Source organism: Phascolarctos cinereus, unplaced genomic scaffold (assembly GCF_003287225.1).
Source record: "Phascolarctos cinereus isolate Bilbo 61053 unplaced genomic scaffold, phaCin_HiC Scaffold_3;HRSCAF=262, whole genome shotgun sequence".
Taxonomy (NCBI): domain Eukaryota; kingdom Metazoa; phylum Chordata; class Mammalia; order Diprotodontia; family Phascolarctidae; genus Phascolarctos; species Phascolarctos cinereus.
Genome location: NW_027555736.1, coordinates 185,143,555 through 185,204,502, shown reverse-complemented (window position 1 = coordinate 185,204,502; position 60,948 = coordinate 185,143,555). Strand labels below are relative to the sequence as shown.

Genomic DNA, 60,948 nt, shown 5'->3' with positions numbered 1-60,948 from the left:
AGGATTTAATAGCTAAGGTTAAGAGAAATAGCCAGGGGTTCTTGATGACATCTTTTATTTATCATCCTACAAACCACTAGGCTTTGGAGTGTGTCTTTGTTCCATGGCTGATGTTGTTATGTACTGGACTCACTACACACACAACCCGACAGGTCCAGACATTCTTAGTAAAAAGGAGATGGCCATCACAGAAGGAAACAAGAAGGAAAGCCAAAAGGAGACAAGGGCAGCCTCAAGGTACCTTGTAAGGAAAAGCAAACAATCCTTGAGTGCTGGTTTCATGTCTAATCCTTTCTCTCTTCTACTTTGAATGTGGAAGTGCACATTTTATTTGGTGTTTAAAGAAATCTGAATCCCCAGGATAGGCATATAAGGGGTCCTGATCTCGTTAGCGCCTCTCCTCACGATTTCCCACACTCCTGACTTCTACCTTTTAGAATCCGATGCTTTCTTCAAGATTCAGGTCCTACTGACTCCAGCCAGGGTTGGTACTCTACCCACTGCGCCACCTAGCTGTCCCTTTCTTTGAGATTCAGCTCAGGTGCTATCATTTACACAAGGATTCCCTGATTTCCCCATGGTCCATGACTCTTCAGTGCCCTTCACTCCATCTCATCTCCTACATACAATCAGTTGCCAAATTGTTTCAATTCTAGCTCCAAAATATGTTATATCTCTCTCCCTTTCCCTCTACTCACACGGCTACCTCCTCTAATCCAGGACCTCATCATCTCAATCTTGGATTATTAGAATAGTCTCCTAAATGACTGGCTTCCAGCATCTCCCCCTTTCTTTTTTTTTTTTACTATGGGATTAAGTGACTTGCCAGAGTCACACAGCTAGTAAGTGTTATGTGTCTGAGGCCGCATTTGAACTCAGGTCCTCCTGAATCCTGGGCCAGTGCTCTATCCACTGCACCACCTAGCTGCCCCTAGCATCTCCACCTTTCTAACCCACCCTTGACCCAGCCGTCAAATACATGTTTCTAAAGGACAAATGGGGACATGTCCCTCTCTTACTAAATCTCCCTATTTCCTCTAGGATAAAATGTAAACTCTTCAGGTTGGTATTTAAAGCTCTTCATAGTATAGCTCCAGCTTACACATTATGTTCCTTCATGCACTTTACACTGGAGCCAGACAAGTCTTCTTGCTGTGCTTGGAACTCAATAGTGTAACTTCCGCCTCTGCATCTTTACAAAGGCTGTCATCTTCCCTTCCCTCCACCTCAGCCTGGCTTCCTTGAAGGTTTAGCTCATGTTCTACCTCCCAAGGAAGACTGTCCTGAGCTGCTCATAGCTGTCAGGACTCCCTCCTCAAATAATCATATACTTCTCTGGGCCTCAGTTTCCACCTCTGTAAATGAATCACATGGTTTATACAATATGATCTTCAAGGTCCCTCCCAGCTCTAAATTCCATGATTCTATGTCTGTATCTGTATGCCTAGGGTAACAGATTGAGAGTTAGAAGAGATCTCGGAGGGTACCAAGTCTCTGAAGCTCAGAGAGGTTATTGAGGTCATGTAGATATATGTATCCTTTCAGTCGAATTAAGCATCTTTGGGTCACCAACTCATTTTTATTTCACCACCTAGCACAATGCTTTGGGCCAGCCCCCAGCAGGTGCTCAACAGATGCCTGTTGGACTGGATACCAACCCAATTGGATACCACATGCAATAGTGTACTTTGTTATTGTTGTTCAGTCATGTCTGACTCTTCATGACCCTACAGACCACAGCACACCAATGCTTTCCATGGGATTTTCTAGGTAAGGATACTAGAGTGGTTTACCATTTCTTTCTCCAGTGGATTAAGGCAAGATTTTTCTGGAGTCACACAGCTAATAAGTGTCTGAAGCTGGATCTGAACTCAGGTCTTCCTGACTCCAGCCCCAGCACTGTATCCACTGAGCCATCTCACTGCCTAATAGCACATCAGGCACCTATAAAAACAAAAATAAAACATTTCCTGCCACCAAGCTTACATTGTAATGGCAGGACAGTTAGGATACACAGATAAGCAACTATAAAATTTTAATAGTAAATATATAATTTTAAGAAGAGAGCCTCAGCAAATTATCAGTGGGGGATTCAATGTACAGTGCACTTAACCTTTATGTCACCCAGGCTGGCAAACTTGGAGTCATTTTCAACCCTACACTCTCCTTCTTCCCCATCCCTGCCACCACCTTACTATACCCCCTACAATCAGCTATCAGGATGTGTCCATTCTATTGTGCACTTGACCCCTTGTCTCCAGTTACATAACTGCCACCTACTTTAGGCCCTCGATCAATATTTTTAAAAGTGTCTACTGTGTGGCTAGGCACTGTGCTAAGTGCTGGGGATACAAAAAGAGGCAAAAGACAGACCCTGCTTTCAAAAGCTTACAATAACAACACGAAAACAAATATAGACAAAGCAAACTACATACAGGATAAGTAGGAGATAATTAAGAGTACTAGAATTAAGAGGGATTGCACAAGTCTTCCAGTAGAAGGTATGATTTTAGTTGAGATTTAAAGGAAGCCAGGGAGGTCAATAGTCAGAAGAGAAGAGGGAGAGAATTCCCAGAGAGAATGCCTGAAGTTGAGATGGAGTGTCTTATTTGTGGAACAGCCAGAAGGCCAGAGGCACTGGACTGGAGTATGCACTGGGGAGTACGGTGTAAGAAGACTAGAAGGTTAGGAGGGGGCTGGGGTTCTATGAAAGGTTCTGAACGCCAAACAGAGGAGTTTGTATTTGACCCTGGTGGCAACAGGAAGCCCTTGGAGTTTAGTAAGCAGGGAGGCAATACGGTTGGACTGGAATTTTGGGGAAATCACTTTGGTGGCTAACTGGAAGATGAATTGGAAGGGAAAAATACTTTAGGCAGGGTGACCCACCAGCAGGCTTTTGCTTTCCTCACTGGCCTACTTGCTTCCAATCCTTCCTCTCCAAATAAAATTTTGACACAACTGCCAATCTTTGTAAAGCACAAGTCTGACCATATCACGCCCCTCCGTAAGAATCTCCAGTGCTTCCCCACTGACTCTAGCATGAAAAAGAAGTTCCTTATCTTTTGCATACTGAACCCTCTCACAATCTGGCTCTAGGCTAACTTTCCAGATTTCACATGATTCCTCTTCACTTTCTAGGTCCCACATTCAACTTATTGTTCTCATACATGATATTTCCATCTTCCACTGTTGTATCTTTGTACAAGTTGTGTTCCATGCTTGGAATTCACTCTCCTAACCACCACCTTTAAGAATCCATCTTCCTTCAAGACTTAGCTAGGGTACAACCTCCTACATAAAAGTTTTAAAGGATACCCTCTCTTCATGGATTAGTGCTTCCCCCACCAAAAAAATTATTTTGTATTTGCATGGTATGTTATATTTACCTATGCATGTGTTACCTTCATGACCATTTTGTTTGTCTTTGTATCCCCGCTTGCATGATGCTTTCAACATTACAGACAGCAATGGCTTTCCAGGGTAACTAGCACTGAAGCCACACCTTGAAGGACAGGATTCCGAGGGGCAGAAATGAGACGTGACAGAAAATGCTATCCACATCCAGAGAAAGAACCATGGAGTCTGAATGCAGATGGAAGCATACTATGTTCTCTTTCTCATGGTCTTCCCCTTTTGCTCTGATTCATGTCTCACAACGTGACTAATATGATTGTACGTATATAGCCTGCGTCAGATTTCATGCCATCTTGGGGAGGGGAGAAAATTTAGAACTCAAAATCTTATAAAAGTGAATGTTGAATACTAATAAATAATTTTAAAAATGAGCAAGTGACTTCTAGTCATAGGCAATGGGTCAGGAAAATGTAAGCAGGCAGGAAAAAGAGCTTAGGGAACAGCTGGCATTGCAATTTCACTGGAACATACTTCGTGAAGGGGAGTGATGTGATATAAAGCTCAAAATGTGGGTCAACGCCAGATCTTGGAGGGCCCTAAATGCTGAAGCTGTTTGCATTTCATGCCAGAGGTAATGAGGAACCATGAAAGGCTCTTGAGTAGGGATATGACCTAGTCAGATCTATGTTGCAGGGAGATTATTTTGGATAGATTGGAGGAGAGGTTGGAAGCAGGGAAACCAAACAGTCTAATTAATAGTCCAAGTCAGTAGAGTCAAACTCAAATAGAAACAGGGGCTACTAGACCCTGTAGGCCACATATTGCTGTAGAAATCCACGTATCGATAGTATGTTTTGTTGCATTTTAATTTATTTTGTTAAAAATTTCCCAATCATATTTTAATCTTGTTGTTTGTACTCTGCAGTGTTGTGGGCTGCATATGGCCTGACCACCTCTGGTCTAGGCTACAAATGTTAAGGGTGATGGCACTCTCCCACTGCTTGCTGAATTTTAACTGAATGCTTCATTGTGGTGCTGAGGTGATCCTGGGTTCCCAAAAGCTGTGCTAAGAAAAGGTGGCAGGTCCCCCTATGTATACAGCTGTTATTGGAGGCTTAATAAATGCTTGTCTATTACTTGAACTGATGCTGAGTGAAGTGAGCAGAAACCAGAAAAACACTGTACATAGTAATAGCAACATTATGCTATGATCAACTATGATAGATTTAGCTCTTCTCAGCAGTACAATGACCCAAGATAATTCCAAAAGACGTGATGGAAAATGCTATCCATATTCAGAGAAAGAACTGTGGATTCCAAATACAGATCGAAGCATACTATTTTCACTCTTTTTTTGTTTTTCTTGGTTTTTCCCCTTTGTTCTGATTCTTCTTCACAATGTGACTAATGTGGAAATATATTTAACATGATTGTACTGCATAACCTATATCAGATTGCTTGCTGTCTTAGGGAAGGAAAAATTTAGAACTCAAAATCTTACAAAAATCAATGTTGAAAATTATCTTTACATATAATTGGAAAAAAATACTATTAAGTGCAAAAAAATTTTTAAAAATGCTTATCTAAGTATCAAGAGGCTCATCATCAGGGGGCTGAGCAACTGGGAGGATGAATTTTTTTTTTTTGCAAAGCTGTTTTGAGACACTGTTGGTGCCTCACCCCACAGAATAGTTACAACGTACATTAGTGGAAGATGGCCCACAGTTGATGAAATCAAGGATTCTTAAGTATCAAATAAATGCTAATACTTAACCAACAACCATCTCACCCCCGCAGTCCAAACTCTCCCAACTTGTGACCCACACATACATAATTTGCACATAAATGCCTTTCTCCCTGGGGCACAAATATGATGTCATGACTTGCAAGTGAATTGGATTTAACTGAGGCAGGGCCGTGCAAAGTCACCAGCCTCACTCTCTCCTTTGGAGCCAACTGGGTCCTATAGCAAGATACTGATCAGGATGCCTGGAGGTGGTCCAGGACACAGTGGGAGACCTTGGCATTTTTTAAGCTAAGGTCTCTCCCAGGTCTCAGTTTGTCTGAGGCAATGCCCATTCAGTGATTAAGAGTAGGTAAGAAATGAGGCAAAGGATGACCTCTCTTACTCAAAAAAAAAAAATCAATCTGGGAGGGGAAGACACACAGAGACTCATACCCCACATAAACTAATACTCAATACTTAAAGCCAACTAGTGGGGTGAGGGAGGGGGAAGAACAGGGGCAAACTCGGAAATGGTCCCAATACCACTGTTGATGGAGCTGTGAATTGTTATAACTATTCTGAAAATCAATTTGGGATTCTGTGAGAAAAGTCAGAGTAGCATAGATTGAGAGCTAAGAAGGGAGTTTAGGGGCATGTCTAGTCCAACTCTTGTATTTTACAGATGAAAAAGCTAAGGTCCAGCAGGGATTTAAGTGACAAGCCCAAGATCATGAGTAGACAGCAGATATCTGAACTTGGGTCCTTTGACTCTCAATCTATGGATCCTTCTATTTTTTGTCACCTGGTTACAGACCCTTGGACCACACGATACCACTACTGAGAACATACCTAGGTTCCATCCAAGCCAAAATATTTACAGAAGCAAAAAACTGGCAACAAACATAGGGGCCTAATGATTAGGAACAGAAGAACTGTGGAATATTACTGAACTACAGAGAGTGGTGAGGAATTCAGAGCTCGTAGGGACTGCTGTGTGAACTGATAACAGTGCAAAGAAAGTAGAACCAGGAGAACCATGTACGCAATGAGTACATTACTGTAAATGACAACAGAACTAGGACCGAATACAAAGATCAATGTTGGTTCCTGATGACTGCGGTTGGGACATCTCCCTTGGTGGAGAATGTGGAGCTTAGGAACTGTTATATAATCTGTCATTTGCAGTTATGCTTAACAGGGTTTTTTTTTTGTTGTTGGGGTAGGGGAACAGATGGACACACAACTGGGAAAGGATCATGATGTAAAAAGAAAAATTCATTTCAAAAATATTTCCTACCTGACTAAAATAGCATTTCACAAACCTAAGTGGTATACTACATATACCTAGAGGAACAGGAACCTTACCATAGTGGAAGGGACAAAAACTTTCTGCAGGAGGGAGAAAAATTCTGCTTGCATAGCAAGGAAGGCTGAAGGGATCCAGGCACAGCCACAGGGTATGGGAACAAGCAGCAGCACCTGAAAGCTCAGAAAACAACCCCCAAAGGAGAGACACTGGGAAGGAACACTTTTAGAATTAAGAGATGCCAAAATTCTGGCTGGAGGTAGGATGGCAAATGAGGTATATAATTTCCCCTTTGCTCTGAAAAAGAGCAAACTTTTTCAAAGCCCAAGACTCCTGAGTGCCAACAGAGAACATCCACTTTCCCTCATTAAGAAAGGCTAGCCATAGCAGCTCTGTAAGGGATGGTGGCCTGCCTCCAATGCAGAAGGCAATCCAGGAACACACTCCTCAGTCTTCCTTCCAGTCATCTTGTGCCCAGGCAGGCATGGGTGAAGAGTACTCAAAGCCAGGTCCTTTATAGCGCAGGGCATGAAGGTACATCACCAGCTCCTGAGGCAAGGGGTCCTGTCTCACCAAACGGCATTCCTCACAGAGAGGGTCCATCTCTTTATTCTTCAGCCCTGACCCAGCTGCCTCCCCAGGGGGCAGCTCGGTTGTGTCCAGGTCTGAGGGAGGTTTAAGACCCGGGGGTAGGTCTCCTTCAAAGAGATCCAGAACATCCAGGCTTTGTTTGGCCCGGTGTTCCTCCAACAGGTCCCGTAGCAGCTCATCATCTGTCTTAGGGATGTGACCACCTCGGCCCCGGGCTGGGCCCCAAGCTGCTGTGTTATAGATGGGGTCGTTAACGATAGGGTGGCCCAGGAACTGCAAGTGTACCCGGATTTGGTGGGTACGGCCAGTAAGAGGCCGGCACCGGACCACGCTAGAGTGACCACTGTAACTCAGCCTCTGGAATACAGTTTCACAGGGCTTGCCCCGGGGGTCCACACGGCACAGCCCCACCTTGTAGGACACCACCAAGATGGGCTCCTTGCAGGTGACTTCTTCAGCAGGGAACTCTCCTTCCACCCGGCATACATATTCTTTCTCCAGCTACAGAAGAGAAGACAAAGTTAGCAAAAAAGCTCCAGCTCTCAGATTGCCACTCTCAAGTATTCTGGGTCCACTTTTCCCACATCCAGATTCAGTAATCCCAAGATTCTAACCACTACCTCGGAGCTCTGTGTCCAAGCTTCCCTATTCCTCTTAGGGTATCTCCCTTAAATCTTAGCATCCTCTCCACCTGCCCTTCTGCACAGTAACACATTCTTTTAAAAAAAAAAGTTTACTTAGCAACTCTGATAAGACAATGATCCAAGACAATTCGAAAAAATCATGATGAAAAATGCTATCTGCTTCCAGAAGAACTGATGAACTCTGATCACAGACTGAAGCATACTTGTTTCACTTTCTTTTTTTTTTTTTACAACATGGCTAATATGGATATATATTTTGTATGACTTCACAGGTGTAATTCATATGGTTTGCCTTCTCAATGGGTGGGGGAGGGACTGGAGGGAGGGTGAGAATGCAAAATTCAAAATTAAAAAAATAGTTAAAAATACATTTATTAAAAAAAAAAGAAAAATGTTTAATTTTATAGCTATCTTGTTTTTACATTCCCTTTACTTCAAGGAATATCCCCTCCCTCTAGCCACACTAGCAACTGTCATCATTATCCAGCAAGCAATACATCTGTAACATTCCTTTGTTACTTTGTAATGAAGAAAAAGAGAAAAAAAAAGGATGTCAACAAAATTCAGCAACCCATCAACTGAATCTGACAGTATATGCAATGTTCACACCCACAGCTCCCCACCTTTGCAAAGAAGGGAGAGAGGTATATTTTCTCACCTCTTTTCTGCTTGGTCATTATAATTAAATAGCATTCAGTTCAGATGAACAGGCTAACAAAGGTTATGTAGTCTACTACTTCTTACTGTGTGATGCTAGGCATTCCCTATACTCTTATGAATCTCAGTTTCCTCATTTGTAAAATCAGGAGTTAGAACAGATGACCTCTGAGGTCCCTTCCAACTCTAAATCTTTATGGGCCTATGTCTTCCATCTCTGAGACCTCTGAAAACAACATATGATGTTGAGATTTCCAGGGCCTGGCCTCGACCAGGTGACTTGAGAAGCCCTTCCAGATGTAGAATTCAATGATCCCCCCACCCCAACACTGAGCATCTGTGGGCTTAAGCTGCACTGGGCCTATAAGAAGAGCATGTGCCTGCCTCGCTTTACCTGCCGATCTCTAACTTGCTCATGGATACGCTCAGAGACGGTGGCCGTCTTGGCAAACATAAGCACCCCGGAGGTGAGGCGGTCCAGCCTATGCAGTGGATGCAGCTCCTTAAGCCGGTGCTCCTTGCCCAGGACGAAGATGACAGTGTTGTGGCGGAAGCGACCACAAGGGTGAACGGGCATGGAGGAGGGCTTGTCCACCACCACGACTTCATCGTCCTCAGCTAGCAGGCGGATGGGCTCTGCTGTCACAGGGGGCTCATGCCGGTGGACGGTGTTCTGCAGGAAGTCATTGTCCTGCCAGAGACATACAAGCCTTTGAGTCAATTCAGTGGCGGCAAACCTGCACCCACTTCAGGGGCGAAAGGAGCAGAGTGTTAGGAACACCACAACAGTCACTACCACTCAGGATCACAGATACAGTTAGGGTCAGAATGACATTAGAAGTCTTGGAGTCCAACCCTTTCATTTTTACAGATGAGGAGACTAAAGATTAAGGTCACAGTGCTAGTAAATGTCTGAAGTAGGATTTGGACCTGGGTCTTCTCAATCCCAAGTCCACTTCCTACTATGCCACACCATCTCTCAAGTGCTTTTTTTTTTTAATGCTTTGTGGTTGCTCTTTTAATTATTTTTACACATTACTCATTTCCCAATGACTTCTTGCCTTTCCATCTCCCCACATGACCTTTCCTAGTAACAAAAAAAAGACATTCAAGCAAATCTTACATGCTAACCACATCTCACATTCCCCCAATAGAACGTAAGCTCCTTGAAGTAAACGACTGCTTCATAGTTTGTCTCTGTATCCCTAGCATCTATCACACGGCCTGGCACATAGTAGGCACTTCATAAAGGCAAGATTGGTTGACTGATGTCTGAAAATGTATGTTTCATTCCAAACCTATAACATCCTACCTACCACCTCTTTGCCAAGAGGTATGCTTCATCATCAGTCCTCTGAAATTAGAAGAAGACACTGCAACTGATCACAGTTCCTAAACCTCAAAGGGAATTCTTCAAACTGCTGACTCAACAAACATCTGTTGTTTAGCCATTTCAGTTGTGTCTGACTCTTCATAACCCGTTCAGGGTTTTTTTTTTGGGCAAAGATATTGGATTGGTTTGCCATTTCCTTTTCCAGCTCATTTTACAGATGAGGAACTGAGGCAAACAGGGTAAAGTGACTTGCCCAGCGTCACACAGGTTGTGTCTAAGGCTGGATTTGAATTCAGATCTTTCTGATTCTAGGCCTAGCACTCTATCCACTACATCACCTAGCTGCCCAAACATTTGTTAAACATCAACGTTCTGAGAGCTGTGGTGCTAGAGATTTAAAAATTCAGATAAGGAAATGTCAGCTCTCACAGAGCTTATATTCCCTTGGTGGAACACAAGGCACGGCTAATATGCTGATTTGTTTTGCTTGAATGTCTTTTTTTTTTTTATTTAACATAGTGAGTTCTTATGGGGAGAGAGAAAATGAGAAGGTAGAAAGTGACAGTGATATTTAATAAAACATTTTAAAATGGGAGAAGTTTCTAACCAACTTACTGAGAATGCCATGCTCATGAGGAATAACAGCAATCCCTAATATAAATGGGGATCAATAAGTCACACATCCCACAGGTTAGGTAAGGTACACACCGGGGCAGTCAGCAAACGTATGTATGCAGCCTCAGATATCTAGGTGTCTGAGAGACAGAGTTGGAAAAAATACTTCTTGCACTTAAGGAATTCACAACCTAGAGTGATGAGATATGTACAGAAAATTATAGTAAAAATCTGCAGTGATCAGTACCCAGGGGAGCAGAGAAGTCTATCAGGTAGAGGATCACTCCTAGTTGGGGATGTCAGGGAAGACATGGAAAAGGTGGCAGCATCTGAACTGGTCCATGAAGGAGGGAAAGGATTTTAACAGGCAGGTATAAGAAGCCATTTCAGGCAAGAGGACATCGTATATCAACATAAAGAGAGAGGAAAAGTAGCTAATAGGACAGTACACACGAAAGAGAAATAATGCAAAATAAAATTGGAAATGCAGATTGGAGGCAGATCATGAGAGCCTTATATGTCATGAAAAAGGAATTCATATCCTGTAGATAATGGGAAGCTTTTGAAGGTATTTGAGCAGGATCAGACCTGCATATTAGGAAAATTACTTTGGCACTGATGTAAAGGAGAGACTGGAGGCATCTATTAACTCGTAGGTGCTAATAAAGTAGGAGTAGGAAGGAAAGGATAGATGCTAGTGATAAAATCGATAAAACCTGACCACTAATTAGATGTAGGTGAGGAAGATGAAGAATTTAAAGAAGACTGATGTGTTGAGCCTACATTACTGTACCACTGACAGAAACAGAGAGATTTGGAGGAAAAGCAGGTTTTGGGGAAGGGTAAGAGATAAAATGACTTCATTTTGAGATGTTACATTTAAAGCGTTTAAAGCAGGAGATTGAAGTGAATATGCCAGCAAGGATCGGAGATCATCTGTAAACACAGATTTAGGATTCTTTTGTAGAGATCAGTATTGAAGCCAACGGAATAAAAAATATTGTCAAGAGAAAAAAACCATAGAATGAAGAGATCTAGAGGATGGAGACTGGGATATACCCACTCACTCTTAAGGGAAGGGTGTGGAATAAAGAGACCTCAAAAGAACGTGCAGAAAGGAAAGAAGAGAGCCAGGAGATAGCAGTATGGTGGTTGTAGGGTCAAGGAGTGGATGTTCAGTGTCAAATGGTACATAAAGGTCAAGAAAAATGGATCTCACTTAAAAACTCATGGGAAGGTTATTATTGGGTACCAGCATGATGCTAGGGTTTGGTGGCATGAAACTGTCACGTAAGGACCATGAGGATATCTTCCAACTATATTTAGCATTAATTAGGTCTTCATTAGAACATGGCATCCAAAGCTTCATGACTTGACTGGAAAAGAAAACAGGATTCAAAAAAGAACTAAGGAAACTGCTAATCTGACCGTTGGGAGTCTGTGAAACCCACGTTAAGGACCAGTGCTCTCCAAGAGGTCAAGTTAACTACTTCACCAGTTAGTATACTTCCCTAACCCAATTAGGCAAACTGCTCCTGCTAATTAAGAACAAGAAGGAAGAGCCACTGTTCTCACAGAGCTTGCCATCTAAGGAGAACACAAGCTGTGTTTCCATTGAAACAGGAAAAGTATACAAGATAAAAAGTAATAATAACAGCATTTGGCAAATACTATATCATTTTATCCTCACAACCACCACCCTGGGAGGTCGGTGCTATCATTATCCCCCATTATACGATGAGGAAAGTGAGGCTAAGAGGTTAAGGGACTTGTTTAGGGGACACACTGCTAGAATGTCTGCAACTGGATTTGAACTCAAGGTCTTCCTGAGCATTCTATCCCCTGGCGCCAACAGTGAGGGCGCTAGGGAGATCATGAGGTGGAGCTCAGGGAAGGCTTTTTGAGGGGAGTCGTTTGCATTGGTCTTGGCCGTCTCCCCCTCATCTCCCAGGAGCCCCACCTTAAGAATAACGCTGAGGTCTCGCACTGGATGCTCGTTGAGGCGCAGGCGGCCAGCCCTGGCGGCTGCCTCGTAATAGGAGAGGGGGTGGGCGCGAAACTCGGTACTGTAGACATGGAGCAAGCTGCGGCCCACCCAGCGGCCCTTGCAGTACGTCTGGAAGTCGAAGTAGTAAGGCCGCACCTTGCGCAGCCCGCCCTCGAAGTAATAGCTGGTCTCGGCAAAGTGCTGGTCGCTGAAACTGACCCCGGCCCGCCGCTTCTTCGGTGGCGGCACGAAGCGCTCCCCGATCTGGCCCCGCCGTTTCTTCCGCCTGCCCGAGGTTGGGACCGAGGCCGGAATTAGCGCCTGCTCCTTCTCCCGGGCCGGGGGCTGCTGCTCTCCGTAGGACTTGGCGCCGCCCTGAAGCTGCAGTTCCTGCGGCTCCTCCGGGTAGCTGAGGTCTCTGTCCTTCAGTTCGGGAGCCTCGCACCCACCGCTTGCCATTATCAACCTGCAGCCGTGGGGGCTGCCCGAGAACCCCGCAAAGGTGAATCTCCGCAGGGTAAAGCGAGCTGCGGCAAGCAGGGAGACAAGAGCCCCGGACCCTCTCAGCCACATAGCCCAGGATCGCTCGGCCACGTGGGGGACGCCGCTCCCTAGCGGCGCAAGAAGATGACGCAAATCCTTCACCAGCCAATCTTATGGCCGAATGCGGAGGCCTCGAAGAAAACTGTCGCAAGCACAGAGACGTAGAGAGCAAGTCGCGTCAATTAAGGGAGGGACCTAGGAAGTCGTTGGGAACTAGGCAGTTGGAGAAAAGAGCAGTGCTGAAATTTTGTGATTGCAAAGTGATATTGCATCGCAGCCTTTCCCTATAGCGAGTTGACTTTTTAAAAAATTATTGATTTTTTTTAAAAAACTTTTTTAAAAAACATTTATTTCTCCTAGTATTCCACCTCTTACAAGTAATATTTTTAAAGAAAAAGGAAGAGAAAAAAATAAGTAAAACCTATCAATATATTGGAAAAGTCTGAAAATGCATGACATGTTCCATATCCATGGGCCTCTCACCTCTTTAAAGGAGTAGGGAACTAGTTCACTTTTTAAATTTGATTTGATTTTTTATTTAGTATTTTGTTTTTCCCCAGTTACATGTAAAAACTTTTTTGACATTCGTTTTTAAAACGTTAAGTTCCAAATTTTCTCCCTTCCTCTCTCCCCACCCTACGTCTTCATTGAGAAGGAAGCAATTAAATATAGGTTATACATGTATAGTTATGCAAAACATATCTATAATAGTCATGTTGTGAAAGAAAAAAAAAAAACCTCAAGAAAAATTTTAAAAAGTATGCTTCAATCTGTATTCAGATACCATCAGTTCTTTCGCTAGGGATGGATAGCATTTTTTCATCATAAATCCTTCAGAGTTGTCTTAGATTGTTGTATTGCTGACAATAGCTAAGTCATTCATAGCTGATCATCTCACAATATCGCTGTTACTTTGTACACAGTATATTTCACTTTGCATCAACCCACACAAATCTTTCCAGTTTTTTCTGAGAGCATCCTGCTCATCATTTCTTAAAGTACAATAATATTCCATCATAAGCACATATCACAACTTGTTCAGTCATTCCCCAATTGATGGGCATCCTCTCAATTTTTAATTCTTTGCTCCCATAAAATGAGCTGCTATAAATATTTTTGTACATATAGGTCCTTTTCCTTTTTTTTTTTTTAAATCTCTTTTGGGATATAGACTCAGGAGTGGTATTGCTAGGTCAAAGGGTATGCATAGTTTTAAAGCCCTTTGGGCATAATTCCAAATTGCTTTACAGGATGGTTGAATCAGTTCACAACTCCACCAACAGCGCATTAATGTTTCATTTTCCCCAAATCCCCTCCAACATTTGTCACTTACATTTTCTGTCCTATTAGCCAATCTAATAGGTATGAGGTAGTACTAAGAATTGTTTTAATTTGCATTTCTCCAATCAATAGGCAGTTAGAGTATTTTTTTCATATGTTATAGGTAGCTTTGATTACTTCATCTGAAAACTGATCATATCTTTTGATCATTTATCAGTTGGAGAATGGCTTTTATTCCATCCTCTTTCTCTTTTCATCCTGTCCCCCCTTCCCTAATCTGCCCTCTCTTCCATCACCCCCTCCTTCTTATCCCCTTTCCCTCCTACTTTTCTGTAGGGTAAGATAAATTTCTCTACCCAATTGAGTATTCCCTCTTTGAGTACCCAGTTGAGCCAATTTTGATGATAGTAAGGTTCACTCACTCCCCCTTACCTCCTCCCTCTTCCCCTCCAATGTAAAAGCTTTTTCTTCCCCTCTTTTATGTGAGATAATTTACCAGTCTACCTCTCCCTTTCCCTTTTTCCCAGTACATTCCTCTCTTACCCCTTAATTTTATTTTTTTAAGATATTATCTCTTCATATTCAACTCATATCTGTGCCCTCTGTCCATATATACTGCTTTGACTGCCCTAATAATGAGAAAGTTCTTACGAGTTACAAGTATCATCTTCCCATGTAGGAATGTGAACAGTTTAGCTTTATTAAGTCCCTTATGATTTCCCTTTCCTGTTTACCTTTTTCTGCTTCTCTTGAGTCTTGTATTTGAAAGTCAAATTTTCTATTCAGCTCTGGTCTTTTCATCAAGAATGCTTAAAAGTCTATCTCATTGAATATCTATTTACCTCCCTTGAAGGATTATACTTAGTGTTACTGGGTAGATGATTCTTGGTTGTAATCCTAGCTCCTTTGTCTTCCAGAATATCATATTCCAAGCCCTTTGATCCTTTAATGTAGAAACTGCTAAATCTTATGTTATCCTGACTGTGGCTCCACCATACTTGAATTGTTTCTTTCTGACTGCTTGCAATATTTTCTCCTTGACCCAGGACTCTAGAATTTGGCTATAATATTCCTGGGAATTTTCATTTTGAGATCTCTTTCAGGAGGTGATGGGTGGATTCTTTCAATTTCTATTTTACCCTCTGGTTCAAGAATATCAGGGCAGTTTTCCTTGATAATTTCTTGAAAGATGATATTTATTTATTTTTTTTATCATGGCTTTCAGGTAGTCCAATAATTCTTAAATTATCTCTATTTTCCAGGCTAGTTGTTTTTCCAATGAGATATTTCACATTGTCTTCTATTATTTCATTCTTTCATTCTTCATTCTTTTCATTCATTCCACTCTTGGTTTTGTTTTATTATTTCTTGATTTCTCATAAAGTCAATAGCTTCCATTTGCTCCATTTTAATTTTTAATGAGTTATTTTCTTCAGGGAGCTTTTGGACCTCCTTTTCCATTTGACCAATTCTGCTTTTCAAGGCATTCTTCTCATTGGCTTTTTGGCCCTCTTTTACCATTTGACCTTGTCTGTTTTTTGACGTGTTATTTTCTTCAGTATCTTTTTGGGTCTCCTTTACTAAACTGTTGCCCCTTTTTTCATTATTTTCTTGTATCACTCTCATTTTTCTTCCCAATTTTTTCTCTATCTCTCTTATTGATTTTCAAAATCCTTTTTGAGCTCTTCCATAGTCTGAGACATATTTTTCTTGGAGGTTTTGGATGTAGGAACTTTGACTTTGTTGTCTTCTGAGTGTGTGTGTTTTGATCTTTCTTGTCACCATAGGAAGTTCCTGTCATCAGAGATTTTTTTTCCCCATTGTTTGCTTATTTTTCCAGCCTATTACTTGACTTTTAACTCTTTATTAAAGTAGGGCTCTGCTTCCAGGGTGGAAGGTATACTGTTCCAAGCTTCAGGGTTTTGGTGCAGCTATTTTCAGAGATATTTCTAAAGACTGGTAAGTTTTCAGTTCTTACAATGTGGTATGATCTAAGGAGAGGGGTTTATTACTCTCCTGACCTGTGCTCTGGTCTATGAGTGATAACAAGCACTCTTTTCTGCCCTGGAACTATGAGGATGGTTCCCCCCTCCACTGTGGCTGAAAGCTCTGGTATACTAGTGCTCCTCCTCCTGCCACCCAGAATTGTGACCCAGAGCTGAGTATGGGAAAAGCAACAGAGTCCTGCCTCAGTGCTAGCAAAAGACCCCTGTAATCTTCTGATCAATTGTTGGACTCCCTTACTGTCTGTGAGCTGAGAGCTCCAGAAACAGCTGCTGCCACTGCCACAGTCGCTGCTGATTTTAGTCACTCTCAAGGCCTGCTCCGAGTTTGCTGGGGCCAGATCTACACTGGTTTGGTCCAAGCTGGACTGTGTTCCTCTTTCACCTTGGTGCAACAGACCTTCCTGCCGATCTTCCAAGTTGTCTTGGGCTGGAAATTTGTTTTACTCCATCCTTTTGTGAGTTCTGCTGCTCTGGAATTTGTTTGGAGTCATTTTAAAAAGGTGTTTGGAAGGATTTGGGGGAGAGCTTAGGCGAGTCCCTGCCTTTATTCTGCCATCTTGGCTCCCCCTCACTAGTTCACTTCTAAAAGTCAGTTAATGGAAGGGATGTGTAAATATAGGTATACTAATGCACCATTGTTGGAACTGTGAACTGGTCCAACCATTATTGAGAACAGTTTGGAACTATGCCCAAAGAGCTATCAAACTGCGTACCCTTTGACCCAGCAATAACACTACTGAGTCTGAACCCCAAACAGAACAAAGAAAATGGGAAAGAGGATTTACATGTACAAAAATATTTATAGCAACTTTTTTGTGGTGGCAAAGAATTGGAAATTGAGGGAGTACCTATCCATTGGAGAAAGGCTGAATAAGTTGTGATATATGAATATAGTGGAATACTATTGTGCTATAAGAAATGAAAGGGATGGTTTCAGAAAAACCTGTGAAGACTAATATGAAGTGATGCAAAGCAAAGTAAGCAGAACGAGGAGAACGATGTACACAGTAACAGCAATATTGTAACCATGATCCACTGTGAAAGACTTAGCTGCTTTGATCAATACAATAATACAAGACAATTCCAAAAGACTCATGATTAAAAATGGTATCCTCTAGAGAGAGAATTGATGAACTCTGAGTACATATTGAATCATACTTTTTTTTCTACTTTATTTTTTTTATCTATTTCTTGATTTTTCTTGCTTTTTTTGGTGACATTGCTAAAATGGAAATATGTTTCATATGATTTCACTTTTGGATGATCATGGGTATCATATTGGATATCACATTTGCGTGATGTTGATTATCATATTACTTGCCTTCTCAGTGTGTGGAGGAGAGACTGGAGAGAGAGATAGAATTTGGAGCCCAAAATGAATGTTAAAAATAAACAAATGTTGCTTTTTTTTTTAAAGAACAAAACATCAATTAACCTTTCTATGCCTTGGTTTTCTTACATATCAGATGCATATAATAATAGGGGCACTTTACGATTCATAGGGCTGTTGTAAAGATCAGGTGAGACCGATGTAGGCATACTTAGAAAAAATAAAAATACTATATATACAAATTATTATAGTCTAGTATGATAATGTACCAAATCTATACCAAAATGGACTTAAAGATTAAATCTTTACAATTTGATTTGGCCAAATACATTCCATTCAGTATCCAATAAACCCCAGTGCATCTTTCTTTCCTCCAAGATAAATATGGTCTCGGGGCAGCTAGTTGGCATGGTGGATAGAGCACCGGCCCTGGATTCAGAAGGACCTGAGTTCAAATCTGGCCTCAGACATATAACACACTAGCTGTGTAACCCTGGGCAAGTTACTTAACCCCATTTGCCTAACCAAATTAAAAAAAAAAAAAGATAAAAATAGTCTTTTGTATTTAAAGATCTTCCCAGACTTGATCTCTTCCTCCCTTTCTAGTCTTCTGCCCTCCACTCTGTGATCCAGCTTTGGGATCCTTACTATCCTTTACACACATCATTCTGTCTCTCATCTCTTTGCCTTTGTCACTGGCTATTTCCCATTCATTCCTGGAATGCTCTCCTTCCTCACTTCCATCTCTTGGAATCCTTGGTTCCCTTCTCAGTCCAACCCTCTAGCACTCTCTTCCCTTACATGTGAGAGCCTTCCCCTCTAAAGTTACCTTCCATCTACTCCATATGAATTTTGCATATATGTATTTGTATATGTGCTGTCTTTTCCATGAGAATGTGACTGTTTTTGCCTTTCTTTGCATCCTCAGCCCTAGCACAGTCCTGCCACATAGTAAGGGATAGGGCTTCTAATTTCATTAGTATGCCTTCTTCACCCCCATCCCCTATGCCCAAGAAACAAACCCTACCAATCCAGGTCGGGTCTGCAACTTAAGAGTTTTAGAGAGTTGCCTAGGCCCTAGAGCACTCAGAGTTAAGTTACTTGCCCAGGGTAACACAGTATTTGTCAGAGGCAGGGCTCAAAACCAGTACTGAAGAGTTTAAAAGTCTTCCTTTCTTTGATGCAGATTCTCTATCCACTATGCTATGCCTCTCAATATAATTTTTAATCAATGATAAATAATCATTAATAAGTGCCTAATGAATTATTGGTCCATATTGTTGTTAAGCAGGGTTCAAAGAGACTTAAAAGTAGAGGTACATGATTTCCCCCCAGAACTGGGTAAAGAAAAAGTATAGCATTCCTGCCCATTATATGGTACCTCAGGAACACAGATGTAGGTCACTCTGACTTGCCAGGCAGGGGCAGAAAGTCATAGGGTAACTAGGTTTCATCTACGCCTTCCCTCTGAGATTAATTCCAACTGATCCCGTATATATCTTATTTGTATATAGTCTCTTTCATTAGATTGTGAGCTCTTTGAAGGCATAGACCATTTTTTGCCTTTCTTTGTATCCCCAGTGCTTTGTGATAATAAGGACCATACAAGAATGCTGCCAACGACTACATATATATGTCAGTATGTATGTATGTATGTATACACACATATATGACACTACTTCAGACATCTAGCCAAGTGCCTTATACATAGCAGGCACTTAATAACATCTAGCAGAGTGCCTTACACATAGTTGGTGATTAATAAATGTGTGTTGAGGATGAATGTATTGGAAATGGAGTTATGAACTGGGTCACTGTGCCTTTTATTTTTTAAACTAAGCAGCCTGGCACACAGTAGATGTTTAATAAATGCTTGTTGAATTGTCTAGTCCTATCTAAAATATGCGTGGGCGTGGGTGAAAAGACCAAGGTGAATCAACAATCTGCTTCACACTGAGCATCAGTAAGTTCTGGCATTTGATTAGAATCTGTAATACATATTCAAAGAACCTATTAATTTTCAGCTGTTTCTTAAAAATTCTTGAAATTGGCCTGAAGGTCTTGAGATACTGCCTAGTGCTTAACTCCCATGTTAATAACATTTCACACTTTGAAATGACTGGGTAGCCTGATTAGTACTCTTGGTGCTAATGAATTAATAGATTGAGGAATAAAGTACTGTCATCAGAATTTTAGAGATGCCAGGAACCTTGGAGATTGGCTAAGAGATCAAGGAAGCATGGAATCACAGAATTTTACAGATGGAAGGGGTCTTTTTTTTTTTAGGCAACTGGGGTTAAGTGACTTGCCCAGGGTCATATAGCTAGTAAGCGTCAAGTCTTTGGTCTGAGGCCGCATTTGAACTCAGATCCTTCTGACTTCAGGGCCTGTGCTCTATCCACTGGGCCACCTAGCTGCCCCGGGGGGAGGGGAGTCTTTCATGTAGACATCAAACTCCCTATCCTTCAAAAAATGTATGAAAGAGACTCCAAAGAGTAAGCAGAGAGATTGCTTCTATTCCCCCATGATCTTCTGGCAAAAGTATTGTAGTTAAGTTCTCTTGACAGCTTCTGAGTAGGTTTCATTCGTTCAACAAGTATTTATTGAGCACCTACAGGTAACAGCTTTCACATCTAGAGTAAAATGTCAGGCTTCTCCTCTGCCAGCTAACCTGATTTCATGCCCTAGGCATGCTGCTGGTTGGGTGATTATCTCTTTAGAGCAAGGTGACAGAAGCAAACAGTTCTTAGGAAGAATCCAGGCTTCTCTGCCTGAAAAGCAGGCTGCAATAGCAGTGATAAGCAGACCTGTAGATAAGTCAGTCAGTATCAATCTGCAGCATTATTGAACACTCACTTTTTTCTATTGAGTACCATACTAGATGCTATGGGGAGATATCACATATGTATATATGTATATGTGTATGTGTATGTATATGTATATGTATATGTATATGTATATGTATATGTATATGTATATGTATATGTATATGTATATGTATATGTATATGTATATGTATATGTATATGTATATGTATATGTATATGTATATGTATATGTATACGTATACGTATATGTATATGTATATGTATATGTAGACACACACACAAATAGCTCTTGCCCTTGGGATTCTTACAATCCAACATAAAACTCAGAACAAACAGATATGGACACAAACCTGTCTTACTACAAGGCTGCTTAATTCAGCAAGTATAAACATGGTGGCAAAGGGATGGTTCTTTGATTTGAATTAGAGAGCTGAGTGAAAGCACGACTTCATAGAATATGTGTTTTGAGTCATTTTGAAAGTAGGTCATATACTACTGGAAGGAAAGCATTCCAAGTAGGCATCTGTCAAAAGACAGCAAATATGCACCGGCTTCCTTGTTGGATCCTGAGGTATTCTCTCACCCCCTCACTCCCCACACCCCCAGGTGTGGCTTTCTAGACTTTTCTTTAGCACAGTGGAATTAACATATTTACACCCTGGCCAAAAAACCTTTGGATTTTGTTGTTGTTGTTGTACCGTGTCCTGTTAGCAACCAACCTCCTTAGCAACAGAGTAGCCCTCCTTTGTTTACTGTTCATTCCAACAGACTCCCCACCTCCAGCCCAGAAGTCCAAGCCACGTCTGACACCCCGGAGATGCTTTGACACATTACTCTGTTCTCCATTTCTCTTGGAAGCTTCAGGGAACACTGGCTACAAATGATCAGGAGACCTAAATCCTGTCCAAGATCAATGACTAACTGACCTCACTTAATTTGCTTGGCTCCATCCCTGCTTCCCATACAGGACCACAAATCCGGCTACCAAACAAATACAGCAAGCATATTTATTACCAGGGAAGAGGTACAAAAAGCAGGTTATTGGCCAGGGTGCAAATATGTCAATTCCATTATGCTAAAGAAAGACAACAAAGCAAGAAAGCCTACTATGTGCCAGGCAGTACACAAAACAACCTGACTCTTTGCAACAAAGATGGAAAGACTCCGTGGAGAGTGGTCAGCGTGACATTTGCAAAGCTAGAAGGGACCTCAGGGGTACCACCTTTAAGTGTACAGGAATTCCCTCTACCACGTCTCTGCCCATCCAGCCTCCATATCACTCACCTCCAGTGACGGAAAGCTCATTAACTAGCTGCAGGCACCCATAAGCTGTTATTTTTGTTTTTGATATAGGACCAAAATCTGCCTCCCTGAAAATTGCAGAAGGGTCAGGGTAGTGAAAGTGAAGAAAGGGCACAGCATGCAAGCGGTGGGAGATCTTTTAGTCAAATCAAACAAGCATTTATTAAGCTCCTACTAAATTCCAAAAACTGTCCCTAGGGGCTGGGGATATAATCAATCACTTGCGCGTGCGTGCGTGTGTGTGTGTGTGTGTGTGTGTGTGTGTGTGTGTGTGTGTGTGCGTGTGTGTGTATGTGTGTGTGTCTACAAACATACATTCATTCAAAGAAGGTTTGGCTTCCACTCTAAGGAGAAGTAGGGCTTAGGGTGCGAGGGGCCCAACCCGCACCCGCGACTCCGAAGCTCAGGTCCCCAGAAGGACGCCCCAGCGCATATACTAGCACCTCGCCAGCGATCCCACTCGGTGTTCCTAAACCTCGCGCCTCACTCTCCAGAGACCCACCGCCTGCCACGTGTTCTCCATCTCCAAGCAACGGTCGTCCCCGCCCCCCCACTTCGGCCTCGCCTTCTCTCTAAGCCCCACTCCGCCTAGCTTCTCCCTTCAGCCAATCCTCAAGCAGGATGTTACCAGCTCTAAAGGCGATTGGAGGAAGCGCGGTGCTTATCACTCAGAGACTCCGCCCGTCGGGTCATTTTGGCTGCGAAGGCGAAGGTGGAGACCAGTACTCTGCGGCTACCGGAGCCTGCCGTTGGGGTAGGTGAGGGAGGGACCCGGGAACCTGGGACCCTATCTCCGACCACTCTTCTCCTCCGGGGCGCGGCTCCATCCGGGCCTGGGGGCGGAGCCGTGGCTGTCATAGGGGTCTGGACGGTTGACTTCCTTGGCCGGCCCCAGGCCTAGCCCCACCTCGGAGCTTGTCGGAGCCGGTTTCTGGGGCCTGACGGGGTCGGGCGCTGCCACAGTCCCCAAGTTGCTGTGAGGATTCAGTATGTTGAGGGATGGCTGCGGTGCAGCCGACCCGGCTAGAAGTCCCCAGTCCATCGTTTTCATTTCCGGCCCCTAGAGGCCAGCTAGGCCCTCGTGAGGGCACCTAGCTCTTCCCATGGGCTTCTGCGCTTGGAGATCACCAAAATACTGGTGGTGCAGATCAAGGAAGGGTCGCTTTCCTGGTTTGTTCTCGAAGATATAGGAGGAAAGAGAAAACACAGTCTCAGACAGTCTAATAAACATTTATTAAGCGCCCACCAAGTACCAGGCACATTGCTAAACTGTGAAGGTACAAAGAAAGGCAAAAGATAGTTTCTGCTCTCAAGGAGCTCTCAAGGCAAGCTATGGGAACTTTTTTTAAGTTCCAAGAGCTTTTCTCTTAAGTAGTAAAGTCCTTATTAGTACATTGAAGATCTAAAAATCTAAAGTTGGCCTTATTTCCTTTGTCAAAGAGTGCTGCAATTTAGAGTTAAGCAGACTTGAATTCCAGTCCTTCATTTGCTACTCACTATCTTGTATGGTCAGTTAACATTTTCAGGACTGAGTTTACTCATCTGTAAAAGGAGGACATTGGAGCTCACTTCCAAGTCTTGAACTCTGATCCTAAGGGCAAAGAACTCTGCATCCTAGTCTGAACTTGAATTGAGACTTTGGTTTCAGATGCCTGATATGATACTACCTTTGACATTTTAAACAAGTCATTCTACCTCTCTGGATCTTTGTTTCCTCATTTGTAAACAAAGGAACTTCCCTCTTCCTGTCTCTGTACTACTGGAAGAAGTCACACAGAATTGGGTCCCCTACAAATTTATGTTATCTCATTTCAATTTGATTGATTTTCTATTCCTCTTTCCTCAGCAGCTGTTCAAATCTTGTTTTCTCTTCTCAAGCCCCCAGTGTTGCCCCATACCATCTGTAACTCAACTTAGCAGTTGTCCTTGTCTCTTTTTTACTAAGAATGTCAACACATTGACCTTTCTCATTTTCCCAATTCCATACCTCAAAACTGCTTTACATCTTTAAAAATTCATAGATTTCATTTGTTTTTACATCCTTTTCTTTTTGGATATGCCCCCCCCCCCCCTTATCTGTCCTTTTCCTCCTTAACTCCATTATCTGAGGAATAAATGGCCCTTTTCCTTGCCAAAGCCAGTGTTGCTACTTGTGTCCTTTTTCTGTCCCCTTTCATATATTCAAGGATGTTGTCCTATTGATAACTCCATTCTCAGATGGGTCCTTCTCACTGGTTTCTTCCTTGCTGACTACAGACATGTCTAGATCTCCTCTATCCTTAAAAAACTATGTTGATATCTCTTGTTTATACATTACCTTCATTTCCCAAAGTGATCTTATACTTTGCTATCCAAAGAGCAATCTCTTATAATAAAGAGTAAATAAGAAAGGAAAAATAGGCAGTTCTACAAAACTAACCAACTTATCAACTGAAGACAAAAGTATATTCAGTGTACTTCATTCACAGTTATTCACCTCTGGGAGGAGAGAAGTACGTTGTCATACCTCTTCTTCGTGGCCAAACTTGGTCATTATAATTATGCAGTTCATATTTTTTTGTTTGTTTCATTTATATTATTGTAGTCATTGTATGTACATTGCAATGTATATTGTTTCCATAGCACTTAGCACTTGGTAAGCAATATTTTTTCATTCTTATTTCTGTATACTTCACTCTTTCAGTTCATGTAAGTCTTTTCATGCTTCTCTGTATTGTTCTTAGTCATTTTGCTTACAGTGCAATAGTATTTCACTGCATTCATGTACTACAGTTTGTTTAAGGTTTTCCTTAAATGATGGGTATCTACTTTGTTTCCAGTTATTTGATACTACAAGAAGTTTTGCTGTAAATATTTTGGGAAGGTGTGTGAGAGACCTTTCTGTCTTGGGGCACTTACCTAGTAGGATCTCCCTTATCTTAAAAAATGTCCACTTTACCTTACTATCCCCTCAAACTACTGTAATATGTCTCTTCTTTTTTATCGGCAAACTTTGCATGCCCTCTCCTGCTTTGGCTCACTCTAGGCCTCATTAGGGTACTTGCTAGCATCATGGTTGCTGGCAAGTAGAACCATACTTCACCTTCTCAATCCCAGGATGCCCAAGGGCCCATCCCAACTTTCCTCCCAAAGCTCCCTTCTCTTTTTTCCCTCTTGGAAAGATGTGGAACACCCATCACTCTCTTTCCTGTAGAATCTCCCTATTTATACCCCATTTATACCCCTTTTATGCCCCATTTATAATCTCCCCATTTTTACTAATGGTAGTGAGCCCCTCACTTCTGGGCTCTCTGCCCTGCTAGATGGTCACCCCAAGGACTCCTGGGCCTTGCTATCCGATCAATTAATCAATAAGCAATTATTAAGTGTCTGCTATGTGCCAGGTATTGTATTAAGTGTGAAGATACAAAAAGAGGCAAAAGACAGTTCCTGCCCTTAAGGAGCTTACAGTCTGTTGGGGGAGAAAACGTGCAAGCAAATGTATGCAAAGCAAGTTAAATATGGGATTGGTAGGAAATAATTAGTAGAGAGAAGGCACTGGGAATTAAGAGGGGTTGGGGAGGGCTTCATGTAGAAGGTAGGATTTTAGTTGGAACTTAAAGGAAACCAGGGAGATCAGTAATCAAGAGTGGAGAAGGGAGAGCATTTCAAGGATTGGAGACAGAGAGAGAAAATACCTAGTGCTGATAGCTAAATGTCTTGGTCATGGAAGAGCCAGAAGGCCAGTGTCACTGCATCGAAGAGTAAGGGAGTAAGGTGTAAGAAGACTGGAAAGGTAGGAAAGGGCTAGGTTATGAAGTGCTTTGCATGCCAAATGGTGTTTTGTAATTGTTTCTAGAGGAAAAAGGAAGCCCCTGGAGTTCATTGATTAGGGATGTTGGGAGGTGGGGGCTAGAATGTGTGATATAGTCAGACCTTCGCTTTAGGAAAATCACTTTAATGGCTGAATGGAGGATGGATTGGAGTGGGGAGAGACTCAAGGCAGACAAACCCACCAGCAGGCTATTGCAGTAATCCAGGCATGAGGTGATGAGGGCTTATACCAGAGTGGTGGCAGTGTTAGGGGAGAAGGAGGTGTATTCAAGAAGTGTTGCAAAAGTGAAATGGACAGGCCTTGGCAACAGTGGATATGGGGGGTGAGAGAGTGAGGAATCCAGAATAACTCCTAGGTTGTGAGCCTGAGGGACTTGGGAGGATGTTGTTGCCCTCTACAATAATAGGGAGGATTTGAGATGGGGGGAAGGTTTAGGGACAAGCATAATGAGATCCATTTTGTACATATTTGAGTTTAAGATGTCTACTGGACATCTGGTTCTAGATGTCTGAAAAGCAGTTGGAGATTGGCAGAGAGGTTGGGGCAGGATAACTGGTAGACATTCAGTCTCTCAACCATTAGGACCTCTGATCCTTTCATTCTGTTTATATAGGTCTCTCCCAATTAGAGTGTGAGCTCCTCAAGAGTAGGGACTGCCTTCTTTTTTTCCCCTCCTCCTCTTCTTGCCCCCACCATTCTTGTGTATCACAGGGTTTGGCACATAGTAAGGTTTAATAAATTTTGTTTTCATTCATTCATGGTGAGGTATTCTAGAAGTTCCTATTTGTGGATGGATATGTTGATTGCATTAATCCTTAGAACATTGAGAGCCTCTTGGAAAAGATCCCAAGGAGTTTGGCTTGTCTATTCACACAGGAAAAATCCAAGTGGACGAGGAATATCTACTGCCCAGATTTCAACATGCATTTGAATAGACATTCTATAGAACTCATCCAAGATTAGAACATATATGGGACAGTAATTGGGCCCACAGTTGAACAGAAGGGCAACAGTTTGCTGGATTGCTTTTGGGAAAGCTGACCCCAAGCTTCCCATAAAAGCAAAGTCACAGCTTTTCATTACTTTAAACTGGTGTTGCTGTGTGTTACAGAGATATGGGAAATAACTCTTTCTGAACTGAAAATGCGTATCTCACAGGGAGCAATGAAGAGGCTTGTGAAGGATATAAACAAGCTGCACCATAAAATATCAACAAAGAACTTCACAGAAGAGCAGGAGTAAAAGATGTCATCAAAGAATTGTATATGATGGAAAGAAAAGATGGATTGGTCAGATGGCAAGAATAAGAGGATGATGGGTGGATGGTCAGAGTATTTCACCCTCTTGCTGTTAGAGGGAATGGACGTAGGCCTCCAATGTGTTGGGTGGACCTCCTGTGGCAAACTTTTGGGAGGGACTGGACAAGAGTTCTACAGGATGGGCAGGCAAAGATTCGATGTGAACTGCAGCATTGCAGGGAATTTCTGAATTGATGAAATCACCTGCCTGTTTAAGTACATAAAAGGAAAATAACATATATAAAACAGGAGCAACCGAGCAAGACGTAGAGTTAATGATAAAATACATATGGATGATCTTTTTTAAATTCTAAGTTTAATTAGTTGTAAATAGGTTTTGCTTTTGTTTGAGAATAGTACCTATTTAAATTAATTTTAAAAATATATAATGAAAAAAATTTAAACCTTAAGTCAGAAGAGATAATATTTCATCTTTCAGCTTCTAGCAGTGTTACCCACATAGAAATCTTTTTTTGTAAAAGTAAACATTTTATTGCTATTCTTTTTATATATATCACTGTCACTTCCCATTGACTCTCCCACCCTTTGCCCTCTAGAATCCTTTCTCCAAACAAAAAAAGTATGGTTAAATAAAACAAATCAGCACAATGACTCTGCCTGACAACATCTGCTACATTCTATACATACCATCCACCATCTCTTCACTGATAGGAAGGAGGCACACTTCTCTGTAGTTCACTGAAGTCACAATTAGTCACTGTTTTGATCAGAGTTCTGATGTCTTTCAATGTTGTCTTTTTTTTTTTAATCCAGTATGTAACTTAAAAAAAAATTTTATTTTAGGCAATTGGGGTTAGGTGATTTGCCCAGGGTCACACAGCTAGTGTCAAGTATTTGGTCTGAGGATGGATTTGAACTCAGGTCCTCCTGACTTCAGGGCCAGTGCTGTATCCGCTGCGCCACCTAGCTGCCTCTTAATGTTTTCCTTTACAATATTGCCACATAGAAATCTAATGAAGTTAAATTTCTTTGAAAAAAGCTTTTTTAAAATCTCATTAGTATCTCTTTCTTTTTCATTAGACAAATGGGGAGCTGATTGTAATATACTTTATCTATGGAACCTTAAAGTCAGTTCTTACAAAATGGTATGTATGTTTTTCAGCTAAGATTCCAAATGAAATCATTTGAGAGCATTGATTCTGCTGTTCCAAGGTCCAGCCGGGACCTTTGGGCAGAAATCTGTTCCTGTTTGCCAAATCCTGACCAGGGGGATGATCCCAAAGATGCCTTCTCTGATTCCTTTATGGATTTATCTTCTGGGGGTGAAAATGAGAGAGAAGCTGCAGACTTGACTGTTCAGCCAGATCTAAAGCCTTGGGCTCCATTGCAGGATTCAGAAGTGTATTTAGCATCTCTAGGTGAGTACAGAGGAGCTTCGTTGTCAGTATGGTATCATGGTAGTGAATTTTCTGTTCATTTGAATCCTCTCCTTTTAATTTTCTTGTCCAAAGTGGTATTTTGGATTATTTTTGTGTTTTTTAATATTTTTTTAAAAGGGCTGTTGGGGTTAAGTGACTTGCCCAGGGTCACATAGCTAGTAAGTATATGAGGCTGGATTTAAACTCAGGTCCTCCTGACTTCAGGGCTTGTGCTCTATCTACTTTGCCACCCAGCTGCCCCTAAAATATGTTATTTTGAAGTCTCCCACCTTCCCCTGTTGTAACTTGGCTATCTAACTCTTCCTGCCTGTCGCTGCTTATGCTGAATTTTGTTCAGCCGATTGTCCTTCCTTATAGAGGATAGTCTTAATTTTCAAAGATGCCCCAAATTCTCTGTGTCTGTACTTAAGTTTGACTGAGGAAGAGGGTAATGGTCCTATAGCCATATATGGGTTCCTGCAGTTTGAAAAGTAGTCATGCTAGGTTGCTTTTTGAGATGGGAAAATACTTAACCAAAATCAGCTTGTTGTTGAGTATTTTGCCTAAATGAGGATAATAATGCTTGCATTTCCTGCTTTGCAGGCTGTTGAAAGGATCAAATAAAATAATATGTGTAAAACATTTTGCACACCTTTGTTACATAAACGAGTGATTATTCTGTGTAAGATAAGATTGTTGGAGAATAGATGCTATCCTTTAAATATTGAAAAGGATTAGACTTGCTTTGTTTGATTCATAATTAAGACCAATGAGTTACTGAAAAGTAGGTTTTGGCCCAGTAAAAAGTTCATAACGATTAGAGCTGTTTTGAAGTGGAATGGACTGTCTTGGGAGGTGGTGACTTCCCCATTATTGTATATTTGTGAATTGATGGCTAGATGACCACTCATTAGGGCCATAAGGGGATTTCTCCCAAGTTGAACTTAGTGATCTCTGAATTTTTTTTCCCACTGTTGACACTCTGGGATACTATGGTGACAAGACATAGCATATGTCATAAAATAATATATTTAAAGCTGAAAGGAACCATTCTAACACCTTCATTTTAAATATGAGGAAACTGAAGGCCCAAAAAGGGTTACATTAACTTGCCCAAGGTCACATAGGTAGTGAATATCTGAGATGGGATTTCAAACTCCCAAGTCCAGCACTCTATTCCTTATGCTACAAATTGCCTCATGTCCGTTGATATTTAGGAAACACCTGTGTTTTATTAGTAACCCATTTAAAAACTCCCAAGTTGGTGGTTTCTATACCTGATTAATTTTGTGTATTTTATTTTGATTTTTATTAGCATTATTTTTTTTTAGCATTTTTTTAAATGTGATTTTTTTTTTGGGTTAAGTGACTTGCCCAGGGTCACACAGCTAGTAAGTGTCAAGTGTCAAGTGTCTGGGGCCGGATTTGGATTCACATCTTCCTGACTCCAGAGCCTGTGCGCCACCTAGCTGCCCCAGCATTATTTTTAGATAGTGACATTTCTTAAACTTGTACCTTTAGATTCTCAGGGTACAAAGAATTTGGAGTTCATGCCATCTTATTCACTGGTCACATCCTATTGTTGTTTGTTTAATTTTTGTGGCATCTGGTCCATTCTGAAGAATTGTATGGCACTTTAAAAAAACTAAAATATATAAAAATTTTAGGAGAAAAAAACTTAAAAAAATTTTATAATGCTCAGTGAGATAATTGTAGGAACCTTGATGATCAGGAAGTAATAATGATAATCATTGTTTTAGTTTTGGAGAAGTAAATTTAACAGAAATACAGATGAAGGAATGAACTTAATTTTTAAAGAACAACATAGAAAGATAAAAGGGGAAGTTTTAGTGCAGTGATAGAAAAGAGACGGTATAGTGGGGAATGATCGGGAAGATGAAGATATCAAATTAATTTGTTGGGATTGTGTCAGGACAAAATAAATGAGTCATAGGTATGGCTGAAGCATTGCAGTGTGGTTGTTGGAGGTGTCCAGAGCATGTGTTTAATGACTGATAGAAAAGAAGTAAAAGGACAAAGATCCTTTTGACTCTGTCCGAGCCATAGGCTTAGTGGGCAGTCAGTACACATGTAATAATGAGGACTATTTCAGCTGATAGTGACTGAATCTGAATGGTAGACTCCATTTCTTCTTTTTTATATTATTTAGGTGACTATACTTACCATAATTCTTTCTCTGAGAGGTAGAACTATTATGGTAGACTGTGAAAGAGAGGGTAGAACATCCAGAGAAAGAACTATGAAGTCTGAATGCAGATTGAAGCATGCTAGTTTTTCTCTTTCTCTCTTTTTCTTTTTTTGGGGGGGATGGCTTTCTTCTTTCTCATGGTTTTTCCCTTTCATTCTAATTCTTCTTTACAAGATGACTAACGTGGAAATAGTTTAATATGATTGTACATATATAACCTATATCACATTGCACACCATCTTGGGGGAGGGAGGGTGGAGGAAGGAGAAAATTTAGAGCTCAAAATCTTAAAGAAGTGAATGTTGAAAACTAAAAACAAATAAAATTTTAAAAAAAGAAAAAAGGTAGAATTGATTAGAGTATATGATGATGGCTCCTATGCTATATTAACCGGATTTCCTTTGATCATCTTGGAGTAGAGGGCTCTGAAGAAATGGATGCTTTCCATGCCCAAAACATGACCTTGCCAAGACCAGAACAATCATAAATTTCATGTGTTATTTTTATTTTCATATCTTAACAAATAATTGAAAGAATACTAAGTTTAGAAACAATGGCTTTATTACTTGAACTCTTTTCCCACTGTTGAGAAAATGAAATGTCTCAATTTAACACTTAAAGTAGTTGGTTTTCTTGTTGGTGATTTACAACCTGATAATAATTGTTCTTATCAATTTATACTTTTAAAAGGTAAAACCATTGTGAGTCTTAAAATTTATTTTTGGTTGTCATTTGAAATGGGTGGGCAGTCATTTGGCCTAGATTTTTATATATTAATCCATATGTTGTAAAGAAAAAATAAAATTGGGAAATTAAGTGAATGCCCACATTTTTTCAAGTAAGCAGATCATTTAATAATTGGACTTAAAATGCAAATAAATTAATTAAATCTATCAACATACAGCATATTGACCACATTCAAAGGGAATGCAAGATACCTTGGTTTATTGGGTGTGAATGTATAGGGTGCAACTTGAACAACTTAAAAAAGTCTCTCTCTCTCTTTTTTTAAACCTTTAACCAAGAATTTAATCAATAGAGAGATCTTAAAAGTTTCATGTTATTGAGTTCTCACCAAAAGTAAATTAGTGTCTAATGAACTATTGGATCTCTTATCATCTTCTCTAAGTCATCTTTTCTAGTTCTTTCTCATGAAATTTGAAGAAGTGATTCATGTCACTGTATTAAAAAGTGCCATATATGTTACTTGGAGAGATTGTTGTTGAGTTGGAAAATGACAGTATTCACATTGTCAGGAGAAACAAATATTTCTTAGAGAATAGCATTATAGGCTTTTGTGATTACCAAGAAGGTGTACATTTGCTTTGATTATAAGGTTCTGTAGGTTTTACTGTTCTAGGGTTTCTTTGCTTCAGAATGGAAAAAAAAGAAGACATTGTGAAGGTGAGAAAAAAAATGTTGGTTTCCTTTCTCATAACTGATTCATATCCAAGCTCATTTTGGAGGAATTGATCAGTGTTGAAAAAACTTGAATAATAAATGTTGGTTTTTCAGATTTAGGTGAAGTGTCATTCATCATTAGGTATCTTTCCTTTTCTTCTTAGAGAAGAAATTAAAAAGAATTAAGGGTTTAAGCCAGGAAGTGACTTCCAAGGACATGCTTCGTACCCTTGCTCAGGCCAAGAAAGAATGCTGGGATCGATTCCTTCAGGAGAAGTTAGAATCTGAGTTCTTTATGGAGGGTCTTGAGTCTGATGAGAGGTAAAGAGCCACTAGGCAATAATATTTCTTTATATTCATATACCACAATTTGTTTCAGATTTTCTCATTATAAAAGTCTTTTTACTGAGAACAACTTTCTTATTCCCCCTAAATTAAAGGACAGTCTTATGTCCTGATATCAGTTAATATCCAATAAAATTCTTTGCTTTTTAAAAATATAACTTACATTTTTAGATATTAAAAATATCCTCAGAAATTGTCCCTTTAACAGGAAAGTCCTTTATTTATGTTTAGGCCTGACAGTGGGTTTTTGGAATGTGTGTACTGTATTTGCTAGAGTGAATGTTGCAGGCTACACCTTGGTTATGTAAGGGTAAAGTACTTAGGTATGTGGCAGAGATGAACCAGCCCCCTATGTATACATTTTTTAAACTTATTGTTAATGATATATTTTATTTGTAATCACATTCAATTCTGAATATATCACTTCCTTTTATTAAATGAGCCATCTTTTGTACCAAGAATAAAAAAGAGAAAAATAATGTTGTAAAACCAATCAGCACATAAAAGTCTGACAACATATGCAGTATTTATTTCATGCCCAAAGTTCCCCATCTCTTCTAAGAAGGCTAGAAAGGTATATTTCCCAATTCTTCTTTATAGCTAAGTTTGGCCATTATAATTTGTGTGTTTATGTATGCATATACATATATATGTGTATACACACATATATATATACATACACATGTATGTGTATATATACACATATGTATGTATGTGTGTGTGTGTGTATAAATTTTTAAGGTACTTATTTTAGTTGTGTTCTACTTTTAAAAAATTCCCCTTCAATAATATTTGTTGAGAACCTACCTCAGGTATCATGGTAATATAAAAAAAACAACATGCAATTCTTACTTTTAAAGCTTGCAACTTAAGAGGAGACTATATATACACATAGAAAGAGAACTAATAAAGCAAGACAGAATGTATTAAATGAATGTTCTGAATAATAACTATAAGAGCAGGAGATCATTGTGGGCAAGAGTGGAAAGAGACCCTTAACATGGTAGCTATTGATATGTAAAGGGGGGTTTACCAGTTGGATGCTTTTATTTTGGGAACTGCTTGTAGTGGAAAACAAAAAGAGAGCCACTCACTTTCATTGGGTGTGTGTGTGTGTGTGTGTGTGTGTGTGTGTGTGTGTGTGTGTGTGTGTTGGGTAGGTGGGTGTGGGGGGAGAGGATGGGCCCTCCAGAAATGAAAAGGCAAACACCACTGCTCACAGTTGTACTGTTGTTCTATTGTGATCAAATGTTCAAAGCAAAAGATTGAGGGGAAATATGGAGGGAGAGTAAATACGCTTGGTAATCCTTGAGTGAATTAATCAGTGATGTCTATTAAGTTCACCTTTTAGCCCTGTTCTTTTGTAGTACTTTGGAACATTTCAAGAGGTGGCTGCAGCCAGACAAAGTGGCCATCAGTACAGAGGAGATACAGTACCTGATTCCGCCAGAGTCGAAGTCTGAGAAGCCTGGGGAGGAGCCAGCAGCCGTGGAACAATAAACCACACACACACACCATGCAGCTGTCACAGGGCCCCAGGGACCAGTGGAGTTCTCAGCAGCAAGTAATGAAAGGAGAGTTGAAGGTTAAAAAAAAAGAGAAGCAGCCCAAATTTCTACTCTGCTAAGCAAACAGCTGCAGGCCCCTGAAGACCTGTTTGGGATCTAGCGCATGTGTTTGCCTTGGATGAAGTAACTGGCCCAGTGCATGCTGGACCCAGATATTGCTTTTCTCTCTGCTGTTTTGCAGCTTTTCCCTCTGCTGTTTTGCAGCTTTTCCAAGCCCTGAAGCTGCAGGTTAGATCTCTGTTAGTAATCTGATGAAGGAACAAGCATGGAAAATGTTTGGAGAAATTGATGCCTAGGCTTGATCGGACAAATTATGTGAACTTTTTTCCTTCCTTCATGGGTAAACAACCTCAGAGCTCTCATATCGCTGGTTGTAGCCCTACGTGGCGAGAGATTTCTGTTGAGTAGAACAAACCAATAAGACTCAGTGTTCCCTGTTCATGTTCCAAACACCTCTGTAAATTTTGTAAGGGGATAGGGGAGACAAAGTTTGCTTCCTTAGATGTCAGCCCCTCTCAGATTCTCCTTAGTATGCTATGCAGTGATAGTAAATAACACCACTATCTGACATTTGTATGGCGCTTCACAGTTTTTAAAGCCCACCCACAGAAATTATCTCACTTGATCCTTGCCACAGCCGTGTGAACTGGACAAGGCCCAGGTTGTTGTTCTTCTAAATGAGGGGAAGTCATTTGCCCAGGATCATGTCTAGTAAGTGATAAAGCTATGCCTGGAACCCAGGTCTTCTGATTCTAAGTCCAGTCCTTTTTTTTTTTCGCCAGTAAATGCTGAGTAGATTAAGTGGCTGAACCCTGAAGAAAAAGCTGTGTGTGTGTGTTTGTGTCTTTTTCCTATTGTCTGATTTATTTTTGTGATAGGTTTGGAATAGGGAGAGTGTGAGTGTATGTATGTGGTACAGATGTGAGCACCTTTCAGTTTCATTTTTTTCAGCTATCTTCTGAATTTAAAAATTCCAGGTTCTAAATCACAGTTTAAGATGGTTTTAGTATTTGGTTGGTATTACAGCTGAAAAGTTTTGTTTTCATACCTTTTGGCAGTTCTACTAACTGAGCCATAAGCTTGCCTCCGTGTTTAACTTGTTTTGATTTGGTATGTACTGTCCATAAAAAGCTTTTCCCATCTTAATACTTCTTTATATGTATTATCGTCCTCATGGGTACTTTCAGAAAGAGAGAAAAGGAAAAAAAATGCAGGAAGCAACAGAGCAGGTCCCTGCATTGCCCATGACCTTCTATTTAATGAGTATTCTTCTAGCAATATGAACCTCAGGTCACCTCTGTGGGCAGTATTGCTTCAGCTGCCAGGGCTCCACAGTCTAATTCAAGCAGTGAACTGAGGTAATTGGTACCTTGGTAATTGGTACCAAATTCAGATGGAAAGAGTGCTGTAAAAACCACTGATTGTTCCTCAATTGAATGCTTGGTCTGAAAGAAAAGAACCTTGGCTATACATGGATTTTTAAATTTCTTAAGCAGCCTTTGGAAATATTTGTCCCTTCTAATTAGTGGTACATATTTTATTCAGGGAAAGTTGAAAAATTACGGTTTTAACCAGGAGGCTTCATTTAGTTTGATATCTTAGTATCCATGACAAATCCAGAGAGATTGCCCCAGTCCCAGTAAATTCCAAGGAAACTGGAGTTGGCTCCTTGGCTTGCTGCAAGGAAGACAAAAGAAAATAATCTCTTTGATGATTTTCAACCTCTTATGTGTGCTTAGTGGTCATCTTCTGCCCTTACAATAAGTGGATGGATTTTTGTTTTTAAAATTTCATATTTCACTTTTAGAAACAGTATCTTTTTTTTTGGTGACAGTAATTTTAAAAATTCAGGGAAGAGGAAGGTTATCACCAATAGGTAGAGCACCTAGAGAAAGTGTTGCCTTCTAGGAAATAGGAAATTAATTGAATAGTATCTTCCCAACTCAAACAAAAATCCATAACTGCCTTTTTCCTACCCTTTTGCATATTTCAAAAACAAAAGGAAAATTCTTTTTTTTTAATATAAATAGTATTTTTTTCAATTACATATAAAGATAGTTTTCAACAGTCACTTTTATAAGATTTTGATTTCCAAATTTTTCTCCCTCCCTTCTCCTCACCCCCCTTCCCAAAACAGCAAGCAGTCTGATATAGGTTATACATGTAGAGTCATACTAACTATATTTCCACCCTAGTTATGTTGTGAAATAAGAATCAGAACAAAAGGGAAAAAAAAAACAAAAAAAGCCAAAGAAATTGAAAATAGTACTCTGATTTGCATTCAGACTCCCTCAGTTTATTCTCTGGATGTGGATAGCATTTCGTATCAAGTCTTTTGGAGTTGTCTTGGATCATCGTTGAGAAGCGCTAATGTCATAGTTGATCATTGCATAGTGTTGCCGTTACTGTGTACCATGTTCTCCTGGTTCTGCTCACTTCACTCAGCATCAGACCATACAAGTCTTTCCAGGTTTTTCTGAAATCTGCTTATCATTTCTCCTAGCACAATAGTATTCCATTACATTCATGTATCACAACTTGTTTAGCCGTTCCCCAATTGATAGGTATTCCCTCGATTTCTAATTCTTGGCCACCACAAAAAGAGCTTCTATAAATACTTTTGTACATGTAGGTCTTTTTCCTTTTTTATGATCTCTTTAGGATATAGACCTAGTAGTGGCATTGCTGGATCAAAGGATATGCACAATTTGATTATCCTTTGGGTGTAGTTCCAAATTGCTCTCCAGAATGATTGGATCAGTTTACAACTCTATCAACAATGCATTAGTGTTCTAATTTTCCCACATCTTCTCCAACATTTATCATTTTCCAAAAGGAAAATTTTTGAGAATGGGAGGATAGAATTATCTGGGATATTTGCTTCATATACAGGTTTAGGTAGTTGGAGCAGACATGAAGGAAGACCCTAGATCCAGGCTACTTTTTAAAAATAAATATTTTATTGATGCTTTTTTTAGGTGCACCACTGTTATTTCCCACTGACTCCCTCTACTTCTCACTGAGTAGACCCTTATTAAAAAAAAAAGTATAGCCAAACAAAAACAAATCAATATAGAGGCCATCTCTGAAAATATATACCTCATTCCATACCTCTGATCCACCATCTTTTTGCTGAGAAGTGGGATTGGTCACTTGTGCATTAATCAGTTTTGAAATCTTTCAATATTTTTTCCCTTTACATTATTGCAGGCCTCATGTATATTGTTCTTCTGGATCTGCTTACTTCATTCTGTATCATTTCATGCAAGTCTTCCCAAGTTTCTCTGAATTAGTATTCACTTCTTAGGATTTAATGATACTTCACCACATTCATATAGTGTGATTTGTTTAGTCATTTCCCAATTGGTGGGTACTCCTTTTATATTCATTTTTTTTGATAATACAAATGTGTTGCTATAAATATTTCTGTATATGTGGGACTTCTCCCTCTGGCTTTCAGTTTCTTGGGTTACATGCCTAGTAGTGATATTACTGGATATAATTCCAAATTATTTTCCAAAATTATTGGATAAATTCATCATTCCATATAACAATGCATTAATATGCCTTTGTTCCCATAGCTCAAACTTTACCGTTTTCATCTTTTACCATAGGATTAAAGAATCATAGATTTAAAGCTGGAAGGGTCCTCAGGGTTATCTTTTCCATCCTCTCCCCACTTCTCCCCACCATCCCCTTTTCATAGATAAGGAAACTAAGGTCCAGAGATGTGTAGTGATTTGACCAAGGTCATACAGATAAGTAAATGTTCAGCTGGGGTTTGAACCCAGGTCCTCTGACTCCAAATCTAATGTTCTTTAACAACTCATATTTCTGTAGCTCTTTAAGGTTTACAAATTGTTTTTCTCCCAACAACCCTCATGTTTGCTAATCTGATGGGTGTAAGATGAAACCAAGGTGGTTCGATTTGCATTTTCATTAGTGATTTGGAGCATTGTTTCACATGGGTATTGATATTTTGCTTGGCTCATTTATTTGTTAGGGATTGGCTCTGGTTCTTAAGTATTTATATTAACTCTTTATATATCTTGGATATCAGACTTGGAGACTTGGATATTGCTTTTCTCATTAATTTTTTGTGTGATTAGAAACAAGTATTCTAACTTCTCTAGGTCTAGATGTCCCTCTCAGTTTAACTTGAACTTGAATATTTCAAGGATCCATGATTTCATTACAAGGGGTACCCATAGCTGCAGTTTACAACCCTTCCATGCCTTAGTTGATTTCATGAGTTGCTGTGACCTAAAAAAACCAAATCATCAACTGGTAGCCAACTCTTTAGTAATGAGCCTCTCCAAACTTAGCTAGATTGGCCTTCAGACCACAGGCACAGAATTCAGTCACCAGGCCTATGCTCAAAGCCTTTCCAGCTTGGCAGTATCTGGGGGTCTTTCACTTCAGTGTAATAGCCTTTGAGAACCCTGCTTCACTTCACCACACATGAGTAAGATGAGACACTGAAATTAGTATTTAGTGAAGGACTTGAATTTTTACCGTGGGAATTACAACATTAGGCCCAAATTTTCCTCATTCTGTGAAAGAAAAACAAGCCAATTTTAATACCCTGGAGTCTAAGCATAGTTTCTTATCCTACTTAGCCACTCATCAGGTGACTTTGGAAGCTGGGGAGCTCTGGGTAGGGCTTTCTTTCCAGAGATCACTGAAATTTGTGAAGAAGGAAAACCATCTTTATTACCCCCTTAACTATCTTCCCTGCCTATATTCTCAAGTTAAAAAGAAATAGAAAATTGATCGTTGGAGCGATGTTTTATGCTAAATATAAAGTATTGGAATGATAATTACCTCTGGGGGTAGAGCAATAGTGACTCCCTTGACACAAGCTAGAGCAGGTAGGATTTGTACCAGGGAGATGAAGGGCCAGCTGATTGGTGTATTTAATGGTTGAAACAAAATGAAACAAAAACATTACTCCATGGTCTGGAAAGACCAGTGCTGGAATTGCATGGGACTGTCCCCAGTATAAACTCCAGAAATATGGAGGCAGCAAATGAACAAACAGTAAACCCACCAGTGGTTGCCAAGGTACTTACTTGCCTGGCAAAGCTGCTGGTAATAGAATTGCTTGGAGAGAAGAGGTGTTTTGGATTGGCTGGCTGTTAGGGCATAAATAAATATCTAGGAGAGATGCCAGTGCCTATCCCTCAGGACCAAGACTGTATACCCTGGTCTCAGAAAATAGCTATCCTTTCTCTAGAGAACTCAAGGATCTGGTTTTCCTAACTTCCTTGAGGGACTTTTGGAATCTAAGTGACATTATCATCCACATGCTGCCTTGTGGACCCCAGAGCAGAATAAAGGACTTGATTTTCTAGCAAGCCAGTAAAAGAGCCTACATTAGTCCAGCTTATTCAGGACACCTGTTTAGCACTTGAGGGAAGTACTATATAATAACAACACATTTGTATAGCACTTTTATATTTCTTGCAGCAACTCTGTGAAGGAGATAGTGCAAATATTATCCCCATTTTTCGAGATGGGGAAACAGGCTCATTGGGTCACAACTAGAATTTAAATTCAGGCCTGACTTTTCATTACTTCCTCTCTATGTATAAGAGGAGTTACTAATTGCTGTGGTACAGATGGAGAAATGAGAAGAGATAAATGTGTGGAATGTGAAGAAGCAGAGAAGGAAGACTGATCCTTCTGCTGCTCCTTGCAAGACATCCATGTGTTATTTTCTGTCCAAGTTCTACACCTGGAATCAGGAAAAGCCAATTCAAGAGTCTGACATCTAAGTTCGCCAGAGCTCTGGCATGTGGTCGTGAGGTCCTCATGAGGTAAAGAAGACTTCAGAATGAGACCCCTCTCTGACCCACTGCTATCAATCCCCTGTCACCTGAAGTTAGGTAGCAGAACTAGGTCAGCCTAGGGTGGCAGCGCTACTAGCTTGATAGGTGATTAGGACTGGGGCATGAGCTCACATACCTATCCCAGCACGACCATAGTTTCAGAGACCAAGAGGAAGCCTAGCATAATGTGGATAGCGAGCAGACCTCAAGATCACAAGTGGGTTCAAGTTCCAGTTCTGACTAAACGGGTATGTGACCCTTGGGCAAATGACTTAATCTCTCTCTGCTATAGCCCAGAGGTGTCAAAACAGGAAGCCCATAGCAGTGGAGTGTGCTGTAAGTTATCCAGATGGAAATATTCTGTAGCTAGCTGGAGAGGCAGGCTTGGAGCATAAAAGTGGCCAGAACCAGATTAAAATGTAAATGGGAAATATTCAACAAATAAAATTACAATAGAACATAGAAAATATTAATACGAGATTTTCTAAGCCAATATGTGGGCCTCAGGAATCCTTATGTAGTTTGGTAAAATCAAAGGTCCAGTTCATAATCTCTATCCCCTTCAGAGCTCAAGGCAAAACTATGCTTAAGCATCCTTAAGTTTGTAAGAGGAATGATCTTTACCCAAGATGTAGACAACCTCTTACCTACATGCCCCTTGGCTTCATGTGAGGCAATAATAAAAGTCATTTTCCTTTTTGATAAAATAATCTTTTTTTGGCTAAGTGGTATCTTTTTTTTGGAACATCTTCTTTCTTCCTGCCCTCCTTCTTCCACAGCCAGTGAAAACTTACAAGTATTAGTTGATTCCATGATGGCCCTCAAGACTAACAAGGTAACTGGCCTCTAGTCAGTATCTCTCCATCCCCTAGTCACCAGTCATCATCACTTAAGCCAGTAACAACTCAGTTCCATAGGCAATTGTTGAACAATCCATGTTTGCCACACTATCTGTTCTACCCCTTACCACAGAGCTGCCACAGAACAATAATGAAATTGCTTCAAAAAAGGGTGATATATCCATGTAGAGATTGATAAAATCTCAACGAATGTTCCTTGCTTCCTTTGTCTGGTCCCTACTATAGAGTCTTTTGTCTCTCTTCTGAATGGTGGTCTCTTTCTTTTCACTGCTAAACCTCTTAGAAAAAGTTGTCTGTGCTGTTACCTGTTTCCTTATCACCTACTCTTTCATCCTTATGCACTCTGCCTTTCTAAAGTGAAGGTGGTCTCTCAGAGGGTATCAGTTTTCTTCTAATTGCCAAATCTAATCCTTTGGCCTACCCTTCTTCCCTCCCCCCTCTCAGTTCTTATCCTCAGTGACCACTCCTCCTCTTTTGGCTTTAGAGATCATATTCCTGGTGTTCCTCCTACTGCTCTGACCACTCCTGTGTTTCTGCCAGCTGCTCCTTCTCTTCATGATCCCTGAGGGTCAGTGGTCCTCAAGGCTCTGTCTTTGGCCCTCCTCTTTCTATGCTCTCTTGGCAAATTAATTCCCTCTTACAGCTTTGACTGTCACATCTAAGCAGGTGACTCATATTTGTCTATATCTCTGGCTTTTATGCTCCAAGGCTACCTCTCCAGCTGACTGTATGGAATATTTTATCTGGATGACCTGCAGCACCTCAAACAATGCATCCCAAACCCAAGCTTAGCCTCTAAGCCTGCTGCTCTTTATTATCTCTGTCAGTGGCATCTAGTTTTCCATGTTTAAAATCTTATTTTTGACTCTTCGGTAGCTCACATTTCTCATAACCAGGCACCAAGTTCTGTTGATTCCACCTCAATCAGTAATCAAACAGTAAGCATCTACTATGTGCCAGGCACATAATGCTGGCTAAGCTGTGTATACAAAAAGAGGAAAAAGACAGCCCACCTGCTTTCAAGGAGCTTATAGTCACCTCTGCAAAATATTTCCCATTTATTCTCTGCCTGTCTTTTCCAGGCACTACCCTCGGACTAGCCCTTATTATCATCTTCTTGGAGGACCGACAGTCTCACAGGCCTTTCCACTTCCATTTTCTGTGCTCTCCAGTCTAATTTTCATACCTCAGCCAAAATAATCATTCTCTGAAGATCTTTTCACGTTGTCTGCTCAGAAATATTCAGTGACTCATTATTGCCTACTAAGTAAAGTTCACATCCCTTTGCCTGGCATACAGTGCCTTTCCCAATCTAGGATTACATTGCCTTCTTGGCTTTATTTTGCATTACTTTCCTCCATGCATTAAAAGCTTTGGCCAAACTGGACTATCCTTTTTCCTGGACAGGAAAGATGCCCTATACTTTCTCACCTCCACGTATTCATGCTGTCAAAGTTTGAGAACATATGCCTGGAATGTCCTCCCTATCCATTCTTAAAAAGTCAGTTCAAATGCCACCTTCCCCATAGAGCCTCTGATCTCTAGTCAGATCTACCTTCCCTCTCTGACCTCAGGCAACATTTTGGTTCGTGCCTCTTTTCGTTGTCACTGGTCTGAGAATTCTTCTCTGGGAGAGATTGGTAGGTACTGGGGGAAAATGGGCAATTTTCCCCATAAAGTTGGTAACAGTTTGGTGGGTTTTACTTTAACTCCACTCAAACCATGTTCATGAGCAGTAGGGAGCTTCTTAGGGATGAGGGCAGCTAGGTGGCACAGTGGGTAGAGTACCAGGCCTGAAATCAGGAAGACTCATGTTCCTGAGTTCAAATCTGGCCTCGCATACTACCTGCATGACCCTGGGCAACTCACTTAACCCTGTTTGCCTCAGTTTCCTCATCTGTAAAATGAGCTGGAGAAGGAAATGGCAAACTGCTCCAGTTTCTTTGCCAAGAAAACCCCAAAAGGGGTTATGAAGAGTTGGACATAACGGAAACAACTGAACTGATTGAATTTTAGGGATGTGAAACTGAGACTCCAGTGAACAGATACGAGGTAAAAAACACTGTCCTGGCCTCTCCTGCCCTTGAGATCAGTGGACCTGTTAGGTTCCCCTCTGCCTGTTGGTGTTGGAACTCCTTCACAGAACCAGAAAAAGAGGAGAATTCATTGGATATCTGCTCTTCTGGGAGGTAATTTTGGGCCACATAGATTTTTTAAAAAATTAATTTATTTTGATTTATCAACAATCACTTCTATATGCTTTTGAGTTTAAAATTTTTCTTCCCCTTTCTCCCCACCACCTTCCCCAGGACAGTGCCCAATCTGATATAGGCTATATATATACATTCTTATTAAACTAGTATTTTCAGATTAGTGATGTTGTAAATAAAAATTAGAACCAATAGGAGGAACCACCAGAAAGAGGAAACAAAACTCAACAGAAGAGAAAAAAATAGCAAATAGTATGCTTTGATCTGCATTTAGATTCCATAGTTCTTTCTTTGGATGGGCCAAATAGATTTTAAGAATGGACTCTGAAACCATGCCATTCAGTTCCTGCTAAAATTTTAGATTGGATGATTATAAAGGGGTGTTTTATGAACACTTAAAAAGGGAGAAGATGATCCCCAGTACCTGCCATAGGTCAAGAACAATTTTATTTATTCCAGAATAACCTAATCTCCCCCTCCCTTTTTTTTTTTTAGTTATTAGACTAATAGATGAGGAGAATATCATAGACATAGTAGGAAAGTGGCAAGATACAGAAGTTGCTTTTATCACTGAGGTCTCTAGTTCTGCTCATGGACATAGAATATATCTGAATTTGATCAAGGCATTCAACAAAAATCTCATATCCTAGTGGACAAGATGGAGATATTTGGAATAAATAATAGTACAATTAGGTGTGGTCCACTAGATGTAAAGAGTGTTGGTTAATGAATTGATGCCGACCTAGAGGTAGGTCTCTAGTGAAGTATCATGAAACTATTTTTGTTTCTGTTGTGCTCAACATTCTTCAGTGACTTATATGGAGGCATAGATAGAGCATGCTTACAAAATTTTGGATGACCCAAAGATAGGCACGCTAGTTGGCGGAATCAGGATATAGGAACGTCTCAGGAGACTGGAAGAATGGGGCAAATCTAGGAAGATAATAAATGCACAATTTTAGATTCAAAATGTATGTTAAAACACTTAAATACCAAAAAGTAGACATGGCTAGATGACAGTAGAAAAGCCTTGGAATCTTGGTGGACTTTAAGTTGATAATGAGTCACTGGGATGTGGCAGCCAAAAGAATAATTCATTCTTAGATTGTGTTAATAGAAATGCAGAGTTCAAAATATGGGAAGTGATAGTTCCATTGAATTCTGCCCTAAACTGAAGCTGGAACACTTTAGATGCCAATTTTAGAAAGGACAAGGACAAGATGCAGTCTGTAAGTGATCAGGATACTGAAGTGACTGAAATCTTGCTATCTTGGGATCAGCTAAAGGGGCTTTTATCTTGAAGAGAAGACTAAGAGGTGATAGATGTCAGGTATTTGAAAGATACAGAAAATGAATTAAATTTGTCCTATTTAACTCTAGAAAGCAAATAGTTCCAACCAATAGTTGAAAGCTACAGGAAAGCAAATTTCAGCTTAACATAGAGATAAGCTTCCTAACAAATTTAAGTGAAGTAGTGAGTTCTTTGTTATTAAGGATCTTTAAGCAGAAGCTTAATATTCACTTGTACAGGATGTGGTAGAAAAGATTTTTTTTGGGGGGGGGTTGGTGGTTATGCTAAAATGAACTCTGCATTCCCTTTCAACTGCAGTTCTATAATTGAACGATTCTGTACTTTTTACCTGTTGAATAGCAGCCAGAGCCAAAATCCACTTAGTAGCCATAAGTGGTTCTTGGGGTGGATTGTTCATGGTAGGGAAAAATCTATTCACTTTTCATTCCAGACCTCAATTCCAAAGGCAGAGATTGGACCTCAAATTTCCAATTTGCATCTCAGACCCTGAATTCTCTCACTGTGCTGAGCAAGTCTCTTTCAGTCTGGCTCTTCCTGCCTTTCCTAGATGCTTTGATAGCCAGGCCAGCCTCAGTCCTTTAGGCAGGGAGACTCTCTGCCTTACAACCAAGGGGATCTTTTCCCTCTGTGATTCTGACCCAGTTCTTCCTCAAAGGCTTAGCTCCCTGTGCAGACTAACTGAGCTGAAGAGCTATGAGGCCAAAAAACTAAAAAAAAAAATCTGAAGCTTATGGGCCTCTCTGACTCATAAAGATTATTTGTGGGGGGCTGTCTTTACTGTGGACACTGGACATGCAGACTCCTTCTTCCTGCCTAACACCCTCACCCTGCTATTTTCTGAAAACGTCATTCACCATTCTTATACTCCCTATTTGATTCACTGACCAATACCTACACCATCTCCCTGCTTGTGATATCAGAGATAGGAAATCAACCAGATGTTCCTGATGGAGAAGGTTCTGTATGAAACCCCAAACCTTTGACTGCCTCAGTGAGCTGCCCTGGTGTGAAGGTGAATATAATCCAGGCATCCTCTAGTGACAGCTGCATGAATAAGGAGTGACAGCTTGATGAAGCTGGGGCTACCAAGGTGTGTACTGAGAATAACCTCTCTGAAGGACCAGCGCTGACCCCTTTACTACTTCTCTCATAGCCTAAGAACCATTTCACCAGATGTTTTGGCAACGGAGGCCCAGTTATGTCCACTATCGCCAATCTATCCCCCACCTTCTGGGGCCCCGTTGAATCTAGATCTAATTGCATCCATTTACTCTAATAAATGAGACCTAATTTACCCCAAATCTTTATCTTTAGCTCAAACCCTTCTTCCCCCACTGCATGTACCCCAAGATATTTGTTTTAGGACTTGGGCTTCTCCTTGTGTGAGTTAAAATGCATGATTAATAAAAGAACTATTTTATACATTACTGGTGTCTTTTTTTTTTTTTGTGAAATCGCCAAGTCCTATAACTGCTGATAAGAACAAGTATAGCAGTCCAAGCCATTGCGGTACTAAGGCACTTGTCTTGTGGCCTACCCAGTGCCTTCACCTTAACTTGAGAAGGACAATAGTGGAGCTCAGACCATGAGTAATGACACCAGAGTTCCTAACTGCAACCTCACTTCCATGCCACTCAAGGACACATGAAAACATTTTGAATATTCCATGTGTACTGTCCACACAGGGGCACTTAATAAGTAAAAGGGCCAAGAATGATTAGGACATTAAAAAACCCTCAGAGGTACTCCTCAAGGCTTCAGGGACACCTTTAGGATGGGAAATCATTACATTGATGTCAGGAACGGAACTTCCCTTGGCCAGAGATTCTGTAGACTTTGGCCGCCATGGTCACCAACCTCATATAATATATATGCTCAGATAGGGAAGGATTCAAGTCCTTTGCAAAGAGAATTGGGCTCTTTATAAAAGAAGATGAACGTCTGTTTCCATAATGCCATGGGCCTGAAACACAGATGTAGTGGAGAGTGATATGGCACTCTCAGGGAAGAAGAAGATATACAAGACTTACCAAGGGGTTGTGGGGGCTATTAGCACTCTTGAGCTGGCTAGGCAGAAGGAGTTCCTGAGTAAGCCAGAAACTGTAGGAATCCCAACAATCTTGTCTTGTATTAAATTAGCTCCATCTTCAAATGCTTGAAGGGAAACTGAATTAATACCTAGGAAGAGCAGGTAGGGGAAAAAAAATTCAGATATTCCCAGGAACTGAATACAGCCTTACAGATAATTATTTTCAGGGAAACCCAGTCAAGACTGAACCAGGAAGATGGAGTTTTGCTACCTGGGTTATGCCTAAAAACAGAAATAAGTTATTTTTCTCAATAAGCCACCAAACGAAGGGCTCACTGACCTGGTTCCTTCCAAGCTGCCTCTAAAGATGCCCAAGACCAACCTTTAAAAAACAAAACAAAACAACCACCACCAAGCACAAAAAACTTCTTACTAGATCCTGACAGCTCCAGCTATTGTGTTGTGTCTCAAATCCCTCTCTCATCCAAACTCCATGGTGCCTTTGCTTCCTCTCACTCTCTTCTAAACCCCCTACATTCTGGTTGCTTACCTCTCCATGCAATAGAAACTTCTTCATTGCACGTTATCAGTGGACTCTTAATTGCCCCATCTAATGGCCTCCACTCAACTTCCCTGCAGCATTGAGCACTATTGACATCTCTGTACTCTCTCTGGGTTTGGGTGACACTGTTCTCTCCTGGTTCTCCTCCTACTTCTCTGACTGCTCCTCATTCTCTTCTGCTGGATCTTCAGCATATCATGCTGCCTAACTGTGTGTACCTCTGTCCCGAGCCCTCTTCTCTTTTCTCTAAATCAGGGATTCTTCAGCTTTTTTGTTATGGTCCCCTTTGGTAGATCGATGAAACCTATGGACTCCTTAGAATAAGGTTTTTAAATACATAAAATACATGATTACAAAGGAAACCAATTATGTTGAAATACAATTATCAAAATATTTTAGAAAAACAAGTTTTCAGACCCCAGATTAAGAACCTCTATTCTAACATTTTTACTTTATGACCACATCAGTTTCCATGGATTTTATTCTCATCTCTATGAAAATGACAATCAGACCTAGCATGTGCTGGTAAATGTTTAACAACCAGCTATATGGGGGAGAAAATGTACCCATGACACACTTTTATGTTTACTCTGCATCACTAACATTTTCTCCATTACTTTCTTAAGTCTAGGCAATCAACAAAATAATAAATCAAACCCTGATTTGTAGTGTTTGTCAATTTCCAAGGTAGAAATATGTTGACATTTTAATAATCGGCAAGTTCAAGCTAGCTCCAGCATACTCCTGCCCAGATCTAAATGTCTAACACTAGTCTCTGTCTCTTTTTTTTTTTTCCGCTAAGCAATAGGGTTGTAAGTGACTTGCCAGGGTCACACAGCTAGTAAGTGTCCAGTGTCTGAGTCCGGATTTGAATTTAGGACCTCCTGAATCCAGGGCCAGTGCTCTATCCACTGCACCACCTAGCTGCCCTTAACTCTAGTCTTTCTACAGAGCTTCAATCCTGCATCACCAACTGCCTTCAGAACGTTTAGAACTGGCTGCCCCATAGGCATCTCAAACTCAGCACGTCCAAAACAGAACTTGCAGCTGTCTGCTGAGTGCTAAGGCTGACACTGGGAACACCAGAGTTCAAATCCAGCCTCAGACAAGTCATTTAACCTGTATCTCAATTTTCTCATCTGTAAAATGGAGATGATAATAGCACCTACCTCCCAGGGTTGTTGTGAAGATTAAATGAGATAATAATTGTAAAGCTCTTTGCATAGTGCCTAGTACATAGTAAGTGCTCTATACATGCTAGCTACCATTATTATTGTCAGTTATTCACCCCAAACAGAGCCCTTTTTGGAGATTCTCTATTTCTGTTGAGGCACTATTGCCTTTCCAGTCATCCAGGTTCACAACATCAGTGTCTTTTCTCAACTCTTCGCTCTCATCCCATATATCTAATGGATGCCAAATCTTATCCTTTCTAACTCTGTAACACGCCTCACATATATCCTCTTCTTGCTACTCATACAGCCAACACTCTGGTATAGAGGTGTCAGACATGCAGCCCCAACCCTACTAAGTATGTCCTGAACCACATTAAAATTTGATTGGAAAATATTTAACAAAATAAATAAAAATACAACAAAACAGGTAATAGGTTTTTCTGAGTCGACACACAACCCACAGAGATCCTTATGCATGGGTTAGTGGCCCCCATTTTTTTTGTTTGGCAGCACTGCCCGAGTATATGCCCTCTTTATCACCTCTAGTTTCCAAAATTGGTGTCCCAGCTTTCGGTCTCTGCCCTCTCCATTCCCGTCTCCATGTAGTCATGTGATTTTCCTAGTACACATATCTATTTCAGGTCTCCCCTCCCCTCCACTCCTGTCCCATTTAACCTCAAGTTTCTGTAAGCCCTCTGTTTAGCCTTCATGACAAGGCCCCCAGCCTACCTTTCCAGTCTTATTATAGATTACTGCCCCCTCCACACCTTTCTTTGTAATTCACTATTGGTCATTTATTTGGAATACAATAACTCATACTAACACAGAAAACAGTGAGATTTTTTGAAGGCTTTTTTTTTAGCAGAGCATAGAGTCTATCAGTTTCCACCAACAAAGGCCTAGAGATTTGTTGTACTGACCTCTGATTTCTTTTTTTAAATTAATTTCTTTTGATTGATTAACAATCACTTCCATAAGCTTTTGAGTTTTAAATTTTTCTCCCCCTCCCTCACCAAGACAGCGTGCAATCTGATATAGGCTATACATATACATTCCTATTAAACATATTTTCACATTAGTCATGTTGTAAGGAAGAATTACAACCAAAAGGAGGAACCACCGGAAAGAGGAAACAAAACAAAACAGAAGGAAAAAATAGCAAATAGTATGCTTCTATCTGCATTCAAACTCCATAGGTCTTTCTTTGGATGTGGATAGCATTTTCCATCATGAAGCCTCTGGAGATGTCTTAGATCCTTGCATTGCTGCAAAGGGCTAAGTCTATCAAAGTTAGTCATCACACAAGGTGACTATTACTGTGTACACCGTTCTCCTGGTTCTGCTCACTTCACTCAGAATCAATCCATACAAGTCTTTCCAGGTTTTTCTGATGTCTGCCTGCTCATCATTTCTTATAGCACAGTAGTATTCCATTACATTCATATACCACAACTTGCTCAACCATTCCTCAATTGATGGGCATCCCCTCAATTTCCAATTCTTTGCCACCACAAAAAGAGCTGCTATAAATATTTTTGTACATGTGGGTCCTTTTCCCATTTTTATGATCTCTTTGGGATACAGACCTAGAAGGAGTAGAACTGAGCATAGTTCCAAATTGCTCTCCAGAATGGTTGGATCACTTCACAACTCCACCAACAATGCACTAGTGTTCTAATTTTCCCACATCTTCTCCAACATTTATCATTTTCCTGTTTTGTCATGTTGGCCAATCTGATAGCAGTGATGTGGTACCTCAGCGTTGTTTTGATTTGCATTTCTCTAATCAATAGTGATTTAGAGCATTTTTCCGTATGACTACAGATGGCTTTAATTTCTTCATCTGAGAACTACCCGTTCATATCCTTTGACCATTTATCAGTTGGGGCCTTCATGCACTCTTAAGGTCCAGTTATGCTGTCCCATTTGCTGTTCCTCACATAGCACTCCATCTCTCATTTCGTGCCTTTGCCATGGCTCTCCCCGCCATGCTTGGAATACATTCCCTCTTCACCTCTGCCTTTTGGAATTTGGTTTCTGCCAAGCATAATTTTCAGCAGGAGACCTTTCCTGGTCCTCCTAGCTGCTAATGTGTTCCTCTACACCCACACACCCCCAAAGTTACCTTGTGTTTGCTTTGTCTTTTGCATGTCTTTCTATATATTTATGTTTTCTTCCGTGTTGGAACGTAAACGCCTTGATGATAGGTACCTAATAAATGTTTGTTGATTGACCTCTGGGTAGTCATCTCTTCTCATTCAGAACTTTAAACCCCTATGTGTTCACAGCTCATCACAAAGCCCTGACCTTGGCTGTCCCTTTGTCTCACCTTAAGCCTCATCATTCATCTCATCTGTGTCTGGTTCTTACCTCCACACTCCTGCATTACCTTCTGGATCCACTCCCAACTTATTTGACTCCTTTCTCTATATGTCCCAGCAGCTTTCTCATCCTGGAAGATCCCTTCCCCTCGACATTCTATCTCATGCTGGAAAATCCTTCTATCCCCTTAGCCCCTTCTTCTGATTGGCCATTTCCTTCCAGAACCTCCATTTTCAGGAAAGTGTCCAGGCCTGTCTGTTCCTGTCTGAGATCCATGCCTGACTCTTGACTTTCTTTATGAAACTCAGGTAACTTCTCTTCCCCACCCCCACCCCCACCTCAGTTTTCAGCTTTTTATGTATTGTTTTCTCGGTTAGAATGTAAGAGAGTGGGATAGGGATTGATTTAGGAATAATCCAGTGGGTGGAATAAAGAAGAGAACATTGAACTGAAGAGGGAAGTGAGAAGGGAGTGAATCGTAAAGTCTCCCCGTTCAGAGGTTTCGGTGGTGTCTGACTCTTGGTGACCCCATTTTGGGTTTTCTTGGCAAAGATACTGGAGCGGTTTACATTTCCTTTTCCAGGAACTCCAGAGTACAGAGCTGTAGTTAGTGAGATGTAACTGGGTTGACTTAGACTTTGTCACATTAAATGTGTATATTTCTTTTTTGTGGTTGTCCTCTGGCCTACTCTCTTTCTGTGCCTTTTGGTCTCCACACTTTCCTGCTCTGCACCGCAAGGCTGTTTCCAACTCCTTGCCCAGGGCAAGGCACCATCCCCAGGGACATAGGTTTAAAAATCACAGACCCCACATCCAGATCTAGAGTCTAACCCCCTCATTTTATAGTTGTGGGAACTGAGACTTGGGGAAGTTAGGTGGCTTGCCCAAATTCATAAGGGGAGTTAGCATTAGAGGCAGGTTTAGAACCCAGGGCCTCTGACTCCAAAGTCAAGTCTCTTGCCCCTGTCACTGCTGCCCTGTCACAGTGGGGTCCCTCTCATGGGACCTGCCTTCACCTACCACCATTCCCATCTGGCTTCACACTGGGAATCAGGGGTCAGGCTTTGTGGGTATCTGGTGGGACTATATCCACCCTAAGTAAAATGTTCTCTGCCTGCCGCAGCTCAGCTGAATTTGCCTCAGCATAAAAATGACTAGTTACAGCTCTGGGAGAGGGCAATTTTAGAGGAAGTAAGATAAGGAATGAGAAGTAAATGAGCACAACAGAAAATATTGGTCACCTACAGAGCAGGGACTTGTCTCTCAGTCTCTTTCCTCTGTTCTTTCCATTTCTGGGCATTGGTTTTTTTTCTGCATTTGAGTCTTTGTCTTTGCTTTTTGTGCGTCTCTCTCCCAATGTCTATATTCCACTTTGTTTTTATGCCTTTCTTTGTTTCTGTCTTAGCCTTGGTCTCTCACTTTATCACTGCCTCCGTCTCTGTTATTGTCTAGCATTGTTTTTTGGATCTGTGTATTGATCTGTGCCTGCGTTTCTTTGTCTCTATGTGTCTGTACTGTCTCTTTGTGTCCCACTCTCCAGCTCTTTGTTTTTCTGTTTCTCTTTTTTGTCTCCGACTTTCTGCCTGTATTCTCTAAGTCCCTGTGATCGGGGTATACCTGGAAGGAGCCCCATCCCCTAGTCTGTGCGGGCCAGGATAGCAGCATAGCTCATTGGCCTGAGGGAGCTGGGAACACTTCCAGCCCTGCCATTGCTATGGTAACAGTCAGCAGCCCCAGGCTGGGCCTGGGAGATTTTGAGGGACAATCAGGGGAGGAAACATGGTGCGTGAGTGTGTGTGTGTGTGTGTGTGTGTGTGTGTGGCGCTGGGGAGGTCGAGAAGAGTATTCTGATTTCAGAGGTGTGAGACAACTTCTCTCCCAATGTCCCAGTCCTGTGCTGGGCCTATGCTGAAAAAAAAGACAAAGCCCAAGAGAGTCGGGAACAGTCAGATGGACAGATGAAGGGAGACAGATTGAGAGAGGATGAAAGAGAGCAAGAGACAGACATAGCAAAACACACATATGGTGCATACACATGCATGCTTGTGCACACACATAAACACACTGCCTAGAGTGCCATGCGCCTCTCCATCTTGCTGGACCATCCCATCCCCTCTAGTTAAAAAACCATTGCCTGGTCCACCAGTGAGAATAAAAGCAATTTCCCCACAATACAGAAATACTGTTTTTCTTCTAAATAAATTCCCTCAAATGAATTCAGCAATTTTTTAGAATTCTGCTATAAATAGAATTATTGTATATGAAAAAGCTGCAAGTAAAGATATCCAAATAAAAAGACATTTCCTCCAACAGAATCCGTCATAGTCTGCCTCCCTCAGGGTCAGAGAGAATCCAGAATCTTCCAATCACCACACTTCCGGTGATGCATGGCAAGAATTACAGAGTCATAGTTCTGAGTTGGAAGAGATCTCAAGAGATCATCTTGTCCAATCCCTTCCCTTTATGCAGATAAGGTGTTAGGGTTTGTTTGTTTTTTAATCTGTTTCTATGAATTTATCCATGTAGGAAATTTCCAGTGAGGAAACTACCCTTACTGATGCAAATTAGCAAGTATTTGGCAATTTAGAATCTTAGAAGATTGGTTGTTTAGGGCACTAAGATTGCCACATGGTATAATACTGGCATTAGATTGGAACATATAATATTTTATGTTAATGTTATATTATATGAGAATATATAACATAACATGACACATATGTATACATGCATATATGTATATCAGCTAGGTGGCAAGTGGATTCAGGGGTGGGGAACCTGTGGCCTTGTTCTGTAAAACTTGGATACAGTCAAAAGGCTGCACCTGAGGACCTAGAAGGCCACAGGTTCCCAACCCCTGAGTGCTACATCTAAAGTCAGGAAGACTCATGTTTCTGAGTTCAAATACAGCCTCAGATACTTACTAGTTGTGTGACCCTGGACAAGTCAGTTACCCCTGTCTGTCTCAGTTTCCTCATCTATAAAATGAGCTGGAGAAGAAAATGGCAAACCACTCCATTATCTCTGCCAAGAAAACCTCAAATTGGGTCACAAAGAGTCGAACACGATTGAAAAGACTGAACAAACAAAACAACACATAATACTAAGAGATAACATTTGCTAACAAGTGTTTTGCAAACCTTAAAATGCTATATAAGTGCATTATTATTGTTATTATTATTATTATTATTATTATTATTGTTCTTGACTCTAAGGCCAGCACTATACCACTCTACCATACCAGGCTGCCTCTCTAAGTAAGGTGTTACTTTCCTTTTTATAAATGAGGCAGCTGAAACCCAGGGACATACATGATTTGGCAAAGGTCCCATCATACCATGCAACAATCTACCATTGTCATATCCCCCAGCCTCCAGTGCCTTGAGATATTCTCCCTTATGTTCCCTGGTCTGTGATATGATTGCCCTTGGCCTTAATTGTATAAAAAGCCAAGGTCAATATTGACGAGGGTCTGAGAGGCGAGGGAGAGGAAAGTTACCACTTTATTAAACTTCCTCTCCATCAGCTGCCCCCAACCACGATGAAGAAGCTGTCTCCATAAAACCTCTCTCCACATTGTCCATCGCTCCATGGTGGTGGTGGCGGCTGCAGGAGGAAGACTAATACATTTAAAAGCAACAGTAAGTTATAGGAATCTTCCTAATGGTATATTAGCCTCATGACATCTCATGCACACTATCCCTTTCCACACCCCAACAGGAGTATGGGAGAGTTAGAGGTGAGAGAGGGAAGGCAACTAATTCTATCTACAGGTAAAGTGGTCAGTAATCCCCTCATACTGATTTCCCCCCTCCCCCATGGGAAGAGTTACTTGAATGTATAGGTACTCTATTCCTTATGGGTGGACTATGGAAAAAAAACATATTAACATATTTCGTTTTGACAAGACAGACACTTCCCAACAAATACTCAAATGAGACCTTTACAAAGTACCCCCCCTCAAAGGGGTAGCTAGGTGGCACAGTGGATAGTGCACCAGTCCTGAAGTCAGGAGGACCTGAGTTCAAATCCAGCCTCAGACCAAACACTTGACACTTACTAGCTGTGTGACCCTGGGCAAGTCACTTAACCCCAATTGCCTAAAAATATAAAAACAAACAACAAAGCACCCCCCTCTTAAATAGAATAGTAATTATTAACAGAAAAGATATAACAGGGACATTAGTTGAGTTTTATTGCTTCTTTCTGTTGATTTCACTTACATTGTTGTTATTGTATATAGTAAATGGTTCTTTTGGCTGTACTTCATTCTTTATCATTTTATACAAGTCTCATTTTTCTCTGAATTTTTAAAATATTTTTAAAATTTTTTTTAATATTAATCATTCCTTATGGCATCATAGTCAATAATATATATTTATTTATGCGCCAGAATTTGTTCATCCATTCTCCAATCAGTGGACAGGAGTCTTTTTTCCAGATTTCCAGTCATCACAAATAATCCTGCTATGAACATTTTTGTATATCTCTTCTATGATTTATCATAGAGTAGTGGATAGTGAGCTGGCCTTGAGTTAGGAAGATGAGGGTTCAAGTTCTGCTCCTGACATATACTAGCTGTGTGAGTTAGGCAAGTCACTTAAGTTCTAGAGCCCTGGGCAACTGTTTAATGCTACTAGTCAAAGAAAAGCTGCTGGTCTGTATCCATCAAGGAGTTGATTCACAGGCAACTCTATACACTGAAGGAATAAGTTAGAGTGAAAACAAAACAAAAAAAAAAGGAGATCTGGCTATCAGTGACCTCCTTGGAATATAATCCAAGTAGTGGAACCTCTGGATTAAGTCAAGTCCACAGGCATTTCTTAAGCACTGAGTCCCAGGCACTGAGGTAAGCACTGGAGATACAAAGAAAAGGAAAAAGACAGTTCCTGACTTCAAGGGGCTTAAATTCTAAAGGGTAGAGACCACACATAAACAGCTAGGTAGATATGTTTATATAGAGAGTAGAAGGAAAGTACTCTGTGTGACAAAAGCATTAGTATCTCTGGTGACTTTGAAAGGCCTCGTGGAGTAGGTGGGATTTCATTTGAGCTTGAAGGGAAGCTATAAGGCAGAGGTAAGGGGAAGAGTGTTTCAGGAATAGGGGTCAAAGGGTATGAACAATTTAATTCCATAATTGATGGATAAGTCTTAAAGCTAGGCATTGAGAGTAAAGTAAGTCATGAAGTGTTCTTTAAAAGAGTTCAAGATGTTCACCAAAGGGGAAAAACGAATGTAAAATCAGAGGGAAATTCTCATCTCTGCCAGGAAGTTGGCAGAGGAGAAAATGAAGGACGACAGGACATTCAGTGCTAAGAAATAGGCTCTTTCCATTGAGAGACGATCTGGGCCCTCACAGGATAGTACAAAGTATAATGAACTGGGTAGGCACCATTAGGAGAAGGTTCATATAGTAATGGGCAGAGCAACAAGACCAATAGTGGTGGTTGTCATCTCCCAGATGAAGGGTACCAAAGTGGCTATTTGTTGGCTTGACAAGTAATGAAGAGGTTGGCTGTCTTGCCAAGGTGTGCATCCAAGACATGATGCAGAGCCTCCCAAGACCGTCAGATATAATCACCATTACCCACTTCTAATGTTTTATGTGGGAACAAATATTTATCACTAGAAGGAACCTCTAAATTATTGGTAGGGATTATTAAGTTCTGGACATGAAATTTAAAAACTTAGGGCATAGCTGGTAGTTTAAGAAAGATGCAGGTTTTGGAAATGACCAACTGGCTAAGAAGATGGCATCTGAGATTGGGATTTGCATTCTTAGACCTTGATTTCAAAGATAGGTGGCCGTGTTGGGTGAATTCCCTGGAATGGACATAGACATAGACATGGACAGGAGTCACAAGATGAGCATTCATGAATGATCTGTGCTCTGCATATTAGTGGGAGTACCCATGTGAGTGATATCACAGATCCATTGAAGACGTAAGGTACAGTAATGATGATTTCTTAGTCTGCACTAGTCTTCACCTAAAGACTATCATTAAAAAATGTGTGTAATGAGTATGCTCTGGCCTGCTATCCTAGAACCTGCCTGGCTACAAGGACTCTTTCTTCTCTTATGCTGTTGGTTTGAGCCTTCGTTACTTGTGTTTCCACCGCTATTAGGTGCCAGTGACTAGTGCCCCAATGCTTATTTAACCACTGAACATCAATTAACTTTAATAAAGGGGTATTTACTTCAAAGATATGACATGAATAAAAATACAGACATTTCCCCCTCAATACCTTGGCAATACACTCTCCCACTGCACTTTAGTCTCTGGAGACAGTAGGCTCACACTTAGGGAAGAAGCATTTATTAAATACCTACTATGTGCCAGGTGCTATTGTTATCCCCATTTTCCCTCCCATAGTTGAGGAAACAGAGGCAGACAGTGGTAACTTGCTCAGTTCCTAACAGCATTGGTGCCACCAAGTTCATATGCAGATTTGGCATGACTGCTAGATGAGTCCTTATCTGAGCTATTTCTGAGTGCGGTTCCAAAGGTCAATCCTTAAAGGTCACTTCTTGAGGAAAAGAACAAACATACAGGCTAAGAAGCAAAGCCAATTTCATGAGGCCACATGGCCTCAGAAGGGAGGCGTCCCCAAGGCTTCCCCCTTTACAGCTTTGTCTCTCATTGGATGCTGTGAGCAAAGGAGTCGCATTTTGGATTCCACGTCATCACAACTCTCGTGGAAGCAGACTCTTCAGGCTCTTCATGTGGGGAGACCCCAGTTATATATATATTTTCCTGGAGTCTTACAAGGTCTGAAAATGGGGGTGGTGGCCAAAGAAAACTGAAAGTTGAGGGGGGCAGCAAAGAAAACTACATACAACTACAAACTACAGACAGTGTATCTTAGATACTGTGGAAGATGCTAAAAAAATAGGAAGAAGATTAGTAGAGATGACCAGGACTTTGCAACAGACAACATCTAAGAGGAGAGCCAGTAATAAAACCCATGGTCTCAGATGTCTGTGCACAAATACATAAAATATAAGTAATAAGACGAATCTCTGACTACAAGAAGGTAAATTCAATCTCATAGGTATCATGACACTTGATGTGATGGGACTGATGATTCAGCTGATTATAGAAGGCTATACCTTATTCAAAAGGGGGCTATACTTTGTTATCAAAAAGATAATAACATTGCACAGTCAGAAGGCATGCTTCATTGAGGAAATCCAGGAACTAGATGGAAGAAACGTGGTGAAGGACATTGGGGTGAGGAACAATGGAGAGAGAAATAGAAGTGATATTATAGCTGCAGTATGTTACAGACCAGCCAATCAGGAGGAGGAAATAAATGAGGAATCTGGGAAGCATCATAAAATTACCATGGCAGCACCATACAGAGTGTCCCAAAAGTCTTAGTGTAGTTTTGAGTTAACACTTTTGGGACTCCACAAGATTCATGGTGGTATGTATAATTCAGCTGTCCAGACGTCTTGTTCTTTTGTTCTCTCTATCTCTCTATGTTCCCCTTGCTCCCCGCCTCCCAAAAAAGCACAGCAGGTGATGAATTCTTGACTTTTTTTCATAATGACTTAATTTTGAAAAAGTTGAGGAAGCAGATAAAAGAAACTACTACTCTGAACCTGATTCTATTATAAGTAGGAATGATGGACAAGACAATTCCATTTTACAATATATCACATGGAAGTAAAGGACAACAGAATACAGTCTAACATATATCCAAAATTTGGGAGCACAATTTCAAAGAGCAAAGAGAAAGGCTCTGTAGGCCCAAAATTCTATATGGGAAATCATGCCAAGAGGAATAGGAAGCTCTTGAAAAAGAGATTCTGAAGACACAAATTCAGATGATCCTGGGGAGGAAGAAAAGGGACAGCTGTTTAAAAAGACAGTGGTATTGACACACTGGGAACTCATCAACTAATTTAGATTTCATATAGGTCTGTGTAGAAGATGAAAGCTAGGACAGGTGTTAGAGAATGAGTACAGAATAGAATTGCATGCTATGCTCAAAGGGCTATAAAAATGTGCATACCCTTTAATCCAGGAATACCACTTCTAGGTCTGTATCCCAAAGAGATCATCAAAAAAAAAGGGAAAAGGACCTACATGTACAAAAATATTTATAGCAGCTCTTTTTGTGATACAAAGAATTAGAAATTGAGGGGATATCCATCAGTTGGGGAATGGATAAACAAGTTGTGGTATATGAATGTAATGGAATACTATTGTGCTATGAGAAATGATGAGCAGGTGGATTTCAGAAAAATCTGGAAAGACTTACATGAACTGATGCTGAGTGAAGTGAGCAGAACCAGGACATAGTAATAGCAACACCATGTGATGATCAACTATGATAGACTTAGTTCTTCTCAGCAATACAATGATCCAAGACAATTCCAAAAGACTCATGATGGAAAATGCTGTCCACATCCAGGGAAAAACTATCTAGTCTGAATGTAAATTGGGGCATACTATTTTCACTTGTTTTTTGTTTTTTCTTTCTCATGGTTTTTCCCTTTTGTTCTGATTCTTATTTCACAACATGACTAAATATGGTTCTATATGTATAACCTATATCAGGTTGCTTGCTGTTTTGGGGAGGGGGGTAAGGAGGAGGAAGAGAGAAAAATTTGGAAATCAAAACATTATAAAAGTGACTGTTGTAATTGGAAAAAAGTGCTATTAAGTGGAGATGTTGGGGGAGAATGGAATTGCATGACCATGTAAGAACAGTGTCAGAAGGGCCAAAACTCAGAATGAACTGAGATTTTGAATGAAACATAAGGGCAACAAAAAAACCTTTTTTGGATAAATGAGACTGGACCAAGTTATCAGGTCTAGGGACTGCCTCCTGCTTCTCCCAAGTTATTCCTTTTCTACCTCAACACTTTCAGTTTCACAGACTCTGAGATCTGGAAGACATCATTTAGTTCAACCCCATTTTACAGACGAGAAAACTGAGGCCCAGAGCAATGAAATGACCTGTAGTAGATTCTGGAACCAGTAAACCTACACTGATCTTGTGAGGACAAGTCCAACGGCCCTCACCCTGCTTGTTTTTCCACCCTTGAATACACTTCACTTTGTCAAGATCTTAAAATCTGGTGCTCAGAACTGAACGTAATGATCTGTATTGGGTTTGACCAGGGCAGAATGTCCTGAGGTTATGGACTGTCAGCCCCCTCATTCTGACCACTATGCCTATATGCAGCCTAAATCACATTAGGTTTGTTTTTTGTTTTTGTTTTTTGACTGACAGCAGTCCCTTGGCTTCTATTAAGCTTGTAGTCAACAAAAACCCTGGAATCTTTTATTTGAAAACTGTAATCTTGCCATGCCTCTACAATCCTTTACTTGTGAAGCTGATTTCTGAGCCCAAACACAAGTGTAGCAAAGCTGTCCCCCACATGTAGCATGGGGTGTTGTTGTGTTTCTTCAAGGAAGGCCGAACAGACATCTCCAGCTTCTTCTCCACCCCCACCCCTTCTTCTAGGGAGATTTTCATTCCTGCCAGGAGGGGGAGCAGGAGGTTGGGGCCAAAGGCAGCCACTTTGCTCTCAGAGAGAGGAGGTATTGGGCTGAAATTATATCTATCCGCTCTGTTAAATATTGTCAGTCTAGAGTATGTGGTTTTCAGGTTCAAGCTAAAATTCTGAGTGCTGATTAGAAGCGATTAATGGGGAGAGGAGGACTCAAACTTGATAACCAAGGCTTGACTCCCTTTCCACCAAATACCAGCAAAGAAACCCATTTATTCGTCAATAGCAAAACAGAAATCAGAGAAATTATACATAGGAGAAAACATACCAGACAATACAGAATGAAGGAGTTCTTCCATCGGGAAGGAGGGAACTTAGCAAGAGAGAGAGAGAGACAGACAGACAGACAGACAGAGACAGAGAGAGAGGCCTAGATCTTACCCAAAGGAAAATTTCTTGAAGTCTCTAGTGTAGCAAGCTGGGAATATGGACTTGATGGAGATTGCCAGCTCCTCTCAAGCTGGCTTTTCCTTCAGCAGTCTGAAGTGGAATTGGCATCATCCGTCTTTTCTCTTGACACGGGAACCAGAAGCCCAAATTGACAGTAAAGGCTGAAGAGGCAAAAGAGACAGGAGCTCTCCTCTCTCCCACTCTCCTCAACTCTGACCCTCCACCAACGAGGAGAGAGTCCCACACCAGTGGTTTTGGGACTTAGGCTGCACACGTTTTTTTCAATTATCTCTATCACCTTTTTTTGTTTGTTTGTTTCAGTTGTTGTTTCAGTTCCTGATTGTCATTCAGTTTGCTAGCCAGCTATCCCTGCTAGCTCTGTGTCATCTGTTGATTTAGATGGCATATTGTCCTTGACTTCATCCAAGTCATCGAGATTTGTATGGTGTGTCATCCTTGACTTCTTCCAAGTTGTTGATATTTGGATGTCATGTCATCCTTGACTTCATCCAAGTCCTTGATTGAAATGCTAAATGGAACAAAGCCAAGCACAGAGTCCAGGGGCATTCTTATCTTCTTATTTATGCTGGATTGCAACTCCCTGTTAACCATTTATATTCTAGCCCAGCCCAGCCCAAAGACGGTTCTTCTTGGAATACATCAGAAAAGCAAAATTGAAGTGAATAGTTCTGCCTCCTCTACCTCATCTGTTCCCTTCATCCCATCTATCTCAGTCACGGTTCCTCTCCTTTCTTTCAGCTTCCTATTCTTCCCTTTTTTCTTTTTCCTTTAAAAAAAATTCTTTGTAATATGAGATGTCTCTCTGGAAGGGGAAAGGGAAGGGATAGATGAAGAAATTTAGACAATGTTAAAAAAAGATATCAATAAAATTGTATTTTTAAAAATTTCTTATCAGAAAGCCTGGGTTTAAATCTCAGCTCTGCCATCGGTGTAACCTTTGGTCAATCACTTCATCCCTCTGGGCTGCATCTGTAAAATGAGTGAATTGGCCTAGATGACTTCTAAGGATTATTCTACTTCTAAATCTATGACTTCTATGGGACAATCACTGGGGCACTGGTGTTCTCAGGGGAACAACTGGAATTCAGCACACAGACTGGGTGTGAGATAGGGCTGCTACCACGTTGCACTAACATGGCAACTGGCAAAGGCCTGGATGTCCATGCCAGGCAATGGGAAGATGGAGGACCCCTAGGG

General features: G+C 40.8%; 2 protein-coding genes and 1 long non-coding RNA gene across 3 annotated transcripts; 1 reads left to right on the top strand and 2 right to left on the bottom strand.

The window, feature by feature from the left end:
• Positions 1 to 4,202: 4,202 nt before the first annotated feature.
• Positions 4,203 to 12,819, bottom strand: RPUSD2 (RNA pseudouridine synthase domain containing 2). Its single transcript, XM_021009403.2, has 3 exons — positions 12,187 to 12,819; positions 8,673 to 8,969; positions 4,203 to 7,478 (listed from the first exon to the last, which is right to left on the bottom strand). Exons 1-3 carry the CDS (start codon positions 12,784 to 12,786, stop codon positions 6,834 to 6,836), a joined length of 1,542 nt encoding a protein of 513 aa, XP_020865062.1. The 5' UTR covers positions 12,787 to 12,819; the 3' UTR covers positions 4,203 to 6,833.
• A 9,359-nt stretch (positions 12,820 to 22,178) lies between these two features.
• Positions 22,179 to 34,272, top strand: CCDC32 (coiled-coil domain containing 32). The gene is made up of 4 exons (XM_021009173.2): positions 22,179 to 22,256; positions 27,738 to 27,993; positions 31,768 to 31,924; positions 33,316 to 34,272. The coding sequence occupies exons 2-4, from the start codon at positions 27,750 to 27,752 to the stop codon at positions 33,446 to 33,448; spliced, it is 534 nt and encodes a 177-aa protein (XP_020864832.1). The 5' UTR covers positions 22,179 to 22,256; positions 27,738 to 27,749; the 3' UTR covers positions 33,449 to 34,272.
• Positions 34,273 to 42,842: 8,570 nt separating this feature from the next.
• Positions 42,843 to 59,877, bottom strand: LOC110223584 (uncharacterized). Its single transcript, XR_002328739.2, has 3 exons — positions 59,722 to 59,877; positions 45,760 to 45,907; positions 42,843 to 43,350 (listed from the first exon to the last, which is right to left on the bottom strand). It is a non-coding gene; the product is annotated as an uncharacterized LOC110223584 (long non-coding RNA).
• Positions 59,878 to 60,948: the final 1,071 nt, after the last annotated feature.

Bases quoted from the DNA above. Each gene is read 5' to 3' on its own strand.
- RPUSD2 (XM_021009403.2), bottom strand. From the start codon at position 12,786: ATGTGGCTGAGAGGGTCCGGGGCTCTTGTCTCCCTGCTTGCCGCAGCT. The intron at 8,970-12,186 runs GTGGGGCTCCTG...TGTCTCTGGCAG, and splicing joins ACCTCAGCGTTATTCTTAAG to GACAATGACTTCCTGCAGAA. The intron at 7,479-8,672 runs GTAAAGCGAGGC...TCTCTTCTGTAG, and splicing joins AGCAAGTTAGAGATCGGCAG to CTGGAGAAAGAATATGTATG.
- CCDC32 (XM_021009173.2), top strand. From the start codon at position 27,750: ATGAAATCATTTGAGAGCATTGATTCTGCTGTTCCAAGGTCCAGCCGG. The intron at 27,994-31,767 runs GTGAGTACAGAG...TTTTCTTCTTAG, and splicing joins AGTGTATTTAGCATCTCTAG to AGAAGAAATTAAAAAGAATT. The intron at 31,925-33,315 runs GTAAAGAGCCAC...GTTCTTTTGTAG, and splicing joins GGTCTTGAGTCTGATGAGAG to TACTTTGGAACATTTCAAGA.